The sequence below is a fragment of the Gigantopelta aegis genome, chromosome 7, assembly GCF_016097555.1.
Source record: "Gigantopelta aegis isolate Gae_Host chromosome 7, Gae_host_genome, whole genome shotgun sequence".
NCBI lineage: Eukaryota > Metazoa > Mollusca > Gastropoda > Neomphalida > Peltospiridae > Gigantopelta > Gigantopelta aegis.
The window spans coordinates 39,697,697-39,758,538 of NC_054705.1; the positions used below are offsets into that span (position 1 = coordinate 39,697,697).

At 39.8% G+C, this 60,842-nt stretch overlaps 2 protein-coding genes across 2 annotated transcripts; one reads left to right on the top strand and one right to left on the bottom strand.

The window, feature by feature from the left end:
• Positions 1 to 8,588: 8,588 nt before the first annotated feature.
• Positions 8,589 to 29,293, top strand: LOC121376802 (RB1-inducible coiled-coil protein 1-like). Its single transcript, XM_041504576.1, has 4 exons — positions 8,589 to 8,815; positions 23,594 to 23,758; positions 24,284 to 24,316; positions 26,239 to 29,293. Exons 1-4 carry the CDS (start codon positions 8,732 to 8,734, stop codon positions 26,287 to 26,289), a joined length of 333 nt encoding a protein of 110 aa, XP_041360510.1. The 5' UTR covers positions 8,589 to 8,731; the 3' UTR covers positions 26,290 to 29,293.
• A 7,683-nt stretch (positions 29,294 to 36,976) lies between these two features.
• On the bottom strand, positions 36,977 to 56,437 carry LOC121377425 (hydroxymethylglutaryl-CoA lyase, mitochondrial-like). The gene is made up of 10 exons (XM_041505408.1): positions 56,353 to 56,437; positions 53,535 to 53,603; positions 52,019 to 52,126; positions 50,625 to 50,720; positions 45,803 to 45,861; positions 43,909 to 43,998; positions 42,134 to 42,197; positions 40,137 to 40,325; positions 39,520 to 39,645; positions 36,977 to 37,434 (listed from the first exon to the last, which is right to left on the bottom strand). The coding sequence occupies exons 1-10, from the start codon at positions 56,434 to 56,436 to the stop codon at positions 37,330 to 37,332; spliced, it is 990 nt and encodes a 329-aa protein (XP_041361342.1). The 5' UTR covers position 56,437; the 3' UTR covers positions 36,977 to 37,329.
• Between the last annotated feature and the right edge of the window lie 4,405 nt (positions 56,438 to 60,842).

The following is a 60,842-nucleotide window of genomic DNA, read 5'->3' on the forward strand; positions in this document are numbered from 1 at the left end:
AGATATGTTGATTAATATGAAATTTAAAATCACTGTAGGGGACACTGTAGGGGCAAGTTCAAAGCAGACTTGGCAGCAACATCTGCCTTTTCGTTACCCTCAATGTCAACATGGCTTGCAACAACAGAATACACGGACAGATGAAGAAACACGGTCGACGTCACGGTCGAGTGAATACGATGAAAGGAGCGACCGAGTGTGTTGTGTAGTGTTGTTTTGGTGAAACAGACATAATTTTTATTCTCTGAATGCATTGAGGCGTGACGAGATGACCCAAGGACAAAATACGAAAACAATTGGGAAAACGTCCACCAGCGTCGGTGGTGTGGTTAAGCCATCGGATATAAGGCTGGTAGGTACAGGGTTCGTAGCCCGGTACTGGCTCTAACCCAGAGCGAGTTTTAACGACTCGATGGTTAGATTTAAGACCGCTACACCTTCACTCTCTCACTAACCACTAACAACTAATTCACTAGACAGCCCAGATAGCTGAGGTAGGTGTGTGTGTGGGGAGGGGGGGGGGGGGGGGGGGTGCCCAGGACAGCGTGCTTGAATCTTAATTGGATATAAGCACGAAAATAAGTTGAAATGAATGAAAGGACAAAATACGAAATGCAATTAAACGATTGAAAAACGACAAAGCAACTGAAAAAGATATTGCTATAGCGGATCCAGGGGGGTCCAAGGGGTCCGGACCCCCCCCCCCCCCCCTTTGAAAACCGACCATAACTTTTAAGGGGAAACCTGATTATATTAACTGTGTTCAGGTGTGAGAGGTGCGCTGTGTATCTGGCAAACAAACAAAACTTCTCTTTTTTTATTTTTTTATTACATGAATTTATGTTACATGACTCTTCTCTAAATGGACCCAGCTATACTTGGATCCAACATATTAAACACTTATTTATCAGCTTAGGTATGACAGGATTTACTATGACTGGGTTCCACGTTCCAATCAGTGCATCACAACTGGTCAAAGGCCGTGGTATGTGTTTTCCTGTCTGTGGGAAAGTGCATATAAAAGATCCTTGTTGCATTAGAAAAAATGTAGAGGGTTTCATCTGATGACTACGTCTCAAAATTACCGAATGTTTGACATCCAATAGCCGATGATTAATTAATCAATGTGCTCTAGTAGTTTCGTTAAATAAAACAAACTTTAACTTTAGTTATTTAAATGTATGTGTAATCGATTAGTATGTAGCTATTTGCCACAGATAGGAATAGCGAAAGAAAGAAATGTTTTATTTAACGACGCACTCAACACATTTTATTTACGGTTATATGGCGTCAGAGATATGGTTAAGGACCACACAGATTTTGAGAGGAAACCCGCTGTCGCCACTACATGGGCTGCTCTTTCCAAAGGCGGGACGTAGCCCAGTAGTAAAGCACTTGCCTGATGTTGGTCTAGAATCGATCCCCGTCGGTGGGCCCATTGGGCCATTTCTCCTTCCAGCCAGTGAACCACGACTGGTATATCAAAGGCCGTGGTATGTGCTATCCTGTCTATGGGATGGTGTATATATAAATCTCTTGCTACTAATGGGAAAAATGTAGCGGTTTTCCTCTCTAAGACTAGCCCATTGAGCTATTTTTCGTTCCAGACAGTGCACCGCAACTGGTATATCAAATGATGTGGTATGTGCTATCCTCTCTGTGGAATGGTGTATATAAAATATCCCTTGCTACTAATAGGGAAAATGTAGCAGGTTTCACATTGGCGTACTGGCTCCCAGTTTTTGTAACGGGTGGAGGGAGAGGCTGATTTTTGCCTGAATTAAACGAAAATGCTCGAATCTGGATAACAACATTTATTCGTATCAGCAGGGGTGGGATGTAGCTCAGTGGTAAAGCGTTCGCTTGATGCGCGGTCGGTTTTGGATCGATTCCCGTCGGTGGGCCCATTTGGGCTATTTCTCGTTCCAGTCAGTGAACCACGACTGGTATATCAAAGGTCGTGATGTGTCCTATCCTGTCTGTGGGATAGTGCATGTAAAAGATCTCTTGCTACTAATGGGGACAATGTAGCGGGTTTCCTCTCTAAGACTAGCCCATTGGGCTAGTTCTCGTTCCAGACAGTGCACCACGAGTGGTATATTAAATGCCGTGGTATGTGTATCCTGTCTGTGGGATGGTGCGTATAAAATATCCCCTTTACTACTAATGAAAATATGTAGCGGGTTTCCTCTCTAAGACTATAATAATTATGTCAGTAATACCAAATGTTTGACATCCAATAGCCGATGATTAATAAATCAATGTCTAATGGTATCATTAAACAAAATAAGCTTTAACATTTAAAAGGTGATGAGATGTCAACATTCCTTTCCTTTCGTTCGTCGATCGTGGCGTGTCCTGGGCTGTAGTAATGTATAGTTTTTCATCCGTGAACTTAATGTACTTTTACTGTGTGAAACAGAGCGGGACTGAGTGCTTAGCACAAGCATGTCTGTGTTTGATGTACTTGTAGACGTTTTTGTACTGATGAGCTGTAAAACTCTAGGTCAATAAAGAATTGAACGTGTACGAAATATCCATAAAGGTGACATCCACAAAGCGACAGGCCCGTGAGGTGTAACGCTGTACGACTCCAGTTAAGCCTGGGTTCCATAAAACATGTAACATGTCGTCGACTGACGCGAGACGGATCTACGCAGACAGACGTAGATCTACACAGACCGATGCAGATCTACACAGACCGACGCAGATCTACACACACAGACGCAGATCTACACACACAGACGCAGATCTACACACACAGACGTAGATCTACACAGACCGACGCAGATCTACACACACAGACGCAGATCTACACACACAGACGCAGATCTACACACACAGACGTAGCTGTGCAGACAGACGCAGATCTACACACACAGAGATAGCTATGCAGACACGCAGATCTACACACACAGACGCAGATCTACACACACAGACGTAGCTGTGCAGACAGACGCAGATCTACACACACAGACGCAGATCTACACACACAGACGTAGCTGTGCAGACAGACGCAGATCTACACACACAGACGCAGATCTACACACACAGACGTAGCTGTGCAGACAGACGCAGATCTACACACACAGACGCAGGTCTACACACACAGACGTAGCTGTGCAGACAGACGCAGATCAACACAGACTGACGCAGATCGACATAGACTGATGCAGATAGACACAGACTGACGCAGATCGACACAGATGCAAATCAACGCAGACTGACGCAGATCGACATAGACTGACGCAGACTGACACAGAATGATGCAGATCGACACAGACGCAGACCAACTCAGACTAAAGGCCGTCCCACACTAGCGCAGCGCGTCGGCAGCGCATCGGCAGCGCGTCGGCAGCACGGCAGCAGTGAAGCGTCAATAATGCCCACATATACGCAGCGTGTCAAACAGAAATAAAAGAGAAAAAAGTTGAAAAGAGGAAAAAAAAAACTGGTTTGATTTTAGAACATGGCTAATTTCAAAATAATTTCGAGTAATTTGGTTTTAATGTATTTGTATAGAAGATTACTTGATAAAAAACGCAAGAGGAAGTTTTGGGTACACGACATCGTTGACCAGGCATTGGCTGCCATTTCCGTGTCTTTGTAACTAACCGATTGGATGTCGTATATGCATGGGTGTTTCTGCACCTCTATGATCAACCTTTCTTCGTTAATATTTTGTTTTGGCATTGTTTTTCAGTAAAATAAAGATATTCGTCAATGGTGTGGGGTATATTTTGGTGGAAGACCTAAAATATTACAACATTATGACATCATAAACTGGAGGTTTCTGTGCGCGTCAGAGCAGCAAGCAGCAAAAATCGCTTTTGGAACGATGGAAAAAAACCCGACGTTGACGCGCTGTTGACGCGCTGCGCTAATGTGGGACGGCCGTAACACAGATAGACACAGACTGAAGCAGATTGACACAGACTAAAGCAGATTGACACAGACTGATGCAGATAGACACAAACCGACGCAGATAGACACAGACTGACGCAGACACAGTCAGACGCAGATCTTTACAAATTGACGCAGATCTTCACAGACTGACGAAGATAGACACAGACAGACGCAGATAGACACATACTGACGCAGACAGACACAGACTGAAGCAGATAGACACAGACTGACGCAGATAGACACATGCTGACGCAGATCGACACAGACTGACGCAGATCGACACAGATTGACGCTGATCAACACAGACTGACGCTGATCAACACAGACTGACGCCGATTAGATCAGATCGACACAGACTGACGCTGATCGACACAGGCTGACGCTGATCGACACAGATTGATGCAGACCAACACAGACTGACACAGATCGGCGCAGACCAGAGAAGATGTTTTATGGGAACAAAGTTTGACGGTGTGTCGTGGATATGCGACATTTTACGGAAACCAGACTTTAGCTGACTAATTGTGCAGACACTGGTTAGTGGTGCAGAGGGTGGAGAGGTCAAATAGCTTGACGCCATTAACATACACGCGCTGTAGTGTAGGCGTAACAAAAATAAACACAAGTCGTACAGAGTGGGAAACAACGGGAAAGTAAACAGCGAATCGTGAAGGTGAATATATACGATATATGTGTACCGGCATTTCAATTACTACAGCTCCTAGGCATGTAGAACACTTTCAGGGATTTGGTTGGTATACGTGGTTCGGGGTGTGGGGGAGGTGGCTGGGGTGACGACGTAGCATTCCATTCATTTCATTTGAACTTATTTTTGTGCTTATATCCAATTAAGGTTCAAGCACGCTGTCCTGGGCACACGCCTCAGCTATCTGGTCTGTCTGTCCTAGGACAGAGGGTTAGAGAGAGAGAGAGAGAGAGAGAGAGAGAGAGAGAGAGAGAGAGAGAGAGAGAGAGAGAGAGAGAGAGTGAGAGAGAGAGAGAGAGAGAGTGAGAGAGAGAGACAGAGAGAGAGAGAGAGAGAGTGAGAGAGAGAGTGAGAGAGAGAGTGAGAGAGACAGAGAGAGTGAGAGAGAGAGAGTGAGAGAGAGAGAGAGAGTGAGAGAGAGAGAGAGAGAGAGAGAGAGAGAGAGAGAGAGAGAGAGAGAGAGAGAGAGAGAGAGAGAGAGAGAGAGAGAGTGAGAGAGAGAGAGAGAGAGAGAGTGAGAGTGAGAGAGAGAGAGTGAAAGTGAGAGAGAGAGTGGTCTTAAACCTACTCACTGAGTCGTTAAAACTCGCTCTGGGTGGGAGCCGGTACCGGGCTGCGAACCCTGTACCTACCACCCCTTATGTCCGATGGCTTAACCACGACACCACCGAGGCTGGTAGAGATAGCAAGATAGCAGTCAATCTCATAATTTGTAGGATTTCGTATTATGAGAGTCGTTTCCAGACGAATTACTTCACAGATCTAGGATTTTATGGGGTGGGGTGGTGGGGATGGGGATGGGGAGGGGGGGGGGGGGTGGTAACAAGACTCATCAACTAATACAAAGGCAAAAATTATTTGATCAGAATTCAGGTGGGGGTGGGGCCTATCTGAAACCGCCCCTACCCACTGATCCTACTTATTGCACATTACTTTTTTAGGCAAATTGCAATAAAAAAAATTAAACTGTTAATTCTGAAAAAGTTATCGTGTTTCTGGCTGTTGTAGTGTCTTTAGTAGATCATAATTAATTTTCTACGAAACAAAAACAGGAACGTACTATGTCAGAACCCAGGGTCGGCAGTAGTTAAATGTGTCTGACGTCAATCTCATTGAAGATGTATTCATTCAGCTTGATGGCAGCAGGCGATCTATCACCCTCCCCTCCCCAGCTGAAATCGAATCTTCTGTTTTCCCGGGAGAGTATAATGCACGACTCAACTCAACCCTCCCCTGACCGGTCTCCGTGGTGTCATGGTTAAGCCATCGGACATAAGGCTTGTAGGTACAGGGTTCGCAGCCCGATACCGGCTCCCACCCAGAGCGAGTTTTAACGACTCGGTGGGTAGGTGTAAGACCACTACACATTCGTCTCTCTCACTAAGCACTAAGAATTAACAACTAGCCCACTGACCTGGACAGACAGCCCAGATAGCTGAGGTGTGTGTGCCTAGGACAGCGTGCTTGAACCTTAATTGGATATAAGCACGAAAAATAAGCTGAAAACCCCACCATAAAAAAACCTCCCCTAGAAATTCGCCCGCCACTGTCGATCCCACCCCACCCTGCATAATTTTCTGCACACGCACCTAAGCAGATATATCAGGTTACCTAAAATGCGTGTATATGGTTGGGGGAGGGGGGGGGGGGAAGGAGGGGAGTGGTCGAACTCCATCCAACGCCCTGCTCAATCAAATGTTCTATTCTCTTTTTTTTCTCAAGTTTTTCAGGGGAGCATGTGTCGACTCCACTCCACTCCACTCCACTCCACCCCACCCCACCCCACCCCACCCCCTTATAAACTTAATCTTAGTCGTAATCTTATGAACAGACGAATCCATCAAATCTGGGAAGACAGCAAACTTGTCGGTTACCTCAGCCTGTTCTAATGTTACCTAGTGTTCGACTTTTAAAATGAACGCGCCACGTCTGTAAAAGAGGAACGGGGCGTAGTCCAGTGGTGCAGCGCTTGCTCGATGTGCGGTCTGAGTGGGATCGATCCCCGTCGGTGGACCCATTGGGCTATTTCTCGTTCCAGCCAGTGCTCCACAACTGGTGTAACAAAGGCCGTGGTATGTACTATCCTGTCTGTGGGGTGGTGCATATAAAAGATCCCTTGCTGCTAATCAAAAAGAGTAGCACATGAAGTGGCGACAGCGGGTTTCCTCTCTCAATATCTGTGTGGTCCTTAACCATAAAATATCTGACGCCATATGACCGTATATAAAATGTGTTGAGTGCGTCGTTAAATAAATCATTTCTTTCTTTCTTCCTGGTCTAACATTACCTAGTGTACGACTTAAAAGAACGCGCCACATTACGCCGGTTCTTAAGATTGTCCAATATAAATATCTTTTCTTCTTTCTTTTTCTGTTAGTACATTGAATTGTTTTGTTGTATTTTTTATGGAAACGTAGTTGAATGTATATATAATGTTTGTATTTCAAAGCAAAAGTTAATGTATAATTTTAGCGCGATGCCAATTTCAGTGCAACCATTATGCAACTTTGATACTGCACTTTCGTTGGGTTAACTACTACATTTGTATACGGGCGTGACGTAGCCCAGTGGTAAATCATTTGCTTGATGCACAGTCGGTCCAGGATCGATCCCCGTCGGCTTAACTACATAACTACTGTCAACTAACCCACTGTCATGGACAAGCAGCCCAGATAGCTGAGGTGTGTACCCAGGACAGCGTGTTTGAACCTTAATTGGATATATCCACGGAAATAAGTTGAAATAAAATGAAATGGCTTAACTACTATACACTACAAAAAAGAAATGTTTTATTTAACGACGCACTCAACACATTTTATTTACGGTTATATCGCGTCGGACAAATGGTTAAGGACAAACACAGATATTGAGAGAGGAAACCAGCTGTCGCCACTTCATGAGCTACTCTTTTCGATTAGCAGCAAGATATCTTTTATATGCACCATCCCACAGCCAGGTTAGTACATACCACGGCCTTTGATATACCAGTCGTGGTGCACTGGCTGGAACGAGAAATAGCTCAATGGGCCCAGCGACGGGGATCGATCCCACACCGACCGCGCATCTAGCGAGTGCTGTACCACTGGGCTACGTCTCTCCCCTATACACTACAGAGGCCAGTACACTTCACAAGACAGATCTATAGACGATGGTGATAATCATTTACATTCATTTCAACTTATTTCCGTGTTTATATCCAGTTAAAGGATCATTCCTGAGTTTGCTTCAATTTTTAAAGATGTTGTCGACTAACTGAGACTTTTTAACGATTGTAATTAATTATCAAATATATTGTTCTACATAAAATATTAGTGGCTGTATATTAAACGTGTTTCTGATCATTCTAATATTTGTACTAGGTTACCTTTCATTTTATTTCCTAAAATATATTTTTTCGTACGTACGAAATTATTTGAAGACGAAATCCAGTTTGGGCTTCTTACAAATATTAAGACGACCCGAAACACGTGGTATATACAGACACTGTTATTCTAAACAAGAAAATATATTTAATATGTAAGTTTAATCGTAGAAATATTTTATTAGTTGGAAACATCTTACAATGTAGCAAACTCGGGAATGTCCCTTTAAGGTTCAAACACGCTATTCTGGCCACCCACATCAGCTGTCTGTCCAGGACAGTGGGTTAGTGAGAGAGAAGTCGGTGTAGTGGATGTCCTGGGCACACACCTCAGTACCTGCGAATTCAGTACCTAGCCTTATGTTCGATGACTTAACCACTATACTACCGATGCCGGTATCACTTACAATACTACAACACTATAAAAACTAATATATATATATATATATATATATATATATATATATTGACGTTGATCATTTACAACACTATAAATATTAACATATATATACACGATGACAGCAACTAAACTGGTTCGTCAACTACGTGACTGGTAGACACATACCTCCGACAAAAGGTCCGACGGAAACTATCCGCAGGTATCTGCAACATCGGAACTTTCCGCTACATTCCGAGCAGAAACTCCCGACGTAAAGAAGTACAATATCGACAGTTTACGCCCAAAACGTACAGCTCTGCATAGAGATTGACATTAATCTCGGATTATTTCTCTCGCTTTGTGACAATAATTTACAAACATGCCATTTTTCAAGAAGGCACAAGATGGAGCGGAATCGCTGAAAGCGTCTGCAGAAAAACAGAAGGAAGAGTTCGAAGCTAAAGTAAGATATATTTTCTAACAGGTTTAAAAAAAAAAAAATTGTTGTATGCGTTTTAGTTATGTGCGTCTTTTCACTAGTTCACTATATATTATGTGGAAATGAGTGACAACTAAGTGTCAACTGACAATCGCTGACTAGAGGGGGAGGTATGGGGTGTGGACCCCTCCCCCCCCACCCACCTCCCCCACCCGAATTTCGAAGTGTCCCGAGACATCAGGTGATGCATACAATAAATGTCTGTATCGAGCAAATGAATTCACTGCATACACTTTTTTTTTTAAATGGAGATGTTATGTGTCTGTTAGCTAGGTGTTTGTGGACCTAGATTACCTTTACACACTAGTGTAAGGGCGGAAACTGTGAGGTGATTAAGTCGGAGGGTCGAACCCCGTCAGAGGAACCATTCCGCCTGTTTGTTTTTTTGTGTGTGTAGGGTTGTTGTTTTTTTGTGTGTTTTTTTGGGTAGGGGAAATTGTTTGTCCCAATCCATGCACCACGGCTGGTATAACAAAGGCCGTGGTATGTGCTGTCCTGTCTATGGGAAAGTACATACAGATCCATTGCTGTTAATCTATAAATGTAGCGCACTAGCTGGTGTCCTTTGAAGACTTCGTGTCCGAATTGCCATATACCACAAAATGATATACCACACAATGATATACCACACAATGATATACCACTTTTCAGATATTTTGCATTATATTTGCTTTATAATAGTATAAAAGTGTGTAAATATAAAAGTGTGCTCCCCGCCCCACGCTTTTTGGCACCTTCCTACGCCTCCGTATGTTTCACATCCAGTAGCCTATTAACAGCATTATTAATTAAACATGTCACGAGAGTACGTATATATATTGATTCATTATATGTACTCTCGTGATGTGCTTAACATATCATTTAAGGTGAGGGCTAGAGGTGATTCCAGATGAACTTTAATAATGCAAGGTGCCATTTTTGTTTAAGTTTGCCCCACATCCCTAGAAAAATCTCGCAGCCGACTCTGTTTTTATTTGCGTTGTAGTTTGTTCGCAAATTCCTCCTCAATGGGCGACATTTTTCGAACCGACTGGCCGCGTAGTAATAACATCCAGGTGTGTGAATGAGTCAGCCGGTACTTTCATGGTTCGGTGACACTGCGAGAAACCCTGGCAACCGGTCTACAAACTGTGGCTGAAATGGTAACTTAGGTTCCACATCACCATTAATTATTCCATGCAGTTCAATACAATTTCTCTGTCAGAATATATTCTATGAAAGGAGGCGGGATTTATCTCAGTCGTTTGAGTGCTCGCTTGAGGTGCTTGCGTCGCAGGATTGAACCACATTGGTGGATCCATTCAGCTGAGTGGGTTTGTTTTGTTTAAGGACACCACTGGAGCACATCGATTAATTAATCATCGGCTATTGGATGTCAACCATTTGGTAATTCTGACTCGTAGTCATCAGAGGAAACCCAACATATTAATTTTTTTCTAACGCAGCAAGGGATCTTTTATACGCACTTTCCCACAGACAGGAAAATACATACCACAGCCCTTGTCCAGTTGTGATGCACTGGTTGGGACGAATCATGTATGACAACGTCTTACTAAATGCGATATTGCTTGATCATTAAAATCCAAGATGGCTACCAAAATGGCCACCAGAAGAAGATTTCTTATTTCAACTATGGGGTTTTTGGGTGTCAGGAATTCAATCTACATATTCACTTGTTAATGTATACATATTTTGTCATTGTTTGAATCCAAGATGGCCTGTAAAAACTTAAAGGGACATACCCTAGTTTTTCAACCCGTGAAAATTAACATTAAATTTAGTTAATCTACAAACCTGTAACACATGTGGATAAAGTTACCATTGAGTGAAACATCAGTCTGTGACTTTGAAATGGTGAAATACCCTCTAAAAATAAACTAAAACTCGACTCCACAACTGTTACTTCTCAGACGCACGTGCGTTTTTAAAAATATGAGAAATGCATTTTGTGATATTAAAAACACCAGGATGACCAAAAACACTTCGAATGTAGTGAAATTGATAATCTAAACAATAAAATATAAGTAAAGTATGATTTAAGTTATCGTATTTCGGGCCTTGGTGTGACCAGGAGGAAGGGGGGGGGGGGGGGGGGGCGAGAAGTGGGGCCGGAACTTTCACAGAAACCTACGGCCAAACCGCCTACGCCCTATGGCCCCAAAAAACCTAACCACCGGCACCACAACCACACACCCCACCCCCCACCCCACCGTGTCCAACCGCAGCTCGATCCAGTCATGGCAATCATTTGTTGAAGGTCACTAGTAGAGTGACCTAAAGCTTTAGTAGAAGGTCACTAGGAAAGTGTCCCAACCCAGTTACCTGCCCTGTTTAATTATATAATTGTTTAATTAAAAATCTAAAACATAGTTAAAATAATGATAAAAAATATAAAACAGATTAAATGAGCGAGCATGCCAGTAACCTACATTATATTTTATTTTATTTTTAAAATAGATATTAAACAAATTAAAAAAGACGAACTATATACATGTATAAGGTGCAGTTTCCGGAACGGGGAGGGGATTACTGCCAGATAAGCCTCCCCCCATAATCCAAGCAACAATCACACTTTCAATCATACAACATATATACATTACACAACAAAACAAGACAACAAAAATTAAAACTAATCGGCTAAAGATAAAACCCCGCCCAGCCCCCCCAGACAAAACGGGGGGCAAGGCTGAGAAACCCCAACCAATCTAATACATTACACAACAAAACAAAACAAAAAGTAAAAGTAATTGGCTAAAAATAAAACCCCGCCCGGCCCCCCAAATAAAACGGGGGGGGGGGGGGGCAAGGCGGAGAAACCCCAACCAATTTAAATATTATTTAAAAAAATAAATATATATATATATATATATATATATATATACATATATATATTTAACTGCACCCCCCCCCCCACTAAAATGTGTGTGGGGGGGGAAGCAACGGGCATGCAAATAAAATAAAATAATATAGAGTTAAAATTTATTATATATTAAAAACTACAATAAACAAGTAGCCAAAAAGATTAGCCTATAGATACCCAGTGTTATCCCAAGTATAACCCTAGAATTGTACAACAAGAAGGTGAGAATTACCCCTAGCTTAATATTATAATGAGAAAATAAGGTTAATTAATAATAAATAAAAAAATTAAATTAAATAAATTATTAAATTCCGGGGAGAGCGACTGGGGGGTAAGAAAGGAAAAATAAATATTAATTTTAATTTTATTTTAATAGTTTTAATTCATCCAGGTACCGGACTAAGCGAGATAGCACTCCCAAAACGCATACCTTAATGGACATTACGTGCATATAATAAGGGGGAGTCCCAGTCGGGGCCGGAGAAGCAACAACCAAGTATTGCCCCCGACCCCCCGGAACTTTCCAAATGCGATTCCAGGACCGCCGCTCGGTGCTGTTTACCTGCTTATGAGCCCGGCGCCCAGATGTAATTTAATAGAAACAAAACATTAGATAAAATATTACAAATAAATGATAAATGGTAAATCAAATATTTAGATATTAACCTTTGTCTCCATCACATAGGCCATTAATAACCTATCTATAGTTAATTTATACTGTTTATTTGGATTTAATAATTTTTTTGGATTAAAAACAATATTATTTTTATGAAAAAAGTTTTTTAATTTAGTTCTGTTATTTGTATATTTATTGCAGAAGAATAAAAAATGATTTACATCTTCTGCCACATTACAATGGGTGCAATTAGGACTGCTACTTTTTTTCATTTTAAATTTAGTTTGGTTTAAAGCGACAGAAACACCCATACGTAATCTAGTAATTATTTTAGTAGATTTAATATTAAATGATATAGGACCCTGTGAGAAGACAACAGGTTTAATATTAGCGTGCCATGCTCTCGTCCTATGGTTCCACTCTGTTTGCCATAGACGGTCAACGCATGGCACAATTATTGAATAAATTTCACTATAATTATACTTAATTTTAACCTTAACTTCCTCATCCAAAACGGCTCTTTTAGCACACTGATCAGCCATTTCATTGCCATGGATACCCACATGAGCGGGTACCCACTCAAAGACGACCTCCACCCCTGCCTGAACAATTTTATTGTAAAAGCTGATAATATTTTTAACAATTTCGGGCCTGACACTGTGGGAACCATCTATGGCATTAAGGGCACTCAAGCTGTCAGATAATATTATAAATTTATTTTGGTCGTCCAGTTTATTATGGTTATTTAAAATCCACACCAGGGCATATTGTATAGCCAACAGCTCCGTGGTGTAGACCGAAACATTATCAGTCAGTCTGGCTCTATAATAACTATATCCATTTAATTCCTTGACGGCAAAGGCCATACCAGTTCTTCCATTTATGGGGTTCTTGGAGCCGTCTGTATAAATTTGTAAATAATTTTTGTATCTTTCCCCCATAATAATTCTAAAAAGAGTATTTTTAAACACTGGTAGGTCTATTTGTGCTAATTCATTTTTAATAAAAAGATTTACCTTAGGGGGTATAAGAACCCATGGGGCTTTGAATCTAGCACTACAATCACTTATAGGTAGATTCGCCACCCCAAAATCATTAGCAAAACGTAATAGATAAGAATAAATGGATATATTGGAGTCCCTGACTGACTGAGTATGTAGGGAAGTAAGTTTATTTATTGGGTTATCTCTAACCAAATTTTTAGTTTTATATAAATGTTTTAGTCCCTGCTTTATTCTTCTAAGGGTAAGTGGTAGCACTCCAAGTTCAGCTAGGACACTATCATGGGGCGTGCAAACAGAAGCTCTAGTAATAGTACATAGTGCCCTGTTATGCACGCTCTCAAGCCTCTTAAGCTGGGTGTCACTGGCACACCCAAAGGCCTGCGCACCATATTGAAGTCTTGAGACTATGAATGCCTCAAAAATCATGAGCAGAGTCGTAAATTGAAAGATGTTGTTCAGATCAAAGCAGAACAAAGAATGAGATCGGGTGTGGTTAATTTGGCGGGAACAGGTGGACAAATACCCAGCATGCAGTGCTACTGTCCTAAGCGTCACTGTATTCAGTCAACCGTCACCTGTCACTAATTACACGTGCCACCGAAAACATACCAACCCAATATCCAATCTAAACCAACCAACCGATAACATTACCCTCACTATTAATATATAAACTATAATAAGGTAAGTGACTAACTACAAACAATTAATGCCCTAACTATCTAATTAATAATATATTAAATAGCAAAAACTACACTTGGTTACATATTCCCCCACTTGTGAGAAATGTCTCCTGACATTTTATCTGTAAACAACTGATATAGTCAGTTACTGAAACAGCATCTATGGAAAAATAAAGATAATTAAAAATAACACGTGTATATCATTACATACTTATGTTTGTAACATCCTTGCTAAATTATAACTAGTCATATAGTATATTATACAGCACTGTACCTGTAATACAAATGTAAAAGGATAATACTTTGTTAGTATTTGCACAAGTATAGGAATTACAACGATGCAATATCATAAGTTACATACAAGTACAGACTAGTGCTGAAATCATAACCATAATTATTTTAGCATGTTTTGCAACACACAATGTGCCACGGCACCATACAATTGAATTCACATTTCATCTTCATGTTGTCTGAAATACAAATTTATACATTAATTAAAATTCTAAATACAATATTGCAAATATATATATACAACTCATAAAACATTCCTCATGGAACAACTAAAATCAGACAAAAACCTCATCAAGCACCTGTTGACAACAGACCCAATCTCCATATCTGTCAGGTGGTTTTCGAATCCGCTGTGATCTTCTGTTTTGTAATTCCGGACTTTCCAAAGATACTTCTGCACCAACAGGCAACTCGTCCTGGTGTGAAACACTACCACTGGTGTCATACACAGAATTCAACTCTTGGTTGATAGTATCTTCCCTGTGTAGTGATATATCTGGAGTCCTGTCAATAAGCTGTGGCTGATATGACCTCTGTCTACGTCTCTGGGGAATGACATATTTCAGTCCTATCTGCGAGTCATCACTAGATGAATTAAAAGATGAAGAACTAGATAAAGATTCTGTTCTAGGTTGAATCCTAGCCAGCTGCTTAGGCTTAACCCTGCGGTTAACTTCCTTAAGTTCCTCAAATGGAATGGCATTAAAGGGTAATAGCATATTCCGGTGAAGCGTACGGAAAGGTCCTTTCCTGGTTTCCCGTTGTACCCTGAAAACTGGAATGTCACTATTTGGAATGTGAGTTACCAAATAGGGTTCCTGCTCCCATCTATCAGCTAGTTTCTGTTTCCCCTTGAGTCCAACCTTTCTTACTAATACTCTGTCACCAACCACCAACTTTGACTCTTGTACTCTTCTGTCATACCTCTTCTTATTCCGGTCTGAGTACTTGTTTGCCTGGTCTGCGGCTGCTCTGTAGGCATACTCCATCCTACCCTTCAACTTCTGTACATAGGAGCTGTGATCTTGAGCACTTTCTCTATGTCGCTCTGTACCCAGGAAAACATCTACAGAAAGTCGAGGATTCCATCCAAACATTAAAAAATGTGGTGAGTATCCTGTGGCATCGCTCTTTGTAGAATTGTATGCTTGCACCAACGGAGCAACATACGATTTCCAGTCTACCTTCTTTTCTTCATCCAATGTGGCAAGCATCTTGAGTAATGTCTGATTAAATCTCTCAGCTGAGCCGTTACCCATCGGATGGTAGGGTGTAGTTCTGGTCTTCTGTACATTAGCAAGTTTACAGAGTTCCTTGATGACCTTACTCTCAAAATTTCTACCTTGGTCACTATGAAGCTGTTCTGGAAAACTGTAAAACAAGATGAAATGTTCATACAAAGCTTTGGCTGTGGTATGTGCTGTCTGGTTCCGACATGGTATCGCCTGGGCGTAACGAGTAAAATGATCAGTAATCACTAAAATATTCTCATACCCACCTTTAGATTTTTCCAGACTTAAAAAATCCATACATACCAACTGCATTGGTCGTGTAGTCTCAATAGGCACTAATTCTGCTATTGGTCGAATTGGAGTCTTCCGTCTAATACAGCGACCACAGTGCTGCACCTTTCTGTCTATGTCCTTCTCAAGTCCTGGCCAATAGAATCTCTGCTTGGCTAACCAAAGTGTCTTCTCTTTTCCTTGATGTCCAGCATCATCATGAATTCCTTTCATTGCTGACTGTCTATGTAGTTCTGGTAACACCAACTGCTTCACCTTCTGTCCATCCAAAACAACATTCCTGTATAAGACACCATCCACTAATTTAAGATTTTTCCACTGCCTAAGGTATTTCTGTACTGCTGGCATCTCTCTACGTATACCTTCTCCCCTGTGCAAGAAACCATGGCGGACGAACTGTATGACTCTGGCAATGGCTCGGTCTTTACTCTGCTCATCAATCCAGTCCACACAGTTAAATGTATCACCAAGACATACATTCTCACCGGCCGAATGAAAAGTAGTCTGGTTTGATACACTCTCAACTAGTGGAACTGCTGCTACTGCTGCCTGACAAACTGCTTTGACTACATCAGCAAAAACCTGTCTGCTTAGGCCATCCGCATCTGCATTCAGTTTTCCTGCTCTGTAGGATATGGTGAAATTGTAATTCGCTAGAGCGGCTACCCACCGATGACTTGTTGCATCCAACTTGGCTTTGGTCAAGACATATGTTAGTGGGTTGTTGTCCGTTACTACATGGAAAGTACTACCATACAAGTAATCGTGAAACTTATCCGTTATGGCCCACTTCAAGGATAAAAATTCCAAATTGTGAGCTGGGTAGTTCCGTTCACTTGGTCTAAGTCCACGACTAGCATAGGCAATCACTCTTTCCACACCTTGCTGCTTCTGGTACAAAACAGCACCAAGTCCTGATCCACTGGAATCTGTGTGAAGAATGAATGGTAACGAGTAATTTGCATAAGCTAAAATAGGTGGTTGCATCAATTTATCCTTGATTGTATCAAAGGCTACCTGCTGCTTGTCTGTCCATGTATACTTTGCCATTGTCTTCCGTTTCTTCTTTGCTCTTTTTGTTGTTGACGTTGGTCCATGACCCTGAAGTAAAATATTTAAAGGTTCCACGACTTTTGCATAATCCTTAATAAAGCGCCTGTAATATCCAGCAAATCCTAAGAACTGACGAAGTTCCTTGATATTTCCTGGTACCTTCCAGTTCTTGACAACTGATGTCTTATCAGGATCTGTGGAAATTCCTGCTTCGGAAACAACATGTCCAAGATACGATACTGATGTCTTAAACAATTCACATTTTGATGGTTTTAACTTTAAGTCATGTTCATAAAGTCTGGCGAAAACTGCTTCAAGACGCTTGACATGTTCCTCAAAAGTTTTGGAAAACACCAAAATATCTATAAATATTAAGCATTTTTTCAAATGCATCTCTCCCATGCACTTTTCCATCAGCCTCTGAAAAGTAGCTGGGGCATTGGTTAAGCCAAAACCAATCCTGTTACATTCATAGAATCCTAATTTCCCAACATTAAATGCAGTCTTTTCTTTATCCTTTTCATCTACTTCCACTTGCCAATAACCTGATCTTAGATCTAACTTTGAATAATATTTTGATCCATGGAGTGTATCAATTACATCATCAAATCTTGGAAGTGTAAAACTATCCTTGTGTGTTCTTGCATTCAATGTTCTATAATCCAAACAAAATCTCAGTGATCCATCTTTTTTTCGAACCACTGGATTCCCTGATGATCCCTGCATCTAGCATTTCCTTGACATGTAGTCGAACTTCATCATACATACAAGGAGGTATCTTCCTGTATGGCAGCTTGAATGGTCTTTCATCGTCCAGCTGTATTTTATGCTTGACAAGATCTGTGTTTCCTATGTCAAATAGACTCGTAGAGAAAACATGTTCCCAATTGCCAAGAACCTGTCTCACTTGAAACAACTGATCGTCACTCAGGTTATCTGTGTCAATCTGAACACCAAGTTCTTCTAGTGTAGATTTCTTCTCCCTTTCAGGTAATTTACATTCTGCAGCTAAGCTATAAACAACCTTGACCTCTTGAATACAGCAAATCTCTGATCTAGGCTTGATAACTAAAGGCTTTGCAGACATGTTACAAATGTTCACTGGTATTCTGATGCTGGAATGGGGTTGATTTAATTTAATAACTCTTGGACAAACTGTAAAACCCGAACCTTCATCCAAATTCTCTGTAACCACTTCTGTAACATCATTGTCAACTCCTCTGGCTATTCCGTTAACAACTACTGTCTGGTAAGGAGCTACATGTAAAGGTTTCCTATTCAAAGACTTGACTTTATAAACATTACATGCAATACTTTCAAAAGCCACTTTCCATTCTGAAGGGATGTTACAACTATTCGTCTCTCCTGAAGTTAACTCTTTACACAGTCGAATAATGTTTGTACCAACTATCACAGGACAATCTGTCGCAAATTCTGTATCAGGTACCACCAACACAGGAACAAAAATTTCAGTATCTGATAAAAATGGAACTACAACAGAACACTCAATATATCCCAAGTATTTCAACTTGGAGCCATCCGCTACAGATACCTGCAATCCTAATGTATCTAAGCTAAATAAATCTGGCTTAAAAGGATTATGTAAGTTATTGTATCCTGTCTCTGAGATAGTTGAAACCATTGATCCACTATCAATCAATGCTTTGAGTTCATGTCCATTAACTCTGATAGTACCTTCATTGGAATCACCAATCAAACGTTTCAACAAGACTATAACAAAGTACAACATGACTGTCCTGAATTATGGTTTTGCACAGCTTTAAAAGAACACGTGTTATATACCAATGCATTCGTAGCTCCTCACTTTTTTCCTGTTAGATTGACCGTTCCAAATTGCGCCTAAATTCCTTCATAAAAAATGCGCACCCTTTCTCTTTGACTTAATCCTACGGGATATTTCAAATTACATAGCACCATATCACCCTTCGCCTGTTACCGACCACGGTCGGGCTGCTGGTGCTCCGTTGCACCTGCCAGTGCAGGCGGTCCCCCCTCCTACCCCCTCTACCTTTCCTTTCCTGGACAGAGGAACTGGCAGAGGCCGGTATCTGTGCCCAGTACAGGCGTGCGCTACAACAGCTTGCTCTGAATGTGCACGTTAAACAGTCTATCATATCTTATCCAACCAATGCATCATGTCACTGAAAGGTTGGCACAACAATTGTTTGCTACCCTGTCTGGGTTACATGCACTCACTAGCTATGCCACCACTAGTGCTTTCTCTGGCATTGGCAAAAAGATAGACTTCGCTGTGCTAAACATATACACATTATTACAAAAGAAATCGGCAAAGTTGGGAGAAAACATTAATGACACACCCATTTGTGAACCCTTTGAATGATATGAAGTCATGTGAGAAGGTATGGGATAAAACCATCTGTGAGTTTGTTTTGTTTAAAGACATCACTAGAGCACATTGATTTATTAATCATCGGCTACTGGGTGTCAAACATATGATCATTTTTGACACAGTCATACAGAGGAAACCCGCTACATTTTTCTATTAGTAGCAAGGGATCTTTTATATGCACCATCCCAGAGACAGGATAGCACATGCCACGGCCTTTGATATACCAGTCGTGGTGAACTGGCTGTGACGAGAAATAGCCCAATGTGCCCGCCGACGGGGATCGATCCCAAACCGACCGCGCATCAAGCGAGCGTTTTACCACTGGGCTACGTCCCCCCCCCCCCCCCCCCCCCCCCCCCACCCCCCCCCCACCCAACCCCCCCCCCCCCCCCCCCCCCCCCCCCCCCCACCCCCCCCAAACCCCCCCACCCCCCCCCCCCCCCCCCATCTGGGAACAATGCTGATGACTTCCAATACAGATTTTTCTGTCAAAAGCAACAGACAAATGAAAATCTGCCACCTACAATGAACAATTGAAGGAAGCTATTCAGGATCTACCATCTCTAATCGGGCATGGCTGGCACTACGGGATATACAGAGTCCCCTTCTCATGTCAAAAGAGCCTGCTCCAACTGGATTGATAGAGCTAACATCATGCAAATGTCAGAAGTCAGTTTGTAAAACGACACATCTCTGTCAGTGTTAAGCAAACATATTAATGTGTATTGAGGATTGCTATTGCATGGCTGGCGACTTGTGTGAACATTCTTTGAGTACAATTGTTGTTGATGATGATAGCTCAGAAAATGATGATTAAGTTCATAGATACTTATAAACATGAATAACTAGTGTTTAGCGAGTGAAATGGAATGAAACATGATACCGATTTCCATTTCTGTAGCTACACACATTCACAAAGTGATATCTTACTTTATATGAAATATTTTGTAACACCATCAAATGTATTGCTTGCAATATAACAGTAAACATTATTTCTATCTGCACACTATAAAATAAGCATTTTCGTGCATGCTCTCAATTGAAACAGTTGAAATAACAGTTATTGTCTGTGGTCAAAAAGAATGCAAGATTTGGCCTCCACTTTTATTTTGGTAGCCATCTTAGATTTTTATGATGCTGCAATATTTCAGTTAGCAAGAAGTTGTCATAGATGCATTCCTTAATCTTTAAAACCCAGAGACACATGTAGTATCCAATTTCTATGTTTTGACGGCCATCCTGGACGCCATCTTGAATATTTTAAAATCTTCAAGGATGTCAAGATTGCATCCCCTGGATTCTCAATCAGTACCTTTCAACGATGTAAAAACCACAATGAACTGTTGTGGGTACCAAATTGCAAGGTTTTGTGCTCTGTCGCCCCACTATTGGACTTTACATACCCTAGTTAGACCCCCTCACTTCAAATGGCTGTAGCTAATTAGTGATACCACAATTTGGTAGTACTACACCTGTCTTAAAATAGGTCTAGGACCATGCCCAAGCTAAACCAGCCATCAAACATTCTGAATACCCGGGGTGCAACGTTTTGACAATCGGGGCGGGACGTAGCCCAGTGGTAAAGCGTTCGCTTGATGTGCGATCGGTCTGGGATCGATCCCCGTCAGTGGGCCCATTGGGCTATTTCTCGCTCCAGCCTTTGCACCACGATTGGTATATCAACGGCTGTGGTATGTGTTATCCTGTCTGTGGGATGGTGCATATAAAAGATCCCTTGCTGATAATCGAAAAGAGTAGCCCATGAAGTGGCGACAGCGGGTTTCCTCTCTCAATATTTGTGTGGTCCGACGCCATATAACCGTAAATAAAATGTGTTGAGTGCCTTGTTAAATAAAACATTTCCTTCCTTCCTTTTGAGAATCAGCTCCTGGACTATTAGGGCTTAAGGACTAGCACGGAGTTCAAATGTATATTTTGTTTGGTTTTAACTATCCGCTCTACTTGCGACTAATTCATTTTATGATGCATTAAAATAATTGCTTCGGGTTGGGGGAGTCTTCTTCTTCTTCTTCTTTTTCTTCTTCTTCTTTCTCTTCTAGTTCAAATTCTAAATTCCATAGTCTTATTACCATAAACCCCCACCCCACCCCCACCCCTATCTTGGACACATCCACCGGGGAATCCCTGAGAATGTACCCAAGATAGTCGTGCTTGAACATTCAGTGGATGTAAGCACGAGTCGAATGGTTGATTGAATATTTGTGGTTGACTCCGAGAAACAAAATGAAGACGACGACGTTAGAACAGTCGATAGTTTGTTTGTTTTGTTTTAACGACACCACTAGAGCACATTGATTTATTAATCATCGGCTATTGGATGTCAAATATTTGGCAATTTTGACATGTAGCCTTAGAGAGGAAACCCGCTACATTTTTCCATTAGTAGCAAGGGATAATTTATATGCACCATCCCATAGATAGGATAGCACATACCACGTCCTTTGGTAGAGAAGTCGTAGGTGCACTGGAAGGAACGAGAAATAACCCAATGTACCCACCGACGGGGATCGATTCCAAACCGACCGCACTTCAGCCGAGCCCTTTACGACTGAGCTACGTTCCGCTCATAACAGTCGATAGATGTTAGACCGCCAAGGCCACTTTTGCCCACAGAGATACTACTTCTTCCTCTTTATTCACAACACTGGAATTTTCAGGGCACTTTTAAGTTCAGGGTGGGGGAGGGGGGAGACTTATGGAGAATGGTCGCTTCGGATCCCAAAATCATGTTTGCGGTCTTAATTTATAATTTTATTTTTAGAACTAAATGTAGGGTTTCGTAGCGGCTGCACTGTTTAAAACAGAATGACAAAGGCCATGCGACTTGAAATATACACTAGGGAGCCATAATTCAATTGTATACGAAACTATCCGTATGAAAACAATACTTTCTCTGGAAAAAATAAATGTTTTTAAAGCAATATAAGTCAACAGCCATGCGAGCCCTTATGTAAAAAGTGAGACGCACGTTCTGAGAAGAGCGTCATTCAACCAGCTACATAGTCAACATATCCCATAGTCGACATAACCCACATTCCACATAACTCATAATCGACATATCACATAGTCGAAATATCACATAGTCGACATATCAGTCGCCATTAGCCAGTCGACAGAACGCGTAGTTAACATAACACATAGTCGACATTATTCAGTCGACATAATGAAAGGTCGACATTAGCCATAGTCGATATAAGCCATAGTCGACATATCACATATTCTCTCATCCTCAGGTATATGGAACAGAGCTATCCCATGAAAGAAAGCCATGTAAGAAATTTCTATCTTACATGGGATATCACACGCTTGCGTTTAACATGACGTCGTTGGTAATATATGACGTCATATTCATGTGAGGCGGTGACGTGAGGTCATTAGACACAGTTTTATATTAATATTTTGTTATTAAAACCTTCATTTTAAAAGCTATATTGTTAATTTGTAGTGTTAAATATAATTTAAAACATGAAACAAACACGGCAAATACGATAGTGTAGTTTATTTATGATAAAATTGTCAAATAAAGAAGTTACTTGTTCAGCCATCTTTGTCTGTTCGTGTAAAATAATGGTTTATTTACCGAATGAATGAGAGAAAAAGACTCCATCATATGTGGTCATGTGGGATTGAAAAAGTACACCCGAGGTGGTGAAAATTTCGACCTGGGACGAGGCTTGCCACATGACCGCATATGATGGAGTCTTATAGTCACACATACATGCTATCCAGATAGTGACCTCGTAGGTTCAAGATGATTACACGCCACCAAAATGTGGCGCAGCGTCAGAATGCACTGACAAGGAGGCTAATACCTGATTTTCTATTTGTGCTGTTTTCTAGATTCAGAGCTTGCAGCGGGAGAAAGAGACACTCCAGAACGAGGCTGGGACACCCCAGAATAAGGCTGAGACCTGATTTTCTATTTGTGCTGTTTTCTAGATTCAGAGCTTGCAGCGGGAGAAAGAGACACTCCAGAACGAGGCTGAGACACTCCAGAGCGAGGCTGAGATATGATTTTCTATTTGTGCTGTTTTCTAGATTCAGAGCTTGCAGCAGGAGAAAGAGACACTCCAGAACGAGGCTGAGACCTGATTTTCGATTTGTGTTGGGGGGGGGGGGGGGGGATATATCAGAGCTTGCAGCAGGACAAACACACTCCAGAACGAGGCTGGGACACTCCAGAACGAGGCTGAGACCTGATTTTCTATTTGTGTTGTTTTCTAGATTCAGAGCTTGCAGCAGGAGAAAGAGACACTCCAGAACGAGGCTGGGACACTCCAGAACGAGACTGAGACCTGATTTTCTATTTGTCCTGTTTTCTAGATTCAGAGCTTGCAGCAGGAGAAAGAGACACTCCAGAACCAGGCTCAGGAGTATAAGACTCGCGCGGAGTCGGCAGAAAGCAAGCTGGCGAAGATGAAACAGGAGATGGAGGGAAAGTATAACGAGCAGATCACAAACCTCAAAGAGGAGAAAAAGTCGCTGCTGGTAAACTGACCTTTATAATTCGCCTCATAGCACTGGCCTACGATCAGGGTGTTACATAATAGCGGGAAAACAATTATACAATTACACACCACACACAGAGAGAGAGAGAGAGAGAGAGAGAGAGAAGAGAGAGAGAGAGAGAGAGAGAGAGAGAGAGAGAGAGAGAGAGAGAGAACGAGAGACCGAGAGAGAACGATATATATAGAGAAATAACGAGAGAGAGAGAGAGAGAGAGAGAGAGAGAGAGAGAGAGAGAGAGAGAGAGCGAGCGAGAGTGAGAGAGAGAGAGAGAGAGAGTGAGATAGCGAGGCAGAGACATATAGACACACACGCACACACACGCACGCACGCACACACACACACACACCACACTACACACACACATACACACACCTTCAACCCAACCCAGTGATGTAAATCATTTGGCAATAATTATACAATAAAAACGCTCCTAGCAGTATTTACCTTATTTGATTCCAAATAACATACATGTCGGCAACAAACCGTTTTCTTGCTTTGTTTCAGGAACAAATAGAGCAACTGAAAAAGTCAGCCCAGGTAAGAATATTATGTTTCCTGCATGTATCTTTGAGAGAGAGATAGTGTGTGTGTGTGTGTGTGTGTGTGAGAGAGAGAGAGAGAGAGAGAGAGAGAGAGAGAGAGAGAGAGAGAGAGAGAGAGAGAGAGAGAGAGAGAGAGAGAGAGAGAGAGACAGACAGACAGACAGACAGAGACGAGAGACAGACAGATAGGGAGGGAGAGAAGAAGAGAGGGTGGAGGGTTGGATGGAAAGAGAGGCTGGCAGACAGACAGGGGAAGATAGAGAGACGGACAGACAGGCAAGGGGAGAGAAAGAGAGAGAGAGAGAGAGAGAGAGAGAGAGAGAGAGAGAGAGAGAGAGAGAGAGAGAGAGACTGACTGACTGACTGACTGACTGACAAACAGGGGAAGACAGAGAGGTAAAGAAAGGTGAGATGGCCATTTTGCATATCATAGCCCTTCTCTTTTGTGTTGTTGTTTTTTGTTTTTGTTTTGGGGGGGGGGGGTTGAGGGGGGTGGAGGTGTTTTTTGTTTTTTAGGAGGGTAATTATTTTTATATACATGTGCATGTAAGTTTACGTCTGCAACTAGCAGTTATACCGAACATACTGTGTTTGGCATCTATTTCACAAAGAAAATTACATCATTAAGGAAAATAGAGCATTTTAAGGACACAAGAAAATTAAATATGTGTATTTATAACTATACAGTGCTGTCCGGTGTATCGGCGCACCTAAACATTCAAGGACCATTTTCTATGTGAACACTGTGAAATACTTAATAAAATGTGTCTCTCACCAATGAAGCAGTGCATAATCTGAAATACACTACAAATTGGTTTATGTCTGTAGTAAATAAACATTTTAAAATGGTGCATAAATATAGGCACCCCTTTGTATCCGAAACGGTTTGCATGTCCAGTGATTCTGCGCAGTTGATGTGGATTGTTGACCCCGCTATTTATAGACCGCCCATGACCTCACTTTTAGCCCTAAACGCTACACTATTGTCCCAGGATTATTTTAGTACTTTTTTGTTTTGTCTTGTTAAAAATATTACTATGAAAATGAACGATCATACATGACCCATCTCATGATCAGTTTCGGAATCGTTTTCTTGAGTGGTACAATACTGCAGATGCATACATATTCATTATCATGCATGGCTAAGAATAGTAAGATGCCTACATGGATTTTATTTTTCTCGGGTAGATTGTGCACACACGTGGATCTTATTTCGCTTTTATTTTTTTTATAACAATGTGACAATTGTGAACTGAAATAACTGTCAATTAAGGTGTAAAACTTTCGTTTTGTTTGCATTTGTCTGTGTTTTCCTTTTCAGTTTAAATAAAAATAACCGAACAAAAATAATTACATTTATACGGTTTCCTATAATTTAAAAAATACGGGAAAGGTGTTTTAGACTAGTTTTAACGTTCTTAATATCAATAAGGCTGACCTACTTCGCGTTTATATACACGAAAACAGGTGAATGATTTATTTTGAAATTATGATATAATTATTGATAATTCTAAAAAAAAAAATTATTGCACCCTTAACAAATATATTGATACTTGATTAACCATTGAAAAAAGGAATTGAACTTTAATTCGTTAAAAACACCGAGAACATGACAACTTCCTAAGTGTACTTAAGCAAAACACCAAGTGCGCCGAATCACCGGACTCGCCGATACACCGGACACGGTTGTATGTATGTGTTATATTATAATTGTAATAAGAATTGTGGTCTAGTCGTAGATTTACGTTTACGTGCAAAACTAAGCTTACGATGTTTTGTGGAATTGGGCGCTGTTATGCATCTTTTTAACACATACGGCTCATATTTGACCTGATTGTCCCTTTAATTCTTTTAATTTTTTAACGTCTTTGTAATCATTTGCACATAAAATACGGACATGACTCTTTTTGTTTTCAGGAATCGCTGCAGAACTTGAAGAGTAGTCTCCCTTCTGGACTTCCGTTTTAGACATCGCGAGAGTAAAGAAAGTCAATCACTTAGAACTATAAGAGTCGTTTCTATAATGCTGTTTAATATTAAATTTTACAAATTTTACAACTTCTAAAATAAAACAGCACCCCCCCCCCCCCCCTTCCCCTCTTCCCATTTAAAGGTGCAATCTTGTCTAACCAACATTTTAAACATGGCCGTCGGAAGATGTGTTGGAATTTGTTTCCATGCTTACATAAAGACAATACATATATATTGAATACGTTTAAGGGCGTATACTACCAAATCAAATCCCATAGACGACAATGGTAACAAGTGGTTAAAACTCCTACTCGAACTTTGAACCAGCCTGAAGTTATCTGGTTTAGTACTGTCTTAAGGGATACTATTTGTGAAATGTATAGCCTTATCTCGGTGAGCACAGTAGTAGGTGCATAGTCTTAGAAATCTGTCCCAAGTTCATACAAATGTTTTCTAAATCGACTTTACAGGTCCTTGGCAACGAAGAGCCTTTGTCCCTACCCCACCCCCCCCCCATCCCGCCACAAAACCATAAAGGTTGCATACCACGTTTAATTACTCCATGCAATTCAATACTATATCTGTCAGAATTTTATTTATGAAAAAAATACGATATCGAGAGGGCTATGTGACTGCTAATTTTAGGAAGTACTATCAATTGATAACTACCTTGCAAACAAATCAACATAGTTTGACTGCGATCAGTTTCACTTTGATACCCTTATGCCAGACCACTGCCTCATTCTGCTGTTATACAAGTAGCAGTATATCCTTTTAGGGAGTACAATCCATTGATAACTACCTTGCAAAAAAATCAACATAGTTTTATTACGACCATTTTCAGTTTGATACCCTTATGGCAGATTATTGCCTCATTTTGTTGTTTTACAAGTAGCAGTATACCCTTTTAGGGAGTACAATCCATTGATAACTACCTTGCAAAAAAAATCAACATAGTTTTATTATGACCATGTTCGGTTTGATACCCGTATGCCAGATTATTGCCTCATTTTGTTGTTATACAAGTAGTAGTATCTGCAGCCTCATGCTGGCTACGCCGTTGAGTATACCCTTTGCAGTTGTTATCGGTTAATATTAAATCTGACAAGCAACTTTAAACCAATATGTTATTTAAATATCACAGAGGTTAACCTACCTGTAATCATCAAAGAAATATTTCAAAAGGTGTATCAATAATTTGTATTATTAAGACTTAGTAACGACACGACAAATGGTGGTGTGGTGACCATATACTAAATGTGCCTCTTCCCACCCCCACTTCAGCAGGTTCCCTCCTCTCCCTTCCATTTCCAGTGGCGGATCCAGAAAATCCATTATGGGGGGGGGGATGACATGAGGCGGAATGGCCATTGGAACTTTGGGGGAGGTAAAAAAATTTAAGGGGGGCAGCCCCCCCCCCCCCCTCCCTCCGATCCGCCTCTGATTTCACAGAACGCCCCTACGGGTCTGTCGTAATAATCGAAAGTGAATCGGTTGAAACTGATTATATCGATGATCAGTGATGAAATTCCAACCGATTATTAAGACAATCAAGAATTCATTCGGATTTCTCGATATTAAGAAATAATGAATTAAAATGGTAAAACAAAAATTCATGAGTGTAGATAATTTTAAATTTCAGAACAGTCCAGCAAAATAATTGCCAAAACCTATGTAACTCACAAAATTGTGTACAAACATTTTGTTCACAAAACATATTTACTGAAATGTGTATAAATATTTTACTAACAAAACATATTTACTGAAATGTGTATAAATGTTTTACTCACAAAACATGTTTACCGAAATGTGTGAAAACGTTTTTATTTCCAAACATTTTTTATTGAAATGGGTATTTAAAAGTTTTACTCACTAAACATTTTTACTGTAATGTGTAGGCCCTGTAAACTTTTTACCATTTGTAATGCTACTATTCTGACTGCTTCTTATATATTTACGTGAACCAGAGTTTAAAATGGCATTATTAACACAAAATCGTCGGTAATCATTTTGAAGTGGGGGTGGGGAGCGGGGATTGATTGTGCATAAATTAATATTAACGGATAGCCGCAATCAACTACTACAAGGGCTTCAGGGTGAGGTCATTAGGCCGCAAGCCGTTAGGGTTTCGGGTGGTGGGGTGGGGTTGTTTCATTGAAATAGTTTATTGTTGTTACCTAAGTCGAAATATATTTGGTTTATTATGTGATTTATGAGAATTCCAGCAATGAAAAGCTGAAAAGTATTTTATCATTATGATCTATTATATACAACAGCTTGGTCTTCCTCGGTAAACCCCCCCCCCCCCCCCCCCCCCCCATTTTCGTTAGCCAAGGTACCATTTCGTACAACATACGGAATTCAGTATACCATACGTCGACGGTCTGGCCATGCCGCGTTATATGGGCGTTGGGGAAGGGAGGATGGGGGAAGAACGCTGTTGTAAAAAGTTTTGTTTTCTTTCGAAATTAAAAAAATACTTTACATAATTATGCAAAATAACCTCCGTTGTTAAAACAAAAACAAAAACAAAACTTCATATAATCTACTTTAACATTTTTAACACTAGAATCTGAATTGTATCTGTTATGTAACAAGTGGCGTAGTGTGGGCGGGGCCATCGGGGCGGTTGCCCTGGGTGCAAAATTCTGGACTGGTGGAAGGGACTCGGGGAGTGCTAACGGTCCACTGGTTAGGGGGCGCAATACTTGCCTTGCCCCAGGCGCTGGCAACCCACGCTACGTCACTTATGTTAATACTCGTGTTTTAAAATTAAAAATCCTTTCATTTTAGCCAACATAGTATAGTGTATGTTGTTTCTTTTCGATATCTTGCAAGTTATTAATAAGTAAAACCACAATATATGTCCAGAAACAGTTTCCTTACTCGTCAGAACATAAATCATATACATGTATGTAGTTTGTTTTGTGTATAGAATACATTTATTGTACATATAACAAATGCTTTCTTAAACAAAGAAGTAAACTGCCCGTTTATTTAACGAGTTTGTTGTCGATTGTATTCATGCATTGCGTCGTGGAGGGTTAGGAGTGAGGGAAGAGGGGTTGGGCGTGACGTCTCCTGATTATTTTATTTTTTTTTAAACTGCGCAACCTTTCTTTTGGCTTAAACCTACGGGACTTTCAAAATTCCATAGTTCCAAAACTTACCCCCGCCCGCTACCGAGGTAAACATAAGATAACACACACCCCTCAAAGGTGAATGAATATAGCCTACTGTACTAGTAGAACTGGTCCCTCCGGTTGCTCGGATCTTTCTAAGCCGGAGGAACCAGTTATGCTAGTATATTAACGACTCAATGGGTAGGTGTAAGACCACTACACCCTCTTCTCTCTCACTAACCACTAACAACTAACCCATTGTCCTGGACAGACAGCCCAGATAGCTGAGGTGTGTGTGTGTATGTGTGTGTGCTTGAAACTCAATTGGATATGAGCACGAAAATAAATGGAAATAAAAGGCATCGTTTTGAAGGTACTCAGTCTTCTCAAACTTTTAGCTCTAACCCCCTTATAATAATAATAATTTTTAAAATCGGAACAAGATAAAATTGTAAGACAGACTAGTTTATTTGGTAAATCTTTATTAACGCAATCAACCAAGAGCACTATTTTACATTGTCAACAAAAACAATCGCATACACAACATTAAAACAAACAAATGCAATATTTTGCATATTCAACAATGCATTTTTTTTTTCTTCTGATTTGAAGATTTTTTGTAACATAGGATCTTTAATTGAACTGCTACTCAGTATAACAGATGTCAGAACTGAAAGAGAAGGCCAATGTTAATATTTAAACAGATTGTCTATCGTACTTCAAAACAGACCAGACTAAACATATCTGGACATTTCCTATTTTTATTTATTTATAGTTACTGTGATATTAATACACAGAACAAAAAAAGAAATCAAATATTTTAATATATTCATGTTTCTTTCATCATGAAACAATTAATTTGCTAATGGGCTTAAAATATCACAACACATTGATAATATTTTAATATACATATTGCTTTATCATGAAATAATTCATTTGTTAATGGGTTTAAAATGTCACAAGACATTGATAATATTTTATTAATTTAAAGTTTAGTTTGTTTAATGACACCACTAGAGCATATTGATTTATTTATCATCTGCTATTGCATGACATCTAGTCTTGGAGTTTATTTTAAAGTTTAGTTTGTTTAAAGACACCACTAGAGCACATTGATATACATGTATTAATCATTCAGTAAACATGACATTTAATCTTAGAGAGGAAACCCGCTACATTTTGTCAATAGTAGCAAGAGATTTTTTATATTCACCACCCCACACAGGATAGCACATACCACAGCCTTTGATATACCAGTCGTGGTGCATTGGCAGGAATGAAGGATCGATCCTAGACTGACCGTGCATCAGGCGAGTGCTTTATGACTGGGCTACGTCTAGCCCCCATAATTTTAGTAGATATAAAGTCTAATGAGATTTGTATTGAACCATTTAAAATAAATTAAAGAAAACAAAACAGATACTTGCATTTCTTATATTGTTCAGTGTATTTAATATGACACAGGCTAAATAATAAAAAAAACAATATTGTATGTATTCACACAAAAATGCTATTCAGTACTTATTGCACACATGTACATGTATTACGAACTATATCTGATGAACCAAAACAACATGGCCAGCTAAGTATCTTGCCTGTTTGGTCAATATTGCGTACATGCCTGCATGCACACACACATATACACACATGCTTGTGTGAACACACACAAACACATGCATGCACACACACACACACACACAAACGTACACACCTACAACTACACACACACATTGGCAGTCTATCCCCACTACCACTGTAGCCAGTATATACCAAAACATTAACAAATCACTACCAATACATATTGTTGAAAACAAATATGTCTATATAAATACAAACACCACCACCAACATAAGCGCAATCAAAATTAGTTGTTTCATTGGAAGAGCTCATTGATTTATTAATCATTGGCTATTGGATGTGAAACATTTGGTAATTTTGACATATAGTCTTAGAGAGGAAACCTGCTACATTTTTCTATTAGTAGCAACTGATGTTTTATATGCACCATCCCAGAGACAAAGTATAACATTTAATATGGCCTTTGATATATCAGTCATGGTGTTCTGGCTGTAATGAGAAATAGCCCAATGGGGCCCTTGACAGGGATCGATCCTATACTGGCCGTGCATCAGGCGAGCTCTTTACCACTGGGCTAGATCCACCCCCCCCCACACACACACACCCCCCCCCCCCCTAACTGCAATCATTACAGAATTTGATGTCCAGTGAAACAACCAATTTTTTAAGGTACTGCTAAAGCAATACATGTCCCCAACACATTTTCATATCTCCTAAGTTCAAGGGCCATAACTCTATCAAAAATGGGTAATTTGCCATGACAGTCAAACTTGATCTGTAACAATACATGATAACGCTATATACAAAAATTTCAGATCTGTATCTTGAGGCATTGCAAAAATAATGTCCAGAAAAACTATGTGGGACAGACAGACGGACAGACAGAAGGAAACCTATAATTCTCTCCGGTTGGACTGGTAGGGGACCAACAAGCATTCTGAGAGTACTGTTAAAGCAATACATATCCCCTACAGGGCCTCACAAGTCTCCTAAAGTTCAAAGGCCATAATGGTGTCAAACAAAAATAAATTTCATTCTTGACAGAGTTATCGCCCTTGATTAAATTCCCACTGAAGTCAAACTTCATTTGGTCATACTAATCACTAACAACTAACACACTGTCCTGGACAAACAGCCCAGACAGCTATGGTGTGTGCCCAGGACAGCATCTTAATTGGATATATTAATGAAAATAAATGGAAATGAAATTAAATATTTGGTCATAATTTTGACTGGAAAGTCCACTATAAGGTCATACTTGATATGTAACTCTACATAATAAACCTATACACAAAATTGGACCAGATGGGGACTAATATACACGATGGAGAGAGCACATTTATTCGAGTATATACACCACAGAACTGTTTCGTTCACGGGTTGTTTGAACAATTCTGATATCATGTAACCTATTTTTCTTTGTGCGTTACATTTAGGCGGGAGATTTACATGGCTATAATGCGTTATGGAAACTAACATGGAATACATGAAATTTTGTTTTGCGTAACCTGTTACAAATGGGTTATCCAAATGTACCCATTCTCCGTGGCCTACATTACTGGTACATAAAAGAAGGGCTGTCTCCTCCGTAGTAACTCTCTGCAACTGGAATCGAAAAATGGTTACGGTTGTCCAGAATTAATCTCATAGGCAACTTGTTTTAGTCCCCCTCCCCTCAGCCCCCCCCCCCCACACACACACTGCAGTCCTGGGCCCCATTCCACGAAGCGATCTTAGCCCTAAGATCAACTTAAGTGCATAGGGTAGCTATGCACTTAAGGTGATCTTAGGGCTAAGATCGCTTCGTGGAACGGGGCCCTGGTGCCTAATTCACAAAGCTCTCTTAGGCTCTGCTAGACAACAAAGCATCCTCTTTGAAAAGTCTTTTAGCACTGCACTGTGATGTCGCAAAGCTGCGTGAGTTTAGTGAATTAGGCCCCTGGAAACATTTGTCTATCCAATTCACTGGAGACATCTTAAAAGTTTGCTATGAGAATTTCATTCCATTTAGTCTATGCTCTTTGGTCTGGATTGAAACCTGCACAGAACTGCAGATGAACATCTCAAATACCACGCAGCACAACAGAAATTAAAACATTTCGGAAGTCAGTGTTTCTACCAGCAAGAAGGTTTTGGGTATGGCGCTATGGAACTGAATACAACCACAGTCAACAAGGAGTATGGTGGGCCTCTCCCAGAAAGAAAATGAGTTAAGTTTAGGGTTAGGGTTAAGAAAATCATACAGTAATGATAAGTAATTATTTTTGTTAAAATGTTAACTTTAAAAACTAAAATCTTCCCAATTTTCGGGGTATGGCACCATACCCATTTTATCCTCTGACAGAAAACCTGGAAGTGTATTTTTATTTCTGTGTCTGAAAACGGGTGATGATCCAGAGATCATCGATTATAATTGAAAAAATTGATCGGTCTGGCTCTACAGATCTGATGATCAGTTATAAATGTTCACAATCAATCGTGTGAGAAACTGTAAAGTGTAATTGTTCTTTACATGATGGAAATGATATAAATATGTTGTGAAACCTCTCAACACCGGACCCTCTGTAAACCGGATGATTCAGACTCCCCTTTTCAAAAACCAGGACAGAACTTAACCTCTGTAAACCAGATCCCTCTTCAAACCAGACATTTGTCTTGGTCCCCAGGGTGTCCGGTTTAGAGGGGTTTCACTGTGCATGTATACACTTGACAAAAATATATTCAATAGTTAATAAAGGTAAAATGAGCTTGGGTTTAGATCTCGGTGAACACGATATTAAATGCATGGTCCTTATAATTCAAACCCTTCTTAAGTCATAAGCATACGAGATAGGGAGGCAGAAATTAAGACAAAGGAAGGAAGGAAGGAAATGGTTTATTTAACGATGCACTCAACACATTTTATTGACGGTTATATGATGTTGGATATATGGTTAAGGACCACACAGATATTGAGAGAGGAAACCCGTTGTCGCCACTTCATGGGCTACTGTTTTCAATTAGCAGCAAGGGATCTTTTATATGCACCATCCCATAGGCAGGATAGCATATACTGCAGCCTTTGATGTATCAGTCATGGTGCACTGGCTGGAGCGAAAAATAGCCCAGTGGGCCCACCGACGGGGATTGATCCCAAACCGACCGCACATCAAGCAAGCGCTTTACCACTGGGCTGTGTCTTGCCCCTTTTAAAACAAAGGTGTACGAGCTAAACCTCAAATTCAGGCAAAAATAACAGACATTCAGGCAAGATGTGGTAACCTGAGAGCTTTTCACCATGTAGTTCCATCATTCTATCCTCAAAATTAGTTGTAATCCATGTAAACTGTGCTAACCTGAGAGCTTTTCACCATGTATTTCCATCATTCTATCCTCAAAATTAGTTGTAATCCATGTAAACTGTGCTAACCTGAGACCTTTTCACCATGTATTTCCATCATTCTATCCTCAAAATTAGTTGTAATCCATGTAAACTGTGCTAACCTGAGAGCTTTTCACCATGTATTTCCATCATTCTATCCTCAAAATGAGTTGTAATCCATGTAAACTGTGCTAACCTGAGAGCTTTTCACCATGTATTTCCATCATTCTATCCTCAAAATTAGTTGTAATCCATGTAAACTGTGCTAACCTGAGACCTTTTCACCATGTAGTTCCATCATTCTATCCTCAAAATGAGTTGTAATCCATGTAAACTGTGCTAACCTGAGACCTTTTCACCATGTATTTCCATCATTCTATCCTCAAAATTAGTTGTAATCCATGTAAACTGTGCTAACCTGAGAGCTTTTCACCATGTATTTCCATCATTCTATCCTCAAAATTAGTTGTAATCCATGTAAACTGTGCTAACCTGAAACCTTTTCACCATGTAGTTCCATCATTCTATCCTCAAAATGAGTTGTAATCCATGTAAACTGTGCTAACCTGAGAGCTTTTCACCATGTAGTTCCATCATTCTATCCTCAAAATGAGTTGTAATCCATGTAAAAATGCCTAGTGATTCGTTTGCAACCCTATATAGCTGTTTGGCAGTAATGGTAATATGAATAAATGTTGTTATCCGGATTCGGGCTTTTTCGTTTAAGTCAGCCAAAAACCAGCTTGCCCTCCTATAAAAATGGGAGACCGTACAACTACATCTTAAATTTATGTAATTCTACCTGAAAGTGTGATAAGTTGGTGCCAAGTGATTATAACTGATGATTGATGATCAAATTCCAACTGATTTCAAACACAACAGAAAACAAACATATAAAAATGGTTGCAACCAGATAACATATAAAATGTGATGTAATGAGAAAACAATCAAAAACAATTCTTTACAAACATAAACAAAGTCTTTTAGGATTCAGCAATCTAATACTGATTTGTAAAAAATTAAGAAGTAAAAATGTCTTTAAAAAAATCATGATATAAAGAAAAAGTTTGATACATGTACCTATCATCCTATTCAGTCTCCACAAAAAGTTACATAAATTAAACAAATGTCAAACTAAAAACTACATTGCATTATTATGTATATATGCTATATATATGTTTACACATTTTACGTTTGGAATGTACACCTTTAACATCAAACTGGAGAAAACTTGGAGTGTTTTCTCTTTTATATACTCACGGAAAAAAGTTCCTGCGCAACATTAAAAATATTGTGATTTACATAGATGTACTATTTATCTGTTAAAAGTACGGTGATCCTCTGCTGCCTTCTGAACCTGAAATACTGTCTACACAATGCTTGGTGCTCCACCTGTGATGATGTAACAGAACAACGTACTGATGTACGGTCATGGTCGTACTTTGTTATCACCTAATCGGTCGCGTTCAGTTCTTCCACTGATTGGCTTTAACTTAGAGATGCATTAGGATATTAAACGTATCATTTCCAAATGATTTCATATGTGCACCCGCTTAATACTGACGATTTGCTGACATGGCGTCACGTGTTGACTCCCTAAACATGGAAGATCCCTAGTACCCCTAAACTGTCGAGAACATCTCCGCAGATATTGCATAGTGTTCTGATGAACACCAATGAATACCAAAATTACTAGCAACAGCGTTTGTGCCGTTCTAACCTCAATCATACCCATCATTCGAAGGAGTCCATTTTCTGGGAGGCATGGCATCACACTGATGACGATCAGATACCAACAAAAATATTTTTCTGAGTGATAAGAATCCATACAATAGTTTTAAAGTCCAACGAAAAGAAAAATGATATCAAACAAGAGCACGTGACCAAGAATGCCAGTAATGCAATGTGTGATCACAAAGTATGAATAGTTCATGCAATTGATAGGACACCACTGGAATATCGACGAGAGTGATTACACGTTCAGTTACTGAACTTTTTATAACCAGATTTCAAGTAAATTATATTCTATATGCAATCATTTGGTGCACAGGAACTTTTTTCCACGAGTATATATACATGTCCTCTCCTCAAACTAGTACATATTCTCCAATAGGATGGCCTAAGATTCTTCTACTGCGCACCCCTTCCTGTCTTGGTCACGTGACTGTAACTTCCTTCTTTTCCTTCGCTCTTATGGTTTGGACGTCCTGGGTTTTGCTCCAACGTAATCTGAACAATCTATCCTTTTTACTTGGTTTATTTGAGACTTTAATATCTGTAATACATTTCTAAATGTTGTTACGTTTTTGTTGTACAATTATTTTGGTTGTAATCACTTTATCGTTAGGGAAATATGTAGCAGTTTGAGGACAGGTGATGTTAAAAAGAAAAGGGCTAGCTCTGGCACTCGTCAAATTCACGAACTGCGAATTTTAAAAGCAATTGGCGAAATTTGTTTTGTTTAAAACGATACCACTAGAGCAAATTAATCATAGACTATTGGATCTCAAACATTTGGTAATTTTTGACATAATATTGTCTTAGAGAGAAAACTCACTAAATTGTTCCATTAGTAGCAAGTTATCTTTTACATACACTATGCCAGACAGGATAGCACATACCACAGCCTTTGATATACAAGTCATAGTGCACTGGCTGGAATGAGAAATAGCCCATTGGATCCACCAATGGGGGGTCGATCCCAGACTGACCGTGCATCATGCGAGCGCTCTACCACTATGCTACATCCCCCTCTCCCCATTGTCATATAATGATCAATTTCACACTTTCTTTTTGTAAAGAAAACATTTTCATTATTTCCACCACTTGTAAATATCTAGATAGAACACTGCATAGCTATGTCAAATCTGAATATGAAACATTAACAGATAAACGTGACCATACTGAATGATCAGACATCACAAAATGCAGCCAAGTCTGTACATCAATGATAACATATCCTAAACGTTTCTCTCATCATAAACTCGATTGCGTTGCTTGTGCGACTTTCGAGCCTGTTTTCCTCCCTAGAGCGTGTGATATGAACTGGCCGGCTTCCATTAACCGCTGAATGTTCACGCCCTGAAAATAACAGATGTACATGAATACTATTTATTACATAACGTCCAGTGAAATATAACAAATAATTATCAACAGATGTACATACACATTTATTACATAACATCCAGTGAAATACAGAAAAATATTATTAATATTAAAAATATTAGAGACATATTTTTATTATTTATTAAATGTTGGAAAGTCGGATTATCAAACTTTAACAAATCATAAGAAATTGGTGACAGAAAACTAGTTGACAAAGTCTGAATTGATAAGGATATGGCCTGGACAAAAAAAGTTAACAGACAGACAGACGAACGGACAATGTCATAACAAATGTAGGGTTTTAGATTGCATTGAAGTCGAGGCGATAAACGTTGCACCCAAAATACAGATTCCCAAAATAAGTACAAATATGCTGACCTCAAAACCACTGAAATATGAAGCTTGGATTATATTAAAATAACTTTAAAGGGACATTCCTGAGTTTGGTACATTGTAAGATGTTTCCGAAAAATGAAATATTTCTACGATTAAACTTACATATTAAATATATTTTCTCGTTTACAATATCAGTGTCTGTATATTCAACGTCTTTCTGGTTGTCTTAATATTTGTAAGAAGCCGAAACTGGATTTTGTCTTAAAATAATTGCGTACGTAACAAAAAGTATATTTTAGGAAATAAAATGAAATTTAACCTAGTACAAATAGTAGAACGATCAGAAACACGTTTAATATACAGCCAGTAATATTTTATGCAGAAAAATATATTTGAGATATACAATTACAATCATTAAAAAGTCTCTGTTAGTCGATAACATCTTAAAAATTGCATCAAACTCAGGAATGTCCCTTTAAAATTTAATGCCTTTATGAATATTCACAAACCTTCAGCAGCTATTAATAACATTACTGCACTAGAAAGACCCTGTTGTGCTAAGGGCAGACAGGAAAATGCTGTTGTACCCAAATTAGTGAGATCTAACAACCTGATATGTCCCATCAAAAGTGGGTTATGTAAAAACTGTCAAACAACATGTGTAGTGGAGAAAGTTTGTTTGTTTTCTTTAAAGACAGCACTGGAGAACATTGATTTATTAATCATCGGCTACTGGATGTCAAACATATGGTCATTTTGACACAGTCAGAGAGAGGATAACCGCTACATTTTTTCCATCAGTAGCATGGCATCTTTTATATGCACCATCCCACAGACCATCTTCATAAATCAAGGCTAATATTCGTTCCTCGTATTCAGCATTGATACATGTCGTCAAGAAATTGTGCCACAAAATGATTAAATTTCATTGGATGCGATGAGATCTGATTGCAACGAATCGCAACGCTCCTTATAGATTCCCTTGTTATTGTAAACAAAGATGTCAGCGTCCATGGAAACGTGTCGTGTTTGTCAATATATAAAAAAAAAGGTTTCGGCGGTTAATTTTTGATATTGCTTTCAAGATTGTCATATGTTACTGATGCTGTGATTGGTCAGCGATGTCATCGTGTAAGGGACATAATCGGTGTTACAAATTTTCTTCCACTAGAGGGCGCTAGTAGTGGATATCAGTAATCTTGACTACATGTATCAAGGCTGAATACGAGGAATGAATATTAGCCTTGATTTATGAAGATGCCCACAGACAGGATAGCACGTCCTACCACGGCCTTTGATATAGCAGTCATGGTGCACTGGCTGGAACGAGAAAGAGCTCAATGGACCCACTGACGGGGATCGATCACAAACCGACCATGCATCAAGTGTGTGCTTTATGTTTAGTGAAGAAAGGAAGGAAATGTTATATTTAACAATGCACTCAACACATTTTATTTACGATTATATGGTGTCAGACATATGGTTAAGGACCAAACAAATATTGAGAGAGAAAACTTCATGGACTACTCGTTTCGATTAGCAGCAAGTGATCTTTTATATGCACCATCCCACAGACAAGATAGCACATATCACAGCCTTTGTTACACCAGCTGTGGAGCACTGGCTGGGACAAGAAATAGCCCAGTGGGCCCACCGACGGGGATCGATCCTAGACCGACCATGCATCAAGTGTGTGCTTTATGTTTCATTGAGGAAAAAACTCACCGTGTTGATTGCGAGTCCGTTCATCAGATACACAACGTCCTCCGTCGACACGTTCCCACTCGCCGCCCGTGCATACGGACACCCTCCAAGACCAGCCACCGAGCTGTCAACTACCGACACGCCCATCTGAAACACACATCGTCATGGTATTCAAAATCGTGATTAGCAATATTTCTAGTCAATTAAAAACTGATTAGCAACTACTGGTTAAATATTTTATTTTAAAATTGTGTAGCGATCTTTGAAAATTGAGCAGAGAATTTTGATGTGATACTGAAGAAAAAAAAGTTCCCTGAACACATCTGTTCATAGCATAGTAATTTATTCTAATTTCAGGGACGTAACAATGAGAGGAGGTAAATTAACAAATGTGTGACAGCGTGACAAACCAATTACACAATAGCATTTGATTTGTTCATTTTCAAGATATTTTCATAGTTATCAAATAGCATTTTAATTTGTTTGTTTTCAAGATATTTTCATAGTTATCAAATAGCATTTTATTTGTTTGTTTTCAAGATATTTTCACGCTTATTAAATAAAGTCCGTCTTGCTCTGAAACGGCAGTATTCAGGCTACCATCAGTGACAGCACCAATTTTGAGCCCTGCAAGCTACCTGTAGTGCGGCCAGTATATTCGCCAGAGCTTGTCCGTACGTGTCATGACAGTGGACCGCCACCTTCTCAACCGGGATCTTGCGCGTTACCGTGGCAATCAGGTCCTTCATGCCACCTGGCGTTCCAACCCCGATCGTATCCCCCAGCGACACTTCATAACAGCCCAACGCTATCAGTCCTTCTGCCACCTGTAACAAACGACACTTCGTAACTAACAAACGACACTTCGTAACTAACAAACGACACTTCGTAACTAACAAATGACACTTCGTAACAGCCCAACGCTTTCAGTCTTTCTGCCACCTGTAACAAACGACAACTTCGTAATTAACAAACAACACTTCGTAACTAACAAACGACACTTAGTAATTAACAAACGACACTTCGTAACTAACAAACGACACTTCGTAACAGCCCAACGCTATCAGTCTTTCTGCCACCTGTAACAAACGACAACTTCGTAATTAACAAACAACACTTCGTAACTAACAAACGACACTTCGTAATTAACAAACGACACTTCGTAACTAACAACGATACTTCGTAACTAACAAACGACACTTCGTAACTAACAAACGACACTTCGTAACAGCCCAACGTTATCAGTCTTTCTGCCACCTGTAACAAACGACAACTTCGTAATTAACAAACAACACTTCGTAACTAACAAACAACACTTCGTAATTAACAAACGACACTTCGTAACTAACAAACGACACTTCGTAACTAACAAACGACACTTCGTAACAGCCCAACGCTATCAGTCCTTCTGCCACCTGTAACAAACGACACTTCGTAACTAACAAACGACACTTCGTAACTAACAAACGACACTTCGTAACAGCCCAACGCTATCAGTCCTTCTGCCACCTGTAACAAACGACACTTCGTAACTAACAAACGACACTTCGTAATTAACAAACGACACTTCGTAATTAACAAACGATACTTCGTAACTAATAAAAAACACTTCGTAACTAACAAACGACACTTCGTAACTAACAAACGACAACTTCGTAATTAACAAACAACACTTCGTAACTAACAAACGATACTTCGTAACTAACAAACAACACTTCATAACTAACAAACGACACTTCGTAACTAACAAACGACACTTCGTAACTAACAAACGACACTTCGTAACAGCCCAACGCTATCAGTCCTTCTGCCACCTGTAACAAACGACACTTCGTAACTAACAAACGACACTTCGTAATTAACAAACGACACTTCGTAATTAACAAACGATACTTCGTAACTAACAAAAAACACTTCGTAACTAACAAACGACACTTCGTAACTAACAAACGACAACTTCGTAATTAACAAACAACACTTCGTAACTCACAAACGATACTTCGTAACTAACAAACGATACTTCGTAACTAACAAACAACACTTCATAACTAACAAACGACACTTCGTAACTAACAAACAACATTTCGTAACTAACAAACGACCCCATGGCCAAAAAAAAAGAAAGAAATGTTTTATTTAATGACGCACTCAACACATTTTAGTTACGGTTATATGGCGTCAGACATATGGTTAAGCACCACACAGATATTGAGAGAGGAAACCCACTGTCGCCACTTCATGGGCTACTCTTTTCAATTACAGCAAGGGATCTTTTATATGCACCATTCCACAGACAGGATAACACATGCCACGGCCTTTGATATACCAGTGATCCCAGACCAACCGCACATTGAGCAAGTGCTTTACCCTGGGCTACGGACCCCCCCCCCCCCGTCCCCATGGCCACTGCCTGTTTATCAAAGGCTGTGGTATGTACTGTCCTGTCTGTGAAAAAGTACATACCTAAAAGATAGCTATAAGTGCAAGAGATTATTAAAATAAAATTCGCCTGTTGGTTTACAAATTCCCAATATGGTGAATTTGGCGAGTGCCAGAGGTAGCCCTGCTGTCTTTGATAAAAGATGGGAATGCAAGTCGGCTAAAACTGATTAACATGCAGTGCAAGACTACGAACCTCAGCAACTCTTTCCGGTGAGACGTCATTTTCGTATGGACAACCCAACACACACGACACATACCTGAAAATACACACGACACGAGTTAAAAAATATCACAACCCAAAACATACTTGGAAATACACACGTCTGTTATTTCTTTTACATTCATCTGGGTATGAAAAAAAAAATCATCCACAAACATCTCTGTGAACGACTTCGCCTAACAGACAATTCTTAAATACAGACGAAACACAGTTTAACAAATGACACTGATGGAAACAAATAAGGGACCGCATGGTAGCTGAGACCAAATTTAATAATGACTACTAGACCAGTAACATCTGCATACAATACAAAGATGTAATGTTGGACTGACTGTCCATAACACGGTTCACTTCCTGATACTACAGGAAATGTTTTATTTAACGACGCACTCAACACATTTTGTTTACAGTTATATGGCGTCGAACATATGGTTAAGGGAGAGAAAACCCGCTGTCGCCACTTCATGGGCTACTCTTTTAGATTAGCGGCAAGGGATCTTTTATATGCCACCATCCCATAGACAGGATAACTCATACCACGGCCTTTGATATACCAGCTGTGGTGCACTGGCTGGAACGAGAAATAGCCCAATGGGCCCACCGACGGGGATCAATCCCAGACTGACCGACCGCACATCAAGCTGGGCTATGTCCCGTTCTGATACTACAGATGATGTTTTTTCTTTCAGTCAATGTTTGCTGCTACTCTATTCAAGACTTCTTTGTTTTAGTATTGAAAATATCAGACAGGACAACACATAAAGAATGTACGTATGTCTGGTGAGCTTTGAGGTTCACTAACATACATAGGCAGGGAATATTTGTAAAACAAAATCTTGATTTGCGACATTTCTAGTCAATTGAAAATTGATTACAAGTCACTGTTTAATGTTTTAATCTTGAGTAGCAATTTCTGAAACCTGCACTGCAAATCGCAACGCGATATTGAACAAAATGTTCCACAGTATGCTTCCAAAAATGTACCAATTGTATAACGTCTATTGACAATTCAGCATACTGCTCGCCAGTGCTAATTTTATTGCATATATATCACAGGGCTTCTAGAGTTTTTATAAAATCCACTAGCCATGGGATCAGTGATTTTAAAAATTTACTAGCCACGATTAAAATTCACTAGCCCTACTTTACTTTAATACAATTTTACTAAATAGTAGTAATAATTGGATGTGTCACCTAAAGAGAGAGACAGAGGTTAAAAACACTAACAGGGGGGGTTGGGTGGGGGGCAAGATATTCCTATTTACAAAATAAACTTCACTGCAACATTTGACTTCTTTTTTTTAACTAGCCTTCGGGCATGGCAATGGTATTTATTTACTAGCCCAACATTGAATATCACTAGCCATGGGAGTGGGGCTACAATAATCTAGAAGACCTGTATCCTCTCTCTACCTCACAGGACTCTCTCAATATTGTGATATTTTTCATAGAATTTATTCTCACATTGAAACTGTACTGAAATGAAACCTTCAATGTCCCTCTCATTTTGTTTGACACCCAATATCCGATGTGTTCTGGTTGTTCGTTCGTTCGTTCGTTTGTTCTTATGTACTGTCAGTTTGGGATCGATTCCCATCAGTGGGCCCATTGGGTTATTTTTCATTCCAGCCAGTGCACCACAATTTGTATCTATCAAAGGCTGTGGTATGTGCTATCCTGTCTGTGGGATGGTGCATGTAAAAAAAATCATTTGTTCGTACATTCATTCATCCGTTCATTCTTCTTACCCTCTAACTGGAATGTTGGCCTCGCGGGCTGCTTTTGTAACTTCCTCGAACCTCTTCAAGCTTTCCTCAATGGAACAGTTGATATTCTTCCTGCAGACCAGTAAGATAAATAAATTAGTCAATCACATTTTTAATTTCAACTTATTTTCGTGCTTATATCCAATTGAGGTTTAAGCACGACGTCAAGGGCACACAAACACCTCAGCTGTCTGGGCTGCCTGTCTAGGAAAGTGGGTTAGTGGTTGGTGAGAGAGAAGAGGGTGTAGTGGTCTTACACCTACCCATTGAGTTGTTAAAACTCGCTTTGGGTGGGAGCCGGTACCGGGCTGCAAACCCAGTACCTACCAGCCTTATGTCTGATGGCTTAACCACGACACCATCGAGGCTGGTAGTTAATCACAATGATGGTCTTGAACTCTACAAATGTCAACAAGTCTTCAATTAGGGAACACAAATTAAGTAATATCAGTGCAACAAGAAACCTAAACAGAAATATGCGAAATGAACTTGTACAGTTTATGGCTAAAGTCTACTTTCCATTAACATTAATCTTGTAGCATCTGATTTATCGTACACGATGTGATTTTCAAGATAGCTGCATTTCCGCAAGTAAATTAAACAAAATTTTACATTGATGAAGTGTACTTTTAAGCTGCTTGTAGGGTGTATACTACCAAATCAAATTCCATAGACGACAATAGTAACATATGTGGCTAAAATTCCTACCTGCAGTGTATCAATCAACATAAATGCCACGGATATAAATACTACCACCCCTCACCCTTAAAGTGAATCAGAAAAAATTAGGGGTCAAGCTGCTCATTTCTGAGATAACGGGTAGCGTCTATGACTACGCTAGTTCCACACAAAATTTGAGTACTTTTTTTTACAGGTACCCCATACATATTTCAAGTACATAGGTACTTGACACAATGGTACTAGATGAAATAAAATTGAATACATTTTTTGCCCAAATGAAACTATCTTTTTGTTACAACCAACACACTCACATTTATCACCAATCACAGGACTTGTGGTGTTCACTTCTCTATCAAAAGTTTGGTGCACCTCGAACTTTGACCCAGCTGGAAGTTATTTTGTTTAGTTCTACCTATAAATACTTTGCATTATGACGTCACAGTGCTGAAAACATTGTTCGCGGGAGAAAATGGTTCATCTATCAACTTCTTTTCAGAGCACTGAATGCCTGTGTATGTGGAAGAGGTACTGTGTGTGTGCACCTGAAATTGTGTTAATAGTAAGCAGGCCTAATAATAAATTTTTACAAAAGAAAGAAATGTTTTATTTAACGACGCACTCAACACATTTTATTTACGGTTATATGGCGTCAGACATATGGTTATGGACCACACAGATTGAGAGAGAAAACCCGCTGTCGCCACTACTCTTTCCGATAAGCAGCAAGGGATCTTTTATTTGTGCTTCCCACAGGCAGGATAGCACAGACCATGGCCTTTGTTGAACCAGTTATGGATCACTGGTCGGTGCAAGTGGTTTACACCTACCCACTGAGCCTTGCAGAGCACTCACTCAGGGTTTGGAGTTGGTATCTGGATTAAAAATCCCATGCCTCGACTGGGATTCGAACCCAGTACCTACCAGCCTGTAGACTGATGGCCTAACCACAACGCCAACAAGGCCGGTCACATTTTTACAATGTAAAGAACTACAAAAAACTTACATTAATTGTTAATGTGACTGCTACATTAATGTCTTCAAACATTAAAAACAAATTCTTAAATTAGGTATGATGCAACCGTAACACTACTTGAGGGTAGGTGATATAACTGAATTTTAAATAATTTCTCTTACAACACACAAACAGCTACGTTATGTTGATATTAAATTTAAATTAATAATTAACTCTACGTACTTGCTGAAACTCTCAGAGGCGGCTCCAAAAATAGCCACTTCATCCGCTCGGTTTGCCATCTAAATAGAAGGAAGGAAATGGTTTATTTAACGATGCACTCAACACATTTTATTATGGTTAAGGACCACACAGATAGTGAGAGAGAAAAACCCGCTGTCGCCACTTCATGGGCTACTCTTTTCAATTAGCAGCAAGGAATCTTTTATATGCACCATCACACAGACAGGATAACACATGCCACGGCCTTTGATATACCAGTCGTGGTCCCACCGACAGGGATCGATCCCAGACCAACCGTGCATCAAGCGAACACTTTACCACTGGGCTACGTCCCCCCCACTCCCCCATCTAAATATAAATTAAATAATTCAATTTAATTTTCTACACGATTTAATGAAGTTATCAAAAATACATTATACACCAAGCAGTATGTTTTTGTGGGCTTATGTGAAAGTGTTTCATTAATATATTAAAATAAATATTTATAATGGCTGGATGGGCAGATGGACAAACGGACACACTGATGGACAAACAGATATACTGATGGACAAACGGACAAACTGATGGACAAACGGACAAACTGATGGACAAACGGATACACTGATGGACAAACGGACAGACTGATGACAAACAGACAAACTGATGGACAAATGGACACACTGATGGACAAACGGACATACTAATGGATAATCGAACAGACTGATGGACAAACGGACATACTAATGGATAATCGGACAGACTGATGGACAAACGGACATACTAATGGATAATCGGACAGACTGATGGACAAACTGACACACTGATGGACAAACGGACAGACTGATGGACAAACAGACACAATGATGGACAAACTGATGGACACAATGATGGACAAACAGACAGAATGATGGACAAACAAACACACTGATGGACAAACGGACACAATGATGGACAAACGGACACAATGATGGACAAACGGACAGACTGATGGGCAAACGGACACAATGATGGACAAACGGACACACTGATGGACAAACAGACAGACTGATGGACAAACGTACACACTGATCAGCAAACTGACACACTGATGGACAAACGGACATACTGAGGGACAAACTGACACACTGATGGACAAACTGACGGACAAATGGACACACTGATGGACAAACAGACACACTGATGGACAAATGGACACACTGATGGACAAACGGACAGTGATGGACAAACGGACAGTGATGGACAAACGGACACACTGATGGACAAACAGACACACTGATGGACAAACAGACACACTGATGGACAAACGGACACAGTGATGGACAAACGGACACACTGATGGACAGCTCTGAACTGGTTTAGAGCTCCCTCATATTATGGGTGGATGACTGAACGGATGGGGGGGTTCATGGATGGGGTTTGATAGATGGGGTTTGATGGATGGATGGATGGATGGGATGGATGGATGATGGACAGATGGACAAACAGATGGATGGACGGATGGATGGGATGTGTAGATGGATGGATGGATGGATGAACCATACATTATTCCAATTCAAATTGAAACATCTACAGTGATAAAGTACTCGAACACTTAATTTGTATAGTATCTTGAGAAACTCTTAAAACAATTAACAGTCGTGTAATTAGACTATCACACTGTGTACTCTGTTCCATGCACTGAAGTCCAAACTGCATACCACACCGAGTACACTGATAATATACATAGAGCTGTCAAGGCATGAGATACCAGCCTCCCACCCTGGTACCGGCTCCCACCCTGGTACCGGCTCCCACCCTGGTACCGGCTCCCACCCAGAGCGAGTTTTAACAACTCAGTTGGTAGGTGTAAGATCACTACACCCTCTTTTCTCTTACTAACCAATAACAACTAACCCTCTGTCCTGGACAGACAGCCCAGATAGCTGAGGTGTGTGCCCAAGACAGTGTGCTTGAACCTTAATTGGATACAAGCACGAAAATAAGTTAAAATGAATGAATCCCCCCTAAAGCTGGGGGCTAGGAGATGCAGCTATTTGGTCAGGTCCATGGCGATGTCATGGTAGGGAGTCGTATGGGGACGGGGGAGGGGCGAAGGCTGCCTCTCACACAAAAACACCCTTATTTTTACTGTTTTATAGATATATATTAAAGCCTTTGGTAGCAACTTGTTTCACAATTGAAATTCATAACACATTTCTCTGATCAATATTTGTCAGAAGCTTTTAGTACAATTTAATTATTAATTGTATATCCATGGGAATTCATTTCACAGTGTAATGAAAACAAAACTCAGATAATCTTGTCATTATATATATATATATGTTAATATCATTAGTCGAGAAAGTACAGAATCTACTACAGACGCAAGATTTCATTAAATATTGTTTTGTGTAAGGTTTCACGACACAGATCACTTCCGGGTGAGAGTTCATTCATCACGGTCCACTATTGTTCCTAATTGTGACACATATTCACTTCTAGGAAATGGTGAAGAAGTAAAACAATATGTATATTTAATGGTAAGCCTTCTGGCTGTATTTTGCCCACGTTATTTTGTAATATTGTGCATTGACCTTTTGGGACATGGGTGTATAGTGCAAAAGACAGCTGGAGTGAATCAGTTAATGAACCACCAGTTCTGACCGGTACTAAAGCCAGATGCAGTCATATAGCGAAAAACTGAGACAGGAATGTTTTCAATTTTGGAGTGAAAATAAATGCTTATATAACGTATATTTGCAGTGGAGTATGTTGTTAATGCCAGCGAGAACCCGTTCTATGGGCAATCTTCATTTGAAGTTGGGCAATTTAACACGGGTTTCAATGGCAGATGACATCTGTGTAGTGAGACATAAAAATACTTTTGAAGGACATGAGATTTGACATCTTGAATGTGTGAGCGTGATTTTGACCAAAACTTGAGAGGTGACAGTCTGTATACAAGTAGCTGAAATGTGTGCTCAGGGCCCGTGCTTATAAAACTTTCAGAGTCCGGACTCCATCTCTAATGACGTCACACGTATACAATTTGTATGGCGTTGCCATGACGTTAAAGTCTCACTCTATTAAGAGTCTTGTTACTAGACTCTAAAAGTTTTATAAGCATCAGGCTAGTAGCATCACAAACAGGCAGTTATTTTCAAGGTTTGGCGTGAGAACCAAGTATATCTGAAACATGGGGTTACGTACGGCAGCCTGAAAACCCGTAAGGTTTGGTGTGAGAACAGAGTATATGTGAAACATGGGGTTACGTACGGCAGCCTGAAAACCCTTAAGGTTTGGTGTGAGAACAGAGTATATGTGAAACATGGGGTTACGTACGGCAGCCTGAAAACCCTTAAGGTTTGGTGTGAGAACAGAGTATATGTGAAACATGGGGTTACGTACGGCAGCCTGAAAACCTTTAAGGTTTGGTGTGAGAACAGAGTATATCTGAAACATGGGGTTACGTACGGCAGCCTGAAAACCCGTAAGGTTTGGTGTGAGAACAGAGTATATCTGAAACATGGGGTTACGTACGGCAGCCTGAAAACCCTTAAGGTTTGGTGTGAGAACAGAGTATATCTGAAACATGGGGTTACGTACGGCAGCCTGAAAACCCGTAAGGTTTGGTGTGAGAACAGAGTATATCTGAAACATGGGGTTACGTACGGCAGCCTGAAAACCCTTAAAGGAAGGGACAATCAAGGCATTTGACCTGGTATGCATATTCAACGATCTATAATGCACATTATTGCTTAATATCAACAAGTATAATCTTATAGTTAATTAATAAAACGGTTAAATGTGACGGCTATTATATATAACGGGTGCAGCCATTTTGTACCATCCTAGTGAATACGCCCTCTGGCGAGCACGCGCCACGTCAGGAATTAGTCTTCGAACTGAAGAAACAAAACATACCTGATTTTTGCAGATGCATCGCAATGTCTATAATAATAGCCATCCCAGTAAGCCCGTAACAATTATATATTATTTTTCAATACAAAATAAACCACCATTGTCAAAGTGTTAAAATAACTGTGTTATGTTTTGTACATAAATTAACCCATGTACTGAAATAATAATCGGAGTGTTTTCTTGGTTAATTGGTCTTTTCTTTCCGTGGCCTGTACCTGTGGTTCCTGATTGGCAGGTGTATATTTAGACGGTCCCCAGACACTGTGTCTAGACACACTAAAAAGATGTGCCTCTTTTATTAAGATCACAGGGTATTGTGTTATAACCACACGGATACCCCTCTATTCGTAATGGACATTACCAGCCGCCCTGCGTTATTACTGTAAAACTCTTGCTTAAGTAGACTTTCCCATCTAAAATCACAAAACTGACCAATTACGTAGTCCCAAGAAAAGAAAATTATCACTTGGGTATCGTGAGTGGTCGTTTTTGCTGGAACATAGCATACCAATAGGCCTAATAATATAAAAAAAATTCTCCATTTCGTTCTATTGATGCAAACTGAAATATATTTAGTTAAATAGTTTATTATACTATCAAGTCATTTATGTTGTTTTACAAGTCAGGTTGATGAAAGCGAAGCGCTTTGTCGTAATTAGAGCGTTTGTTTACACTGTGCATAGAGCAGATGGACGGAGCTGACGTCACTTCACCCCAAGCTATACCACCGGACGTCACAAAAACGAAACAAAATGGCTGCCCCCAGTCAGCAGGAATAATCATGTTTACTCTAAAATGACGCGTTTTTCATTTGTTAAAGTGTCAGTTTGTGTTGGTGGGCCGGGTATGCATATTTCCAACACAAAATTCTCTTGTTTGAGTTTACTCTACCTTTAAGGTTTGGCGTGAGAACCAAGTATGTCTGAAAAATGGGGTTACATACGGCAGCATGAAAACCCTTAAGGTTTGGCGTGAGAACCGAGTATGTGATGTCAGGATGTCGATCGATTCCCTGCATCACAGCATCGTGGTCGGCCATCTGTAAAATGAAAACGACATCAGTAAACAGAGGCAGATCTAAGGGGGCTCCAGGGGCCCGGACCTCCCCCGTCTCCTAAATTTGCAACAGTTATCTATTTTATTATATATTAATTTTCTTCTTTTTTTCGATCCCCTCCAAACCTCCCCCAAAGTTCCCTTGGCATTTCGCCTCATGTCATTAGGCCCCCCCCCACCCAAATGGATCTTCTGGATCGGCCACTGGTAAACACTAACATCTACAACATATAGAAGAACAGTAGTCACAGGAAAGAAGTTAAAAGTTTGTTTTCTTTAAAGGGATTATCCCAAGTTTTCAGCCCTAGCAAAACTTCTGTTCGTTCCCTACAACAAAATAAACACAATCTACTTTTCCCTGTTTGTAAAAATACTATCCTACCTTAACATGTTTTAAATATAAAACATTATGCAGATAAAAAGGTTTGGAAAGTCTTATGGCCGATTTATTTAAATGAAAATTTGTATTTGGCCACTGGAAGAAAAAATGTTTTTTGTACAATATATGAAATTATGTGCAGGAATTTTAGCAGGGAGTCTTAACTGTGGCAATTATGGGGGGGGGGGGGGGGGTTGTTGCATCATGCTCCTCTGGAAAATATATTGAAACAAGCATTCTGAGAGTACTGCTAAAGCAATACCTGTCCTCTACCGAACTCAAATGTTTTTCGTATCTCCTAAATTCAAGGACCATACTTCTGTAAAAAGTGGGTAAATCACCACAAAAGTTAAAGTTGATCAGTAACAGTACATAATAAAGGTATCTACAAAATTTCATATCAATATCTTCAGGCACTGCAAAACAAACCTCTGAAAAACATTTTATTTTTATATCTCCTAAGTTCAAGGGCTATAACTCAGTCACAAATGGGTAAATCACCATGAAAGTCAAACTTGATCTGTAACAGTACATGATAAAGCTATACACAAAATTTCAGTTCATTATCTCAAGGTCTTCTGAAAACTATGTCCAGAAAACAGATTTTCACATCGCCTAAGTTCAAGGGCCATAACTCCGTCAAAAATGGGTAAATGGCCATGAAAGTAACACTTGTTTTGTAACAGTACATGGTAAAGCTATACACACAATTTCACATCAATATCTCAAGGCTTTCTAAAAAAACAAAAACATCCGTAAAACTATATGTGGGACAGACGGACGGACGAAGATGAAACCTATAGTCCCCTCCAGTTGGAAAGTAGGGGACTAAAAGCAATTTCCTTGAGATGAGGGATGGGTATGTCCCCCGAAACCCTTTCCCTAAACATGCTGAAACAGACCTGTGGAACCCATTTTGGCGAAACGAAGCTCGTCACTTCAATGACGGGTAAGTTGGCCGCTGACAGTTTGTTGACGAACTGAATCTTCACGTCTGTGGGAACCATGTCCTGTTCAAAACAAGGTAACATTAAGTAAAGAGCCGGTTATCAGTCGAAATACTGTTATTTATGAGCAATAAAAACTTTTTAATGACTAAAATGACACACATGCATTAAATACATTCTCATACGGTCTGCAGGGCTCAAACTTAACGATGGCACCAACAGCAATTGCCATCACCGAGATATAAATTGCCGGAGGCAGGGAGCATCACCGATGGCACTTTTATGTCGTTGGTAAAACTCCTCAACAATGGCAAGATGTATACAGCAAAATAACATTTCAGTCAATTTTATTTGCTACAAAAGTCACTTTAAAAATATTGAAATAGGCAGGCTCAAATTTGCCATGGGAGACAATTTTTTAAGTTTGAGCCCTGGGTCTGTACATTCAATATGTTTGTGAAGTAATCAGAGGCGGATCTAGGGGTACCCCCCCCCCCACTAAATTTTGTTCCCTAGGCATTCTGCCTTATGTCACTGGGCACCCCCTAAATGGATTTTCTGGATCCGCCACTGGATAATGTTTGTATTGTTTAACAACATCACTTGAGCACATTCATTTATTTATCATAGACTAAATTTGATGTTAAACATTTGGTAATTTTGGTGTATAGTCTTAGAGAGAAAATCTGCTACATCTTTTCCATTAGTAGCATAGAATCTTTTATATGCACCATCCCCCCAGACAGGATAGCACAAACCATGGCATTTGATATATACAAGTCATGGTGCACTATCTGGAGTGAGAAATAGCCCAATGGGCCCACCAATGAGGATCGATCCTAAACAGACCACACATCATGTGAGTGCTTTACTATTGGGCTATTGATTACTCATCGGCTATTGGATGTCAAACATATGGTAATTATGCATCATCAGAGGAAACCCGCTACATTTTTCCTAATGCAGCAAGGGATCTTTTATATGCACTTTCCCACAGACAGGAAAGCACATACCACAGCCTTTGTCCAGTTGTGGTGCACTGGTTGGAACGAGGAAAAAAACCAATAAGCTGAATGTATCCACCGAGGTGGTTCAATCCTGTGACGCAAGTGCCTCAAGCGAGTACTCAACCGACTGAGTTAAATCCTGTCTCCCTAAAAACAGTTTCCGATGGGTTCCCGTGATCACAAGGCACGGAACCGAAAAAGTGTTTCCCCATGATATTTTAAATCCTAAGGCCTGCAAAGCAGATTTAACCTCCCAATATTAATTTCATATTAATATTGTTACAGGGCTAGCTCTGGGTGAGCAAAAACAATTCGCCAAATTATCTCCAAATATGCAAAATCCACTGTTCATTTTCAACAAAATAACCATTATTACATGAAATGTTTTCACCAAATTCAAATAAAATTTGCCAATTGTTCCTGAAATTCGCAATTGGCGAATGGCAGAGGTAGTCCTGTATTACCTTTTCATTTTGCAGACCATCACGAGGCCCCACTTCAACGATCTTCACGAAACTTGGCAGGCCAGCCATCTGCAAAAAATAAATGTTTGTTAAAATATATAATAGTATTGTACATGACATGATGATAAAAGTCAACCATCCACCTATAGTTTGCTTTTCAAAGTTGTAATTATCCCACCTAAAAAAAAAGTTTGTTTAACGACACCACTGGAGCACATCGATTAATTAATCATCGGCTATTGGATGTCAAACATTTGGTAATTCTGACACGTACTCATCAGAGGAAACCGCTACATTTTTCCTAATGCAACAAGGGATCTTTGATATATGCACTTTCTCACAGACAGGACAGCACATACCACGGCCTTTGACATACCAGTCATGATGCACTGGTATGAACGAGAAATAGGCCAATGGGTCCAGCGACGGGGATCGATCCTAGTTATCCCACCTAAACAAACCAGTGCAGTTGTAGTTATCTGGCAATACCTAAAGCCTCATGCTCATGCATTTTCCAAAGCATGTCAAATATACTGAATCTGATGTAAATTACCATAATCACTGAGAATGCATTTTTTCAAACTATGGAATTAAAGGGACAGACCCTAGTTTCAACCTGTGAAAATTAACAATAAGTTTAGTTAATCTACAAACCTGTAACACATTTGGATAAAGTTACAATTAAGTAAAACATGAGTCTGTGACTTTAAAATGGTGAAATACCCTCTAAAAATAGACTAAGACTCCATAACTGTTACTTCTCAGACGCACGTGCATTTTTAAAAATATGAGAAATGCATTTTGTGATATTAAAACACCAGGATGACCAAAAACACTTCGAATGTATGGAAATTGATAATCTAAACCATAAAATCTAAGTAAATTATGATTTCAGTTATCAAAAATGGCTACAGTAGTCAAAAATATACTTTAGTGTTTAAAAACTAGGGTATGTCCCTTTAACTACAAGTTATATATTTCTGAGGCAATTGTTTTCTAAACTGCACACACAAATGGTTTTTGTTTTGTTATTTCCAAAACAATTACTTTTTTACTAAAATTATTTACAAAAACACGTTTGTACGAGGATGAGACGGACAGACATTCATCAATTAGAGGCTTACACCCAGTTTGTGTTCCAGACACCTGGCCAGGAAATTAAAGTCCAAACAAAATTGTTAACAACTACAATAAATTACTTTCCCCAAAATTTTGTCCAGCTACAAATCATGATAAAAACCATTACAGTGACAGACATTCCACATACGAGACTGTAATGATGTCACCAGTATCGACGTCGCTGAGATTGCATAGGGCGAAATACATGCAGTTTTCTGTCGTCTACCATTTTCCTTGTTTATGGAATACTCTTGAAGAGGGTGGGTCAATATGATGTAATCTAACAACATCATGACATGCGCTAACATATAATGCACTTATCATGACGTCAGATTAATTACGTCACATACTTAGAACACTTCCACCCCTCCTGAAGAGTATTCCACAAAAAAGCAAAATAGCAGACAGTGAAAAATTACATGTATTTTGCTCTCAGCAAAGTCGATATAGGTGACATCGTTACAGTCTTGTATGTGGAATCTGTGTCACTGTAATGGGTTTTTTCACAATTTGTTTCGATAAAAAGTGCAGAAAATCTAACGGTAATTAAAGGTAAGAGTGTAATTTATCTTGTTGTTAACAATTTGGTTTGGACTTTAGATTCAGTTTCAGAGGAATCCATGAAGAATCGCCCCCAAGGCAGTTCGCCCCCAGTTTGACCTGTTCGCCCCCAAGTCGATTCGCCGTCAACTTTTAGTCAGTTCGCCCCCAACTCCCAATTATTTGTTACTTTTAAATAATTACTGTATTGTTTCTTTAGTCAAATTAGTGACATGTTAAAGTGTGTGTGTGTGCGTGTGTGTGTGTGCGTGCTGGTGTGTGTGTGTTTCTTTTCTTATAGGGGAGGGATTGTTGTCTTTCCACGATTTGGGTGGATCATGAGTCAGTCCAGGCACTGATGATATAATCACCAGTTTAATTATATGTATATGTATATGTATATGTATATTTGTAGATTCAAATTACCAGGATGTGTACCACATCCTTATCATGGGACCGACCATGGGTTTCGGTTTCGATACGATAGATGCTCTTTGAATACACCTGGAAAAGGCTGTTTACCATTCAGGTATGAAGAACCTGCGACATGGCACACCTGACTGACAATTAAGCATTGATGACATTCATAATATATCTGTTTATTCCAGATTCTTACGAAAGTAAAATTCTGCATGATCTGAAAATGTAAATCATACTTGCATCAAAGTTCGACAACTGCCAAACCGTGCATCTAAAAATGCACATCGCCGAAAAATTGGGTAGTGTTGCACTAGAGGAAGCTCGGCGCACACAGATGGGTCCAGACCACACATTCACATCAACATAGTGGTATCTTTATGGGGCGAAATGACTGGGGGCGAACTGACTGGGGGCGAAACGTCTGCCAGGTCTGGTACCCGTTTGCTTTTCAGAGGTATGCAATTAAATGTTTTATGGGAGGCCTCACGACACTACTTCCCCCCCCCCCCAGCCCTCCCAAAGTGGATGAATACGCACATCCATCATTTATAATATATGTAATACATTATGGAGCGGTGAACTATCACTATTAGTATGATCAGGAGCGAAATAGTTTAGGTACGAAACTGTCAGATAATCCATTAAAAGCAAGATCAGTAATTCATTATTGTTTTAAACCTAAATACACAAATAAAACACAGCAACACTAAAGCATTAAACAAATAAAATAACAAATTACGCCAATTTTCGCGTAATTCCTGATGAAGTTCTTCTGAAAGGCAGAAGATCTGGAACAAAATATTCGTTGCAAGGAGGCTGCCATATTATCATCCCGCATTAAAAACAATAATACATATTTTAACCTGACGGTTATAATTCTTAAAGACAAATATATCAGTTTAAATTGGCATTGAACATGTGGGTTTTTTTTTTTACCATAAAACATTATAAAGTATTTATTTATATTTGTATTATAAAAAAATATTTACATTTTGCTATTAATCCCGCAAATGAAAATGTCAAGGCATAAAAGCCCAACCTACCAATGCTTCCAAAAATAGCAGAATGTAACAATATAAGATAAAAACTAGTTTTTTAAAGTGAAAGTACCACTGAGATAATATCGGTGCACACGTTCAAGTGTTTGTTCAGTTTGTTTTATCTCTACACACTGCAACGACACAAACATTACACATGTATACTGATCGAGAGACTGGCGAATACGGACTGGTTAACGAATTGGTTGGTTGTTGAATAACAGTGACCGGTATGTAGAATGCACGTTGAGCCCCAAATATGTAGGCCTATGCCCAAAATAAATACAACCGAAATAAGTAGGGCCTATAAACATGCCAACCTCAAAACATTTTACCTCCAAACCACAGAAATAATAACAGTACCATATTTCGTTATTTTTACATTTATTTGTAATAAATAATTATAAATTAATCGATCCCACGCATAATCTTTGCATAGATAACTCAAGAATTCGACAAAATAATGTATTTATAAATACAGGCACGGCAAAGTGTGTGTGTGTGTGTGTGTGTGTGTGTGTGTGTGTGTGTGTGTGTGTGTGTGTGTGTGTGTCGCGGGGGGGGGCTGGGGCTCTATACCCCACAACCACCACCACAATAATTCTGAATCAAAAATATTATTGTTAGTAAATCTTAAGGCATATAATATACATGCATTATACTAGATAGGATGCAGGAAATTGCATTTCAGAACATCTTAAAAAAAAATCATGGGAGCATACCCGCCTAATCCCCTAGAAACTTAAATTTGCTTTGCGCCCTCGAGCTCAGTCAGCCGCCCCCCTTCCCCCCCCCACCCTGCCTACTTCCTTCCGCCGTTTTTTTTTTAACTGTAGCAAGTTATAAATTATTTAATTATAATTTCTTATACCTATATAGTTGAAGGTATGATGCTTACATTTCACAGGAAAAATAAATTAATAATTTAATAATTTTGCGAAAATCCGCTATCATGCACCTTTGAGATAGCACACTTTTAAGCTTTAATTACATTAAAAGAACATGGAATGTAATTTTGAACAGGCCCATCCTCAATTCTTAAAAGCTGTTAATAACATTAATTACTGCATTAAAAAGACCTCGCTGTGCTCATAATGTTCAGACAACAAAGATGCCCGGCTGTAAATGCGATGTCAGCCCGCGAAGTGTAGCTAGATTCTGTACATTAGTCTAACTGTAATCATATCTCATTGGAGAATGGACTCTATAATAAAAAGTCGCCTCGGTTCAGGCGCGTGTGCTGGGGGCGGGGGAGGGATATCTATTTTGTTCTTTCTACGAGCTTAACTCTTAAATCTTTCCCCTAGAAACTTCGCTCCCCATGGTATTTTGTCCCATTCTATATAAATAAAAACTGTTTCTATCCCATTATAGATTAATAAAGGTAATAATATGCCTTGTGTCTCCCACTGTGGATATGATGTGCCTCCCCCCCCCCCACACTGTGTGTGTGTGTGTGTGTGTGTGTGTGTATGTATGTATGTAGGAGTAGTAAAAAAGGATGAAATAAAATCGAGACTCAATAATAGGGGGCCTGTATATTCAGCCAGACCAAAACGGGCATTTTTAAAGTAAAATTAAAGATCTAGGGCACTATTAGATCTCTCTCTCTCTCTCTCTCTCTCTCTCTCTCTCTCTCTCTCTCTCTCTCTCTCTCTCTCTCTCTCTCTCTCTCTCTCTCTCTCTCTCTCTCTCTCTCTCTGGGGCGGTGGTGGTGGGAGTTACCGCTCCCTGCACCCCCATTAGACTAGATAGGCTACGGCCCTGTCTAAAATGCCAGAATTTGACTTTCTCTTAGTTACACGATACTGAGCGAAGCTATATAATACGATATTTATCGTAAGATTGTGTGATACGGTTAGATCAGTTTACAAACGAGGCCGCACGAAGTCGGACGAAAAGCTAACGGTTCACGTAAATGTTTCTCGTTCTAGGAAGGGGCGGCACGTAGCCCAGTGGTAAAGCGTTCGCTTTATGCGATGTCGGTTTGGGATCAATCCCCGTCGGTGGGCCCATTGGGCTACTTCTCGTCCCAGCCAGTGCACCACGATTGGTATACCAATTAAGGCCGTGGTATGTACTGCCCTGCCTTTGGGGTGGTACATATAAAATATCCCTTGCTGCTAATCGAAAAGAGTAAACCATGAAGTGGCGACAGCGGGTTTCCTCTCTTAATATCTGTGTGGTCCTTAACCATATGTCTGACGGCACATAACCGTAAATAGTAACCCATGAATTGTGTTGAGTGCGTCGTTAAATAAAACATTTCTTTCTTTCTTTCTAATGAAAAAATTTAGCGGGTTTCCTCTCTTAAGATTATACGTCAAAAATTATCAAATGTTTGACATCCAATAGCCGATGATTAATAATCGATGTGCGCTAGTGGTGTCGTTAAAAAAAAAAAAAAAAAAAAACCCACCAAACAAACAAAAAACAAAAACATTCTAAGACTGCTCGATTTTGTATCTATAGCAAATTAAATGTTTTTATTGTGAAGATTATGCCTAAACAGAAGCTAAAACACGGATTAATATATAATATATAACTAACCCCCCCCCCCCCCTCCGCTCGACCCACACCCCTCTACACCGGCCCCGGGCTCTTCAGCGTGCCCTTCTCAGTCCTACCTGTTTTTGTGTGTGTGTATGCCCAAACCCTCCTCCCCAACTCCCGCAATATAAAATTCTGGCTACGTTTCCCACAGTTACTGGCATCTTCCGACTCCTATAAGATACCATAGGCGTACGAGATCCCATTGTGGGGGGTGGGCTAATTTTTGCCTTTATCAGGAGCGTCGAAAGCAATTAAAAGTTGGTACGGCCATGAAAGCAATGTATATGATGAGGTCTATACTATGTGAGCGTATATGTATGTAGGCCCTCTATGTATGTGTATATGTGTATACGTATATATGTACGAGTGTTTGCGTATATTTTTGTGCATGTGCAGTATGATGATTGTTCCACACCGTACATAGCTGTGCTAATACCATTGCATATTACATTGTGAATTTATTACATATATGCATTGTACTGTATACATATATATTATTTCCTGTAAAACCCATCTTGTCACTGTCAAATGTTGTTATTTCATATTCCCTATATGCCGTTATGTAACGGCCTGGGAGAAATAAAGTTCTATTCTGTTCTGTTCTGTTCTGTCATAGGAAGAGAGAAAAAAAACGTTCTTGGCCCAAACAGTGGTACAGATTCTGACGCCCCAGCTAATTAAACAAAAATGCCCGCATCTGGATAACAACATTCATTCATATTTAGCATTACTGCCAAACAGCTATATAGGGTTGCAAACGAATTAAATTACTATACATGTACACAATAATTTTTACATGGTATAGAATGATAGAATGGGCAGTTGCACCCATTGTATAAAAGCGCCATATCATAATTTAATTACGTGTACGAATATGGATTGAACACTCGTAAGTGTAACCGTAATTCTTGACAAAGGCGCGCGCCCAAGTGTGTGTCTGTGCGTGTGCGTGTGCGTGCGCGCGCATGCACATGTGTGTGTGTGTGTGTGTGTGTGTGTGTGTGTGTATGTCGGGTGGAGGCGGGGGTATGCATCTCAGAGGCAGATCTAGATCGTTCACCTGAAGTGCGATTTGTCGCAGGATTGAGCACCCTCGATGCATTCGGGGTTTTCCCCTATCTAGCCAGTGTCCCATGGCTGGTGGTATATCAAAGGCTGTGGTATGTACTGTCCTGTCTACGTGCATATAAACATTTTGGACAAGCCAAAATGGCGCCGGCGGCCCTCTCTTTTTCCCTCCCATCTCTCGCACCCTATCTTTCTCCTTCTCGATCCCTCCTTTCACTTCCCCTCCGTCTGTCAATCTGTCTCTGTCTCTGTCTCTGTCTCTCTCTCTCTCTCTCTCTCTCTCTCTCTCTCTCTCTCTCTCTCTCTCTCTCTCTCTCTCTCTCTCTCTCTCTCTATTTCTTTGGGGTTTTTTGCCCTGACAACCATCCGTATATATATAAATATAAATATATATATATAAATCTAAATGTAGCCATAGTTTTCAGTTTGTAAATTTGGTAGGATACATCCTGGTTCATTATTTCTGTATTTTTGTTCATCGACATTAGGCCTAGGCTACAGGCTACAGAAGAAGAAGAAGAACAAGAAGAAGAGGAACAAGAAGAAGAACAAGAAGAAAAAAAAAAAAGAA

What these genes read in the sequence shown, in the direction of transcription:
- LOC121377425 (XM_041505408.1), bottom strand. Translation starts at nt 56,436, where the DNA reads ATGGCAGCCTCCTTGCAACGAATATTTTGTTCCAGATCTTCTGCCTTT. An exon ending in CGCCAAAATGGGTTCCACAG is followed by an intron (nt 50,721 to 52,018) that starts GTCTGTTTCAGC and finishes TTCATTTTACAG; the next exon opens with ATGGCCGACCACGATGCTGT. An exon ending in TTAAGGGTTTTCATGCTGCC is followed by an intron (nt 45,862 to 50,624) that starts GTATGTAACCCC and finishes CCTTCTATTTAG; the next exon opens with ATGGCAAACCGAGCGGATGA.
- LOC121376802 (XM_041504576.1), top strand. Translation starts at nt 8,732, where the DNA reads ATGCCATTTTTCAAGAAGGCACAAGATGGAGCGGAATCGCTGAAAGCG. An exon ending in AGGAAGAGTTCGAAGCTAAA is followed by an intron (nt 8,816 to 23,593) that starts GTAAGATATATT and finishes CCTGTTTTCTAG; the next exon opens with ATTCAGAGCTTGCAGCAGGA. An exon ending in AACTGAAAAAGTCAGCCCAG is followed by an intron (nt 24,317 to 26,238) that starts GTAAGAATATTA and finishes TTTTGTTTTCAG; the next exon opens with GAATCGCTGCAGAACTTGAA.